A 72089-nucleotide genomic window follows, 5' to 3' on the forward strand; every position below is an offset into this window, starting at 1 on the left:
TGGTGCCCTGGGAAACAGGTATTGACTATCCACCCTATCTGTGCCTCTCATAATCTTGTAGACCTCTCTAAAGTCCCCTCTTATTCTTCTACGCTCCAAAGAGAAACGTCCCAGCTCTGTTAACCTTGCTTCATATGACTTGTTCTCCAAACCAGGCAACATCCTGGTAAATCTCCTCTGCACCCTCTCCATAGCTTCCACATCCTTCCTATAAAGAGGTGACCAGAACTGAACACAATACTCCAAGTGCGGTCTCACCAGAGATTTGTAGAGTTGCAACATGACCTCTCTACTCTTGAACTCAATCCCCCTGATTATGAAGCCTAGCATCCCATAGGCCTTCTAACTACTCTATCAACCTGCGCAGCGACATGAGGGATGTATCGATTTGACCCCAATGACCCCAATGAACTTCAGAGTTCATCCGCACTCTTAAGTAACTGACCATTAATCCTGTACTCAGTCTTCTGGTTTGTTCTTCCAAAATGCATCACCTTACACTTGTCCGGATTGAACTCCATCTGCCATTTTTCTGCCCAACTCTGCAGTCTGTATATATCCTCTTGTAACCTTCGACAACCTACAGCTTCATCCACAACTCCTCCATTCTTCGTGTCATCCGTAAATTTACTCACCCATCCTTCTGCCTCTACATCCAGGTCATTTATAAAAATTACAAATAGCAGGGTTCCCAGGACAGATCCCTGCAGCACTCCACTAGTCACCGACCTTCAGGAAGAATACTTTCCTTCCACAACTACCCTCTGCTTTCTTCCTTTAAGCCAATTTTTAGCCATACAGCTAAGATTCCACTTATCCAATGCCTCAGGACTTTCTGGATGAGTCTCTCATGAGGGACCTTGTCAAATGCTTTGCTAAAGTCCATGTAGACCACATCTACAGCCCTACCCTCATCAATTTCATTTGTTACCTCTTCAAAAAGCTCAATCAGGGTCGTGAGCACGATCTTCCCTTCACAAAGCCATGTTGACTATTCATGAGTAGACTGTATTTCTCCAAATGCTCGTAGATCCTATCCTTAAGAATCCTTTCCAGTAGCTTGCATACCACCGACGTAAGACTCACCAGTCTATAGTTCCCAGGTTTCTCCCTATTACCTTTTTTAAACAGGGGAGCTACATTTGCCATTTTCCAGTCCTCTGGCACTTCCCCTGCAGCCAAAGAGGATTCAAAGATCATAGCTAAAGCCAACGAGGATTCAAAGATCAGATTCCTGCGCTGGGATAATCTAATGTGCATGTGGGAGAATCGGTAGGTTCAGGTGCGCAACTGATTCAGAATTGCAGATGTATTTGAGAACATGCACTCATTTAGGAGTGTTTTGGAGAATATGGGGGTGTACAGGGATTTGGGAATTTGGACAACAATGGGTGTTTGCCAACTAATATTAGGGCTGGAAGCGGACTGAGGGCACACATGAACTTAGATGTACACAGATTTCGGGGCGCACACGTGTTTGTGAGTCAGTGCGAATTTGAGTGGGTGCAGAGATTGGGAATTTCGGCAGATTTCAGGGTGCATACGGATTTTGCGGGTTCGGTGGTTTGGAACAAATATTGGGGGTGTGAATGTATTTCCGGTTTCTGAAGATTTGGAGGTGTGACGACTATCAGACTTGTTTCATGTAGAGATATTTTAATAATAAATGTATTTTGAACGTTGAAGTTTGTTCTTGCTATCTTCGGTGGAGGCAGCTGATTTGCGAACCATTTGAAATGATTTTACTCTGAGGTTATCCAATGTGCAAGTGTGTCGGCTGATTTGGAGCTCTGTCAAATCTCAAGGTTTTTCATATGTACATAGATTAATAGTGAATACAATTTGAATTTTGACCTCTGTTCTTGATTTGTATGGTTCCGGCAGCAATTTTGTGAAGTGTTTGAAATGTTAGTTCAAGAGCATGTGCGCTTTGCGGAGAGAGATGGGAAGCGACAGAACCGAAAGGATAAATTGAACTCGAAGTCCATGGATCCGTGTATAGTCAGGCAGGGTCAGGCAGAGAAAATGGGTTGATCCACACAGAGACACAGAAACACGCTACACAGAACTGCACTTTCTTATCCGCCTCTCCAGTGCTCCGCCGTGTTCTTTAACACATACGGGTGATCTGGTTAAAATATATTCAACCGCCTACTAGACTGCTGAGTTTCATGGCCATGTATTAGGCTTAAGTGTGGGTCCCGGACGAGTACCGAAATGTTCTGACTGTGACTAAGTCACTGAAGATGCTGGAGGGTTTTGTGGATAGGAAAGTGTTTATTCACCATCACAAGAAGATCTTTTCTAGGCTATCCTTCGTTAGAGTCACCCAAGCACAAACTATTCCAAGAGTTTATATTCTCGAGTAGAATGGCAACAGTGGGTGATTCAATACAATTTCACAAGCTACAATTACATAATTTACTTCAATATTCTGTGTCTCTCAAATGGTTCCATGAACTACACATTTACAGTGGAAGCACATTTAAAGGTTCAGTCACCTTTTAGAACAAACTAATTCATACAAACCGTCCAAACATTGAACTAGTTAATTATTTAATCGCAACCTGTCACCACGGGGATTGCCCCTGTCTGACGTAATCGGTTTGTAAAATAATTTTAAAACATTTATTTTTAAATTGGTTGAAATGGGTCCCTGTGGAGTCACTAAGTGGTATTAAAAAACCCCAGGCGTGTGCTGCCTCAACATGTCATTCCGAGAGATCGCCTGTAGCTCAGGGGGACCTATCACTGGACAGAGAAAATGTCTGTAATGTTGTATAGGTACTTGAGTGTGGAGAAAATATTGTACGTGTTCATTGCCGTCATTGGAGTTCCTGGTGAGTGAGCAGAGCAATTCATGGTTGGTATTATTGTGTGGTAACCGGTGTGAACCTGCTTATGAACATTTGACAAGCTTCAAACCTCATGATTATTGCCCAGATATCCTTCAGAGATTTCGATCCTGTCAGCTCAACATTCAGATTTTTCAATTTACTGACGAACGGAACTAAAACTCTCCATCTCCTCTAACTCGCGGACGTTGTTCTTGTTAATCGCACTTTGCCCAGATTTGACACCTCCAAGCTGAAAAAGGCAGGTCAGAGACACTGTGACCCGTGTCTGATGTTTGATTTGCAGCCGTTCGCACGCTTTAGAACACTTCATCTTTAGTTGAAACCCAATCGAATGTTAATTTCCAGAGAATGTGTTTAGTAATGCTCAGTGTCTCTCTCATTTTCTCTCTCCCTCCCTCTCCCTCCCCCTCTCCCTCCCCCTTTTCTCTCTCTCACCCTCTCTATCCCTCTCATTCCCTCTCCCCTCTCTTCTTCTCTCCCTCTCCCCTCTTTCTCTCTATCTCCCTCTCTCCCTCCCCCTCTCTCCAGTGAATTTAGTGGCGATTGTGATCCTGTCCAGGGGAAAGTGCGGCCTCGCTACCTGCACTACTCGCTACCTGGTGGCCATGGCAGCGACCGATCTACTGACCGTTGTCACCCGAGTCATTTTGTATCGAATCAATGAGTATTACTTCCCGTGGAATTTTCTGGACTTTACCCCTGTGTGCACTGTTATCGATGTACTGATGGCTACAGCCACAGACTGTTCTGTCTGGTTCACCATCACGTTCACCTTTGACCGGTTTGTCGCCATTTGCTACCAGAATCTGAAAACAAAATATTGCACCGGGAAAACTGCGGCTGTGGTTCTAACAACAACGGGCGTACTGTTCTGTCTGAAAAACGCTGCCCGATACTTTACCTGGGAACCCAGAGTTATCATCGACAACGACCCGGGTGGGTGGGATATGACTGGCTCGATACAGTTTTAACTCCGCTCCTCCCTTTTGCTGGGATCCTGCTGCTCAACGCTCTGACAGTCAGACACATTTTAGTGGCCAGTAGGGTCCGTAAGGGGCTGAAGGGTCAGAGCAAGAGAGAGAACCGCAGTGACCCGGAGATGGAGAGCAGGAGGAGGTCTGTGGTTTTACTCTTTACCATCTCCGGAAGCTTCATCCTCCTGTGGCTGACGAACGTTTTAAATGTCATATATTATCAGGTATCAGGAAAAGGATTTAATTTCAGTTCTTCTGAATGGATATTTCACCTCGTCGGGTATTTACTGAGGAATTTCAGTTGCTGCACGAACACATTTATTTATGCGGTTACTCAGTCGAAATTCAGGGAGCAGGTCATCAGCGCGGTGAAATATCTGTTCACCTCGGTGCTTCAGTTTATTAGTAAAGCCGCGTCCTGAGCGCAAGCCAGAGGCGGCCGCAGTGTCTCCAGTCCGGGTTCCAGCTCCTCACGTTCTCCGGCTTATCTCCCAGGTGCTATTCCAGGTCCGATTTTCCCATCGACCGGCAGCTCCGGGACGTTATGATCATCTCTGTGGGGCAGGGGCAAAGCACCGTCCTGGAGACTCAGTACTTCATTGGACACCGCCGCCCCCCCCCCCCCCAAGACGTCAATGAAATAAATACTCTGGAATGTCGCCCGCATATTCCTCTTTGGATGTGTCTATCTATTCCCAGCCCGCCTACAAACCTCACAGTCCGAGGTTTCCACATGATGACTGTGGTATAGCCTGATGCTGGTTGGCGAATCCAGTGTCGATCATAGCAGTCTCCGCCTTCCTCTTGCATGTTTGTCTAACGCGAATAAATAGTGCGGGCTTCGGATAAATGGCGGTTGCCCCTTTAATTAATGGCGCATTCCCGCTACTCACTGGACTGGAGTGTGGTGTACAGAATTGGGAAATAAAATCTTCACTGCTGCTTGTTTTACTAATGAAACATAAATTACCTCAAAAAGCACTATAGATTGTACGGAGTGAGCATAGAGCATAGAATAGTACAGCACATTACAAGCCCTTCGGCCCACAATGTTGTGCCGACCCTCAAACACTGCCTCCCATATAACCCCACAAATTAAATTCATCTATATACCTGTCTAGTAGTCTCTTAAACTTTACTAGTGTATCTGCCTCCACCACTGACTCAGACAGTGCATTCCACGCACCAACCACTTTGAGTGAAAAACCTTCCTCTAATATCCCCCTTGAACTTCCCTTTCCTTACCTTAAAGCCATGCCATGTCCTCTTGTACTGAGCAGTGGTGCCTTGGGGAAGAGGCGCTGGCTGTCCACTCTGTCTATTCCTCTTAATATCTCGTACAACTCTATCATGTCTCCTCTCAACCTCCTTCTCTCCGAAGAGTAAAGCCCTAGCTCCCTTAACCTCTGATCATAATCCATACTCTCTAAACCAGGCAGCATCCTGGTAAATCTCCTCTGTACCCTTTCCAATGCTTCCACATCTTTCCTATAGTGATGCGACCAGAACTGGACACAGTACTCCAAGTGTGGCATAACTAGAGTTTTATAGAGCTGCATCATTACATCCCATCTCTTAAACTCTATCCCTCAATTTATGAAAGCTAACACCCCATAAGCTTTCTTAACTACCCTATCTACCTGTGAGGCAACTTTCAGGGATCTGTGGACATGTGCCTCCAGATCCCTCTGCTCCTCCACACTACCAAGCATCCTGCTATTTACTTTGTACTCTGCCTTGGAGATTGTCCTTCGAAAGTGTGCCACCTCACAGTTCTCCGTGTTGAACTCCATCTGCCACTTCTCATCCCACTTCTGCATCCTACCAATGTCTCTCCGCAATCTTCGACAATCCTCTACACTATGCAACACCACCAACTTTTGTGTTGTCTGCAAACTTGCCAACCCACCCTTCTTAACCCCACATCCAGGTCGTTAATAAAAATCACAAAAAGTAGAGGTCCCAGAACAGATCCTTGTGGGACACCACTAGTCACAACCCTCCAATTTGAATGTACTCCCTCCACCACGACCCTCTGCCTTCTTCAGCCAAGCCAGAAAAAACAATACTGTGAATTAAATTAAAGACACTTTCATAGTTTAAGAAAATTCTGAACTGAAAGTCATCAGCGCCCCAAAATTGTAATGAAGCCTGCATTTGATTTCTTTCTACCGAGTTTGCTTCACCCTGAAATAGTGTGTGTCTGACTGTTTCATCATAAAAAGGCCGAAAGAAAAACATAATAGCCGAGGAGTAGATTTGAGAGATGGGAGGAGGGGAGAAAGAAATGTCATGCGATAGGTGAAACTCGGACGGGGGGGAGGAGGGGTATGAAACAAAGAGCTAGGAAGTTCATTGGCAAAAGCGACATAAAGCCATCAAGACAAAAGCGGAAGGGGCAGCAGAAGGAGGCGATGTGTTTGCAAAGGGATAACATGAAAGAGGGAAAAGGTGAAGAGGCGGGTTGGCTTTACTAGAAGTTGGAGCAATTGATGTTCATACAATCAGGTTGGAGGCTACCTGGACGAAGATAAGATGTGGTTCCTGCAGCCTAATTGTTGCCTTAACCTGACAGTAGAGGGGGTCATGGATGGACTTATTGGAATGGGGATGGGAAGTTGAATTAAAATGAGTGACCACTGGCTTATTCTGGCGAAGCCGTCGCCTGAACTCATCTCTGCGTTCCTCGATTCTGATTTATCCCCCTGCTTCAGTCCCAACCCACCGACATCCGTGTCACTTCACAAGCTCTTGATTTTTTCAAGGACTTCGGGTTCTGAAGCGGGAGGTCACGGCGTCAAAAGTGGTGTCACGGTGGACAGAGGAAATGGATGAGGTTCTCCGTGACTGCTTTGAATCGGTGGACTGGTTAGTATTCAAGGACTCAGCAGCTAACCTCGATGAGTATGCCTCAGCTGTCACGGACTTTATCTGGAAAAGCATAGAGGACTGTGTGTGTCGCAAGACGATTCGGGTATTCCCTAACCGAAAAACCGTGGATGAATTGTGAGGTCCAGTCCCTTTTGAAGGCTAGAGCTGCGACTTTTAGGTCCGGAGATACCAGTCGCTACATGGAATCCAGGCATGAACTCTGGAAAACCATTAAGGGCGCCAAGAGGCAATATTGAGCCAAGTTGGAAGCCCAGGCTAACCAGAGGGATGCCAGTAGACTATGGCAGGCTCTAAATGAGATCACTGATCGCAAAGAAAAGGCTGGGAATATCAATAACTGTAGCGCTTCTCTTCCTGACGAACTTAACGTATTCTACGCAAGATCCGAACAAAAGAGGAGAGTCCCGCCCCCTCCGAATGAACAGGACCTGGTGGCATCGAGATTCATCATCACCGAGGAAGACGTTAGAAGAGCCCTCCTGAAGATAAATCCAAGGAAGGCGACGGGCCCAGATGGCTTCCCGGGACGGGTTCTCTGGGCCTGTGCAAGCGAGCTAGCTGGAGTGTTTGCTGACATCTTCAACTGCTCCCTGCTTCAGTCTAAGATCCCCTCGTGTTTTAAGAAGGCAACGATAATCCCGGTGCCGAAGAAAAGCAAGGTGGCATGTCTGAATGACTACCGACCTGTGGCTCTGTTATCAATTGCTATGAAGTGCTTCGACCGATTGGTTATGGCACACATCAACCATAACCTACCGGTCAACCTCGACGCTTTGCAATTCGCCTACCAGAGCAACAGGTCAACCGCAGATGCCATCTCTCTGGCACAACATTCCTCCTTAGAACACCTGGAGAATAAAGACGCATATGTAAGGCTCCTTTGCATTGACTACAGCTCTGCCTTTAATACCATCATTCCAAATAAACTGATTCCTAAGCTCCGGAACCTGGGTCTTAGCACTCAGATCTGCAGCTGGATCTTCAACTTCCTCACAGACAGGACCCAGGCTGTAAGAATAGGGGACAATCTCTCCTCTGCAATCAGTTTGAACACCGGTGCCCCACAAGGCTGTGTACTCAGCCCCCTGCTGTACTCACTGTACACCCGTGATTGTGTAGCCAAGTTTCCATCGAACTCAACATATAAGTTTGCTGATGACACCACAATTGCAGGCTGTATCTTGGGTAATGATGAGTCTGAGTACAGAGAGCAAATTAGGAACTTGGTAGCATGGTGCGAAGACAATAGCCTATCAGCAAGATGAAGGAATGGATTGTTGACTTCAGAAGGAGTAGCGGACTGCACGTCCCCATCTACATCGGTGGTGCGCAGGTGGAACAGGTCAAAAACTTTTAGTTCCTCGGGGTGAATATCACAAATGACCTGACTTGGTCTAACCAAGCAGAATCCACTGCCAAGAAGGCCCACCGGCGCCTTTACTTCCTGAGAAAGCTGAAGAAGTTTGGCCTGTCACCTAAAACCCTCACTAATTTTTAAAGATGCAACGTAGAAAGCATTCTTCTAGGGTGCATCACAACCTGGTATGGAAGTTGTCCTGTCCAAGACCGGAAGAAGCTGCAGGAGATCGTGAACATTGCCCAGCACATCACACAAACCAATTTTCCATCCTTGGACTCACTTTACACCACATGCTGTCGGAGCAGTGCTACCAGGATAATCAAGGGCACGACCCACCCAGCCAACATGCTTTTTGTCCCTCTTCCCTCCGGGAGAAGTTTCAGGAGCTTGAAGACTCGTACGGCCAGATTTGGGAACAGCTTCTTTCCAACTGTGATAAGACTGCTGAACGGATCCTGACCCGGATCTGGGACGTACCTTCCAAATATCCGGACCTGACTTGCACTACTTTACTTTCCCTTTTCTATTTTCTAATTATGTTTTATAATTTAAATTTTTATTATATTTACTTCGATTTGTACTTCAGGGAGCGCGAAGTGCAGAATAAAATATCGCTGTGATGATTGTACGCTCTAGTATCAATTGTTTGGTGATAATAGAAGTAAAGTAGAAAGGTCTCTGGCCCCAATCGTCTTGTTTTTACTGTGAATTCCCAGTCCTTATACACCGCTTTCTTCCACCAGGAAGGTCTTAATGCTGTCTATTTCTTTCAGGATACCAGACCTAACCACTTCCCCTCCAGAACCACTCTCCTCCCTCAGAGTGGATCTTGTCCTCACTCTAAGTAATTTCTTCGTCAGCTCCTCCACTTCCTACAAACAAAAGGTGTAGCTTTGTGTAACCGCTTAGGTCCCAGCTACGGCTGACTGTTTGTTGGCTACGTGGAACAGTGGATGATCCAAACATATACTGGTGACCTTTCTGTACTTTCCTACGCTAAATAAACAACTGCATTGGTGATTCTTCGTGCATCCGTGATTAACCCGACGATTTCATCCACTTTGCCTCGAACTTCCACCCTGCCTTCAAGGTCACCTGTTCCACGTTCGACACATTCCTTCCTGCTTTCGATCTGACTATCTGTATCTTCGGAAAGAGCTTATCCACCGATGTATATTTTGAACCAATGGACTCGTACAGCTAACTGGAATTCGCACAGCCTGTTACGTGTAAAACGCCATCCCCTTCTCTCAATTCCTCCGGCTCCGCCGCATCTGCTCTCTGGATCAGGCTTTTAATATGTCCTCCTTTTTCAAAGATATGAGCTTCCGTTCCTCAGCCATTAACGCTGTCCTGAACCGCATCTCTACTCTTTTACGCACCTCTGTTCTTACCCCATCCTCCCGCCACCCTATCAAGGATAGGGTTCTTCTTGTCCACTCCACCAGCCTCCGCGTCAAACACATAGTTCTCCGAAACTTCCGCCACCTCCTACTGGATCTCACCATCAAACACATCTTTCCCTCCCCCCACCCCACCAGTTTCTGTTTTCCGCAGGGATTGCCGTCTCTATTCATTTCTCCCCATTGATTCCACCTGGCGCTTATCCTGCAAGTGAAACAAGTTCTACACCTACCGTACACCTCCTTCTTCACTACCATTCAGGGCCCAATCAGACCTTCCAGGTGACCTGACGCTGTAGACTGGGAGACCGTTTCGCTGAGTATCTACGCTCCGTCCGCCAAAACAGACGGGATACTCCATTGGCCACCTACATTAATTCTTCTTACTTTTCCAATTTCAAAATGACCATCCGTGACCTCCTCCACTGTCAAAGCAATCAGTTCCCATACTACCATAGAACTTGCTCAGGCAGTTAGAAACATATGGCAGGAAGGCAGAAGGCTTCCAGCTCGAGTCGCTGGATGGCAAAGTTGTCATCTGTCTCCTTCGAGTTAATTAACCTGAGCATTTGAACTGAACTGAACTTGCGTATATATAATCGTAAGACTATAATTCTTGCCACCTGAGCTTGAATAGGTCTGGGAACTTTAGTTACACCTATATATACATAATACCGTTAACTCTTGATTTACCTGGTTTAAGTTACTATATTACGTAAAATAGTGTTTTGTTAACAGAAAAACTAGACTCCAGGTGTGTTCTATAGCTTCTGATACTTTTACGGGGTTGCATGTACGTAACACGTGTTACTGACGTTGAGTGCCAGGTTGCTGCTACGACACTACTCCACTAGTTGGCATATCACACTCCTGTACGCCCTTTCTGGACCAGCTGAGACTCTACTAACAATGCTTCAATCATCAGCATATTTATAAATCTGTGTTTGAGCTATACCTAGCCACAGAGCCTTATGAATATACAGAGTAGAGCAGAGGGCTAGGCACACTCCCCCTCCGCCTCCCCCCCACTCCGAGGTGCACCATTGTTGATTGTTAGTGAGCAGGAGATGTTATCCCCAATCCGCCCAGATTGCTGTCTTCTGGTTAGGAAGATGAGGATCCATTTGCAGACGGAGGTAGAGAAGCCCGGGTTCTAAAAGTTCTCAAACGGGATTGTGGGAATGATGGTATTACCATCATTAGCTGAGCTAAAGTCGATGAACAGCATCCTGATGTAGGTCTTTGTGTTATCCAGGTGGTCTAAACCCGTGTGAAGAGCCATTGAGATTGCATCTGACGTTTACCTATTGTGGAGAGAGCCAAATTTCAATAGGTCCAGGTGCTTACTGAAGCAGGAGTTCAGTGTCCTCGTGACCAACGTCTCAAAGCATTTAATCACTGCCAATGTGAGTGCTACCGGGCGATAGAAATTCAGTCAGCTCACATTGTTCATCTTAGGCACTGGTTTAATTATTACCTTTTTGAAGCAAGTGGATACTTCCGCCCATAGCAGTCAGAGGTTGAAAATGTCCTTGAATATGCCCGCCAGTTGGTTGACATAGATTTGCAGGTACTCCATCGGAACGTTCCGCCATGCACTTTCTTTAAAGGGAGACTAACTTAAATATTCCTTCGCACTCTTCTGATTTTAAAGAAAAACTCAGTGAACTAATATCAGTAGAAATAGTATCCTCTGCAATTTCTACAATAAAGTTGGGTAACTCTCCTGGACCTGATGGGTTTTCTGCAGAATTTTATAAATCATTCTCTGTCAGCTTACAGAGAAGAGGTGCAGCGGCTAACAGACTGGTGCAGAGCCAACAACCTGTCTCCGAATGTGAACAAAACAAAAGAGATGGTTGTTGACTTCAGGAGGACACGGTGCGACCACTCCCCGTTCAACATCGACGGCTCCTCGGTAGAGGTCGTTAACAGCACCAGATTTCTTGGTGATCACCTGGCGGAAAATCTCACCTGATCCCTCAACAACAGCTCCATAGCAAAGAAAGCCCAGCAGAGACTCGACTTTCTGCGGAGGCTGGGGAAGTCCATCTCCCACCTCCATCCTCATCACATTCTACAGTGGTTGTTTGAGAGCATCCTGAGCAACTGCATCATTGCCTGGTTCGGAAATTGCACCGTCTCGGATCGCAAGAGCCTACAGCGCATAGTGAGGTCAGCTGAGAAGATCATCGGGGTCTCTCTTCCCTCCATTACGGTCATTTACAGTACATGCTGCATCCGCAAAGCAAACAGCATTATGAAAGACCCTACGCACCCCTCATACAAACTCTCCTCCCTCCTGCCGTCTGGGAAAAGGCACCGAAGCACTCGAGCTCTGACGACCAGACTATGTAACTGTTTCTTCCCCCAAGTTATCAGACTCCGCAGCACCCAGAGTCTGGACTGACACCTTGCCCTATTGTTCTGTTTATTATTTATTGTAATGTCTGCACTGTTTTGTGCACTTTATGCAGCCCTGGTCAGGTCTGTAGTCTAGTGTAGTTGTTGTTGTTTTTTTTCATTTTTTTACGTAGATCAGTCTAGTTTTTGTACTGTTTCATGTAACACCATGGTCCTAAAAAAAAAGTTGTCTTATTTTCACTATGTACTGTACCAGCAGTTATGGTCGAATTTACAATAAAAGTGATTTGACTTAACTTGACCTGAGATACAAACAGACAAACACATTCAGGTCTAGACACACAGCACCACTCACAGAGACATAGATAAAGACACATTGGTGCACACGTAGACAGTCAGAAATACATATAGACACACAAAGACATAGAAATACACACATACACACTCACACTGACACACACACACACACACACACTCGCTCATACACAGACGAAAACAGGTACAAAGAGACAAATACATTCAGATTCAGATGCACAGGGACACTCACCTGAAAAAAAAACACAGACAGTCACAGACACACACAGCTTCACAGATACATGGGCTGGCACGCAGAGCCACAGGCACTGAAACACACACACACACACACACACACACACACACACACACCTGCACTCTCTTATCCAGCTCTTCAGTTCTCCACCGTGTTCTTTGACACATACGGGGTGACATGATTAAAATGTACTCACACCCACTAGACTACTGAGCTTCATGGCCATACATCCTAGTTTGATGGTCATGTTCTGACTATGACTAGTCATTGACGAAATTGGAGGGTTTATTGGATATGAAAGTGGTTATTTATCACCATAAAGAGACATTTTCTTGGAGTTTATATTCTTGAGGAGAATGGTAACATGATTCAATACAATTCCACAAGCTACAATGACAATTTATTTCAATATTCTGTTCCTGACAAATGGTTCTTTGAAGTACATATTGACTGTGGAAGCACATTTAATTGAAAAGACACATTGGAACTGCAGTCACGTTTGTTGAGACAAACTAACTCCCACAAATGATGTCACAGTTAATTAACTAAATTATTCGCAATCTGTCACTGCGGGGATTGCACCTGTTTGAGTAATCGGTTTGTAAATATTTAAATCATTTCATTTTTAAGCATGTTGTAATCTGTCCCTATGCAGTATCCAGATGTTGTTAAATACTCAAAGTATATGCTGACTCAACATTTCATTCAGAGAGATCGCCTGTAGCACGGGGGGACAAATCACTGGACAGAGAAAATGTCTGCAATGATGGATAGATACCATGGTGTGGAGAAAATACTGTAAGTGTTCATTACCGTCATTGGAGATCTTGGTGAGTGAGCAGAGAAATTCATGTTTTGCATTTGTCTGTTAACCGGTGTGAAACTGTTGATAATCACTTTATAAGTTTCGAATTAGATGGTCATTGCACAAATATCCGTCAGGGATATCAGTCCTGCCAATTTAAGAATTCAGTTTTTTTTCTTTATTTTGTAATTTATTTTTTATTGACGTTCATCAAACAAACATTTCCATAAGATGTATTTCAGACATTTTAAATATATATCATATAATCATATATATCACAAATCTCCACAAAGTATTTATCTGAGGTATACACTTACAGAAAAGAGTGGAAAGAAAAAAACAAGCAAAAGGAAAGAACTATGTAAAAGTAGGGAGTTATCTTTTTTTTACAGCATATTTATTGATTTGTGAGAATAACATCAGGCCTATGAGGCATTATGTAGTTAAACCATTTTCCCAGTATGAATCAAATTGTTTCAGTTTATGATTAACAGATGCTGTTATCTTCTTCATTTTGTAAATGTCCATTGTAATTTCCATCCATGTATTTAAAGATGGGCTCTCCTGTGATAACCATTTCCTAGTAAGAGTCTTTTTACCAGCCACCAACAGTATATTCATTAAATATTTATCACTTTTCAACCATTCTTCAGGTATATGTCCAAAATATATGGTCTTACTCTCTAAGGGTATTTCACGTTTAATGATGTCTTGTAGGGCATTGTGTATAACAACTCCAGTAGTTTTTGATAACAGGGCAGTCCCAAAAATATGCTAATGATTTGCATTTTGATTTCCACAATTTCTTCAGCAAACAGGGAGATTACTATCATAATGGAATTTCTGAGAGGGTGTAATGAAATATTTTATCAAGTTTTTCCATCCAAACTCCTTCCATTTCTGTGAACTGGTACATTTCCATTGATATCTCCATATTGTCCTCCATTCTTCCTCAGATATAATTATCCTTCCTTCCTTCTCCCATTTTGTTTTAATGTATGAAGTCGAATGTGTTCTAAGATTTGACAACCCCTTATACATGCTTGAAAAGATTATACTACCATTATCTGAATTATATGCTTTTCTAAAGAGCTCTGTCATGCATGTATTTACCTTGGTTACATTTTCAAGCGTCTTGTTAACATATTGTCGCATCTGTAAATAGCGATAAAAAATCTTGTTTTTCTAATAAGTGTTTCCCTTTAAGCATTTCAAAACTGAACAGTGTTCCTTCTTTGATTATGCTGCAAAGAACTGTTATTCCTTTAGCTGCCCAGTCCTTAAATCTAGCATCCAATTTATTTAGTGTAAAATCCGAGTCATATGCACACCATTTAAGATTTGCAATATCTCCCTCTAGATTATATTCTTTTATAGTAGTTTTCCATATTTTAAGAGTCAATTTCACCTATGGGTTATCAATAGTATTTATGTACCTTTGCAGGTTGTTATCAGCCAAAATTGCTTGTATGGGGATGGGAAGTACCCGCTGCTCAGTAATTTCCATTGAGCGTCATGTGACGGGTTGACAGCTCTCAACTGTGCTGCAAAATAATAATCTCTAAGAGAAGGTAAGCCCCATCCCCCCTTTTCCTTTGCGAATTGCAAAGTTTTGAGACAAATTCTAGGCCTTTTACCCTGCCAAATATTCCTTGCTAACATCTTGTTCCATTCATTGAATTGATTTTGATTAATCTCTATTGGTAGGGTCTGAAAGAGATTTAACAGTATTGGCAGTATAGTCATTTTAATAGACTCAATCCTTGAACTGAGGCTGAAAAAAGGAATCAGGTTCCATCTTGCCACATCTTCCTTAATTTTTTATATAAAGGCTGATAATTACATTCTGATAATTTTGCCAAATCTTTTGGCATAATGATGCCCAAATATTTGAAAGACTCTGTGTGCCATGCCCAGGGGTATCGACTTTCAATTTCTCTTGGTGGGCTATTGTAATATGAAAGTAATTGAATTTTATCTATGTTGATCTTGTATACTGATAATTGACCATATTGTTCAAAGGATTGCATCAATTTAGGTAAAGAGTATGTTGGTTGCCCTAGATATATCAAAATGTCATCCGCATAACAAGCCAATTTATGCTCTGTCCCTTTAATAGTAATCCCCCTGATATCTTCGTTTTGTTTGATGTACTGAGCTAATGGTTCCAGATATAACGCAAAGACTAGTGGAGGCCATACACAACCCTGTCTCGTTCCCCTTTCTGGACTAAGACTATTTGATAAATATCCATTGACTTTAATCCTAGCAGTAGGATTGTCATATAGTGCCTGTATAGTTTTAATAATTGTGAGTTTTTTCTCTATTTAATGACAAACGAAATTAACCCTCTGTCTTCTAACTCACTGGATCAAGTCGGAATTTGGTCTTGTCTCTAAAGATACCCAGTCCAGATTTATACTAGTACTGGAGACAGGCATCTTTCCGGGAAGATGTGACTGGGAGGGTTTTATATTGAGAAGCTTTCTGAGTAATAGCTCAGAGTGAACCCCTGTTCCTGTGTTTCATGTCTCCCGGTGGAGTGTTTCATAGTCGGATCCCACTGCCTGTTGATCAATAATTGGGTCCGATCACCTGAACCATTGTCTACGGATCTGCTGCCGCGTGTTATTGAATTGAACTGCACTGCAGAATTAATCCATTAATGGAGCCACTCAGTCTCAAGTTATTAATTTGTACATGATTTCCCTCTGAGACGCGTCATAAATTGAGCAACGCTTCGTCCTAAAGAAGGATCTCGATCCGAAATGAGAGTATGTTCAACTCCAACGATACTGCCTGACCTGCTGAGTTCCTCTACTATTTTATATGTGTTGTTCCCCTCTGTATCCATTCGCGGCCCCAACAGCTTCTAACTTTATGGAGTTCTGGTTATTCACGGTTAAATCAGTAAAACCGGGCTCATAAGGGACTGAAATCGGATCACCAGCGATCGTTGTTGTCCATGCAGCTCGGCTTTATCGCCAACGATCGCCCACATATCGTCTTATCTCTACACTGAAGACTGCAAGCCAAAGGCAATGTGACCCGTATCTGATGTTAGATAGCAGCCTGTTCACAGACTCTAACGCACCTGATCTTTAACTGAAACCTGATCCCAAGTTATTCCAGAAGAATATGTTTAGTAATGTCCAGTGTCTGTTCTCTCTCTTTTCCCAGTGAATTTAGTGGCGATTGTGATGCTGTCCCGGGGTAAGTGTGGCCTCTCTACCTGCACCACGCGCTACCTGGTGGCCCTGTCTGCGGCGGGTCTACTCAATATTGTCACCCAGGTCATTTTGTATCAAATCAATTGGTATTACTTCCCGTGGAGCTTTCTGGGCGTTACCCCTGTGTACAGGGTAATCAATGCACCGAGGTTCACAGCCACAGACTGTTCTGTCTGGTTCATCGGCACTTTCACCTTTGATCGGTTTGTCACCATTTGCTGTCAGAAACTGAAAACAAAATATTGCACCGGGAAAACTGCGGCTGTGGTTCTAAAAACAACTGGTGTACGGTCCCAGCTACTTCACGTTTGAACCCGGAATGATCATCGACAATGTGCCGTGGTTCTGTAAACCCATAGGCAATTATTTCACTGACTTCGGGTGGGTAGGCTATGATTGGCTCGACACCGTTTTAACTCCGTTTTTCGCTTTCGCTGCAATCCTGCTGCTCAACGCTCTGACAGTCCGGCACATTTTAGTGGCCAGTCGACCCGTAAGGGGCTGAAGGGTCAGAGCAAGGGGGGAAACCGCAGCGACCCGGAGATGGAGAGCAGGAGGAGGTCTGTGGTTTTATCTACACCCTCTCCGGCAACTTCATCCTCCTGTGGATAGCAAACTTTGCAAATGTCATATATTATCATGTCTCAGGAAAAGGATTCGATGTGAATGATTCTGAATTGATTTTTCAACACGCTGGTGTTTTTCTCGGGAATTTCAGCTGCTGCACAAACTTATTTATTTACGCATTTGCTCAGTCGAAGTTCAGGGATCAAGTGATCAGTGCGTTGAAATAACTGGTCAGCACGGTGCTTCAGCTCATCAATAAAGCCGCGACCTGAGCACAAGCCAGCGGCGGCCGCAGTGTCTCCAGTCCGGGCTGCAGCTCCTCACATTCACCGCCTGTCCCAGGTGGTGTTATTCCTCAGCGGACTGTCCCATTGACTAACAGCTCCGGAACATTATGATAGTGCTGGTGTGTGTGTGTGTGTGTGTGTGTGTGTGTGTGTGTGTGTGTGTGTGTGTGTGTGTGTACTACTCCAGCACATTAGTCAACCATTGGACTGCCGATATGTACATTACTTCCAATGCCGCTCACCAACCTCCAGTCCGACGTTCGCAGAGGACGGCGGGGAACGAGTCTGATGCTGGTTGTCAAATCTAATGCCAATCACACCGGTCTCCGCCGTCCCTTGAATTATTGGCTAACGTGAACAAACAGGGCGGGGTTTGGATAAATTGACAATCCAAATTAAAGGCGCCTTCCCGCCATCAGCTGGAATGGGCTGTGATGTAGAGAATTGGGAAATAAAACTCTTGCCACTTCTTTTATTTCAGATGAAATTTAAATTGTCCAGAAAGACTTAATGTTCCTTTATATTTAGATTCATAGAACCACAGAACACTAAAGCACAGAAAAACAGACCATTCGGCTCTTGTAGTCTGTGCCAAAATATTATTCCGGTAGTCCCATTGACCTGCATTCAGCCTATATCCCTGCAGACCTTTCCCATCCATGTACCTATCCAATTTATTCTTACAACTTTAGAGTGAGCCCGCATTTACCACGTCAGATGGCAGCTCGTTCCACACTGCCATGCAATCTCTGAGTCAAGAAGTTCCCCCTAATTTTCCTCCTAAACCTCTCCCCTTTCACCATCAAGCGATGTCCTCTCGTATTTATCTTTCCTAATCGAAGTGGAAAGAGCCTATTCACATTTATTCTGTCTGTACCCGTCATAATTTGGTAAACCACTATCAAATCTCCCCTCATTCTTATACTCTCCTAGGAATAAAGTCCTAACCTGTTCATTCTTTCCCTGTAACTCAACTCCTGAAGACCCGGCAACATCCTAGTAGATCTTCTCTGCACTCTTCCAATCTTACTGATAAATTTCCTATAGTTAGGTGACCAGAACTCAAACCCAATACTCCAAATTTGGCTTCACCAAAGTCGTATATAACCTTCCCATAACATCCCAACTCCTGTACTCAATACTTTGATTTATGAACGCCAGGACGCCAAAACCCTTCTTTACAACCCTATCTACCTGTGACGCAACTTTTGGGGAATTATGCATCTGAACACCCAGATCTCTTTGTTCCTCCGCACTCCTCAGTGCCCTACCTTTTACTGCGAATGTCCTAAGTTGATTTGTCCTTCCAAAATGCAGCACCGCACAGGTGTCTGCATTAAAATCCATCTGTCATTTATGACCTATTTTTCCAGTTGGTCCAGATCCCTCTGCAAGTTTTGAAAGCCTTCCTCGCTGTCCACAACGCCTCCAATCTTTGTATTATCAGCAAACTTCCTGATCCAATTTACCAGATTATTATCTAGATCATTGATATAGACAACAAACAACAATGGTCCCAGCACAGATCCGTGAGGCACACCGCTAGTCACAGGCCTCCAATCCGATTAGCAATCATCCACTACCACTCTCTGTCTTCTCCCACACAGCCAGTTTCGAATCCAGTTTGCAACCTCTCCATGGATATCTAGTGTCCGAACCTTCTGAACTAACTGTGGGACCTTGTTAAAGGCCTTACTAAAGCTCATGTAGATTTTTAATATATAATAAATGAACTTAATTCTAGTTGTTCGTGAAATTGAAATAATATAGATGGAACGTCTTTGCTGTCTTTTAGACCTCCTGAATGGACAAACTGTCAGCAGCAAGCTATTGGCAGGCTGGATGACTACAGACCCAGAAAATTTTAATGCAGATACTGGGCTGCCTGGAGCCGGCTGGGGAAGGCGTTTTGTTCTTCAGATCTTGGACCTGCTGGAGGGACCTCAGCGAAGTGTTCTTAAACACACTGTCCTCAGCCGCCTCCTCCAGCTGAGGGATGATGTGACCCGGTTTGGCGAAAGCCATATTATTTTATCGATTACTTTGCCTGCAGGGTGGTTTCATGTCAGCTTATTATCCATCCACATGCCTGGACATCTTTGCACTAACTCTTTTTCAGGAGTTTGACCAAATAATTTCAAAACAAGTGCGGGTTTATTGATCGTAATTGTAAAACACATAACTTGTGTTTGAGCTACTGAAAGCTGGAATCCTCATAGAGCTGCCTATTGTTCGAACTTATTAATAGTACCTTGCATTCTATGTACAGTAAAATTGAGATTTCTACCTCTAATTTAAGAAGCTCCAACATCTGCATATAGCGATTGACAAACCCCAGTGCTCGACTCAAATAAAATTAAATAATAAAGGGCAGAAAATATTAACTTGTGGGGCCCCGGTCTCTATTTTATAGAAAGCTGGGTATAACTTGCCAACCCATACTGCACAGGCTGTGCAAATAAAATCTCAGAAAAATATAGGAGCTATCTTTCAGTCCTAATGTCCACAATTTAATCATAACTTATTCCTTCCACATTATATCATATGTCTTTTCAAAATCAAACAATATCTGTACTGCTATTACATATTCTTTATTTAACTGTGCTCTCCTAATATTATCATCCAAACATAAAACTTATTCGAATGGCATCCCTCCCTTCCGAAATCCACTCTGACAAAATTATATCTCAACTCTCTTTTTCCAAAATATAATAATCAATCAATACTGGAATATTATGATCACAACGAATCTCCCCATTTTGTTAATCATTCCTCAAACATCTCCACGTTTTATACCCCTTCCAATATAATCACAATATGACGTACGTAGACGTCTTTAGCAAAGTTCACCACTTTCCTCTGCGCGGCCTGTGCCCTTTTCTCTTTTATAAGGTCATAAAGAGACTGATACTTCTTAACATTCCTTACACCTTATTTCTCTCCCCGTTTGTGTCTGCACACTCATCAGCCTACCATTGTACAGGCTTTCTTCTGCTCATGGCCGTTTTAGTATGAATCGCTGCCACAGTTGAATAATGTGACATAACCTTTCATTACATAAATCCTTAAACTACTTTAATACCTGTTGAAAGAAATATTTCTACTACAAGTGTCACATACCCTTCATTCACATTCACAACTCTATTCTCAACTTTCCTTATAAAACTGACAATTAACCTAATCACGCATAATAATAACATAACCCTGTACAGAGGGAAAAATAATAATGTTAAATGTGCAAACAACCTGAATTCCATAACACATATAACACCGGGAGGATTTGACAAATCAGAAAGAAACTTAAATTCTTGACCATGAAAAACCAGGCTGCTCGCATTCTACTGTAGTATTTTTACCGGAACTTCATTTACAGTTTCCTTCATAACTCCAGTTACACCAAGATACTTCTCTGCAGTTTTCACAGTAATCTTAATTCCCTCATTGGGACGAGATGTCTGATCAGTACAATTCACCACATCCGTTATCAACATTGCAAACTTCATTTTATCCAGCAGTAAAGTATCTTTAGTGATTATCTCAGAACAGGAATCATTTCAAACAGTTCTCCACCTTCAAAAACGCAAAAACAAAGTTTATAAAGAATACTTCTTGTAAACTACTTTATAAAACAAGCTTTTATAACTACTTTATAAAACAAAGTTTATAAAGAATACTTCTTGTAAACTACTTTATAAAACAAGCTTCCGATTCGTCACAATCACCATCCCCCCCCACACACACACACAAACACATGCACATTATCCCAGAGGAAAAATAATTTTGAATAACTCCGTTAATAGCTACCTTCAACTAAAAATCACATTAAGAATTTTAGAAAACTGAAGGTACATTTATTAATTACCTATAATTAAAGCAACCTTGAGATTCTTCTGACACACCCAAATCCGTGTGCACTCCAAGACCGTGAACATCGCCAAACCTGCTGAAACCCATACATTCATATTTGATTATCCCAGTGAAGTAATCATTTCAAAGAGATCACAAATGATTCCCTGCACATTAAAAATAGCAAGAACAAAGTTCTAAGTTTAAAATGGAGTTATTATTAAAGGCTCTATAAAAGAAACTTCTTTGTGTTTTGTCACAAACCCGAATCAACCGACACCCTCAAATCCATTAGCACCCATATGCGATTCGTTGCACTCCCTAATCTGTGTGCACACAACCTCGCTGACACACCGCTAAATCTACGCACATCCCCAAATCCGCACGCAACTCCTGCCCTCCGCCAAATTATTGTGCATGCCGAAATACGTGTGCACCTGCAAATCTGTGAGAACAATGTTCAACATTCAAATGCTTTTAATATTAAGGAAGCTATAAATGAAACATCCCTGAGGTCCAACACACTTCCAAATAATCTGACATGCTATTCTCGGACACAACCTTAAATTTGCGCACTTCCCGAAATCCATGTGCAGATCCAAATCCAAATCAGTGTACACCTCTTTATACACCAGCATCCGCAAATCTGATGGCACTCCTAAATCAGCTGACATTTGCAAATCTGCTCAAATCCACAAATCCGTGTGCAGCCCGAAATCAATGTTGACTGCCAAGTCTGTGCGCACCTCCCTCAAATCAGTGTGTACACGCAAATGTCCCCAAATCGGTGTGTAAACCCAGTGCATTTCAAAGTGCATTTATTATTAAAGTATGCATAAATGAAACGTCCTTGAGATTCATCAGACCCCCAGATCGACTGTCATCCCTATTTCTGCTCAAATCATTGTGCACCTCCAACAAGAGTGTACCAAAATATTCAACAATTAGTCCCTAAATCTAGACCTAAAGTGCAACCTAAGTAAACCCAAACCTAAGTGCAACCCCAAAAGCTGCGTACATCCCCAAGTAAATGCACTTCCACTAATCCATGTGCACTACAAACAAATAGACAGAGGCGCAGAGTACGACTTATTTCAAACAGTTCACAATATGGCTTCCTCACCGTAAATCAAGAAGAATAATGTTCAAAGTTTAAAGTGCATCGATTATGAAAATATCTATAAATGAGACAACCTTGAGATACATCACAACGCCGAATCTGCAGATACCACATATCTACTCAGTCCTGCAAATCTGTGTATACTGAAATACTTGAACATTCCACTGGCCTGTGACCCCGAAATCTATATGGAGCTCCAAATCTGTGTGCACCTCTATATTGGTGAACAAATCACTAAATCTGTTCGCAACAGCAAATCCCCATTTCCGCCCACATCGCCCTAAATCTGGGCTATCTTCAAATCAGAGCGCACCCCAAGCCAGCTGACACCCCCACATGAGCAAGAATCATTTCATTTCGAACTGTGCAGAAAATGGCTTCCTCGGCATTAAATTCCGCATGCACAGAAGATTCGTCTGCAACTCTAGATCCGCCGACATACCCAAATCTGTGTGCAACCCGAAATCCGAGTGCACCCCCATATTTGACAACACACTCCTAATTCTGCTCAAAACACAATTATGTTAGTGCACCCACATTTAAGGCATCACATCCCTAAATCTGTGCGAATCCCCACATCCACCTGCACCCCGAAGTCCGAGTATACACCTAAACCTGCGTACATATCCGAATAAGTGCGCAACCAAAATCCATAAGCAGCCCAACCATACTGTCAACCTCAGATTATCCCAGAGTAAGAATTATTTCAAACAGTTCACAAGATGGCAGGCTAACCGTTAAGAAAAAGTTAAGTTTGAGATTCGTTACACCTCCAAATCCGCAAGCACCCCAAATCCTTGAGAATACCGAAAATTTGCACACCTCCAAACGCTTATTCACACACATGTCTATGCACAACCAGAAACCCACTGACACACCCAACTGCAAAGTAGATTATCCCAGAGCAAGAATCATTCCAACAACTTCAGAGAATGGCTGCCTCCACATTAAAACAACAAAGAGAATAAAGATCAAATTACATATAATATTAAATTTCTACGAAATGGTACATCCTTGAGTTCAATCACGACTCCAAAACCAAAGACACCATAAATCCATGAGGACCCCGAAATGCTTGAACACCTCATATTAGCTAACGAATCCCAAAATACATGTGTACCCCCAAACCCGTGTGCAAACCGACATCAGACTGCACAATAGAAGTCAGTCTGGAACTCCAAATCCAACTATGCCTCCAAATCAATGTGCTCCCTTAGATCCATGTACACCTCTTGTTTGCAGAAACACTGAAATCTGTGCACATCAGTGTGCACCGCCATGAGGACCACCGCATCCCTAAATCTGCGCACACCCCGAAATCGATGTGCATCCCAGATCCGAATGCAACCTAAATCTGTGTACATCAGCAAATCTGCACACAGTCCCCAAATCAGTGTACACCCCTTTATTTGCATAGAAACCCAGAAAAATGTGCAATTCCCAAATCTGTGCGCATTCCAAATTCATGTGCACACCCACATGTGTGCTCCTCCAGGTCTGAATGCATCAATATAGTCGCCGTTACACCACTAATTCTACACAATCCTTAAATCTTTGTGCACCCCCAAATCTATGTGAACCCAAATTCCCGGCTAAGCCCTAACCCGCATGCACATCAGATGCAGCTATTTTGTGAACTGTTTGAAATAATACTTTCACTGGGATAATGAAATGTGCGTATGGGAGTTTGAGCTGGTTTGGGGGTGTACAGGGATTTGCAGTGTACCGAGGCAATTAGCGAGAGAAATAAGCTCAGTTAAGTTAAGAAATATCAGTCTCCGAGAGACCTTATGGAATATAAAAGGGTGACGAAAGTGGTGAAGATTGTAAAAATGTTTACCGAAGGTCATATTGAAATTATATTGGAAGTGATTTAATCTTAGGGATGTTTGGGGATTTGGTATTCTGCAGATATGAGGATATGACGAGTCTCCAGTTTATTTCATTGGGAGATGCTATTTCGTGAGCTCTCTGAAATGATTCTTGTTCAGGGATAGTCTATTGTTCATCTGGGGCCTTCAGAGGATTGGGAGCGGACGGGTCTGGGGCTGCATGTGGATTTGGATGTCGGTGGAGTTGGGTGTGTACACGGATTTGGGAGATATTGGCGAATTTATGAATGCGCACAGATTTGGGTGTGAACATGGATTTGAGAGTGCACATGGATTTTGGAATACGCACAGACAGGGATGTTTTGGCCAATATGGGGGTGCAAGATAACATGGAGATGCGTACAGATTTAGGGGTATGTTAATACAGATTAGCGGTATACATAGATTTGGAAATGAACGCAGACTTAGGGACGTGTTGTGGAATATTTTGGTGCACACGATTTTGGGGATGCTGCGGATTTCGGGATATCAGTCGATCCGATCTGGGGGTGTGATGAATCTCAAGGTTGTTTCATTTATACATACTTCAATAAAAAAATCAATAAATGTATGTAACGCTTAAGGTTTCACTGCTAAGGCTAATGTAATGGTTTCTATGTAATGTTCCACTCTTAAGGTAATGGTTTCTCTGTAGGAGCAATGTTTGGGTTATGACTAGAGATAACAGGACTTTGGAATTCAGTGGCTAGCCAACAAGAGATTGTGCTATGTCTTGTGATTCTGCAAGTAGTCGTTTTTGCAGGCTTTTGCCAGAGGGAATGAGAGAGGTGGAGAGAGAGGACGCGAATACAGATGTTTGGTAGACCGCCGGAAGGGGTAGACTCGGAGCGGGGGTCTGAAGGTCGGCGACGCTCGGAGGAGATCGATGGTGGAAGAAGAGCTACTGAACTGCGTGAGCTCCAACTTTGTGTGCTCAAACTGATTAATAAGCTCTGGTTCCTTTTTGTTTTATATTTTGTTTCTCTATTAACCATTTAGTCAAAGTAAGAGTTATAAAGCTTATTTTTTTAAATCACACATTATGCACTGTTTGTTATTTCGGGATTTGTAACAGGGGGTACATCGCGCAGCATCCACCCAAACGAGATTGCCTGAGTTTTGCCGGGCGGTGGTTATCGCCCCTTATGTTAAGCCGCTTGGCGAAACGAGTGGTACAATTGTGGGGGCTACGTTCGGGATTGATCCGTTGGATGCTGTGTGATTAACTTGAGCAATGAACCAGTGGGGCTGATATTTGCACTCCGAATGAATTGATAATTCGCCTGTTAAGTACTGTTAAATTTGCGACTCTGTGTCGAGGTTTGATAAAACAACGGGCGCAGCTCTCATTTTAATGCAGACCCGCGCTGGGTGTGGGGGGTGATTTCAAAGACAGAGTTCTATCATTTCTCAGGAGTGAGGGGAAAGAGTGGTCGGTCTTGGAATGCCTAATTAGTCCACGTCACCTGGTGAAGAGTGAGAATTCTGAGGTAGTCGCTGCCCTCACTTCTCTGGCGAATAAATGGAAAAATCAGATTCGAAGTCCCAGCTATGGCAGGCTCCGCCGATTCTCTGGAATTACGCCCAGCCCTAAAGGGGAGGAGAGGTATGAGACACCCAGGCACGGACCTCTCAGTTGTAAGATGAGTGGCAGTGCTCGGATGATGCAAAGCCACAGGGATTCGTTGAAAGTTTGAATGGTCGGTTCATTTGACGTTGTCAGAACTGTCAGGTTAAGTTATCCCGCAGCGACAGCCGTCACTTATCTGCAGGCACTAGCAACGCTTTTGGTCCGACGGGAAGCCCAATGGAGCTACTGGTGTGTGTTCAAAACGTGCGTCAGGAGAAGGGGGAGAAGCTTTCTACTTTTATTTTTCGGCTTGCGAGGCAGCTACATGGCTTGCGTCGCAGAGTGCTCATTCAGGTGGCTGAGGTAGATCTGTTAAGAACGGACCAGATAGCCGGGATGTCCAGTCCCATGACCAGACTAAGACACTCCTGTAAGGCACGCTCTCCTCCATCTTTTGTTGAGCTGATCAGAAAGGTACGGGTAGAGGAGAACGCGGAGAAGGCGTTCAGTCAGCAGGGTACTGTCCTCGGTAGCTGTCCCCTGCGGGGAGCAGTTGCCTACCCCGGGGAGCAATAGATGAGAACGCGGCAGAGTTGAGAAAGGAGATAAGTCGGTTGTTATCAGTGGATGTAACCGCCCCGCACATATGATGGAGCTGATGGGGGGGAGGGGGGCGGATATCCCAAGGGGACGAACAATACGGAGGGCTGCTGGCAGTCTTGCAGTTTTGTTATTTTCATACAAATTTCAATGCATTTTTCCCCTTTTTATCTCCCAAATCATACAAAGCTCATTGTGGGAAGGCAAATGACGACTAAAACCGGTGACTTAGTCATAGGTGATGCGGTCTTCATAACGTTCTTACAGGATTTAAGAGACATTTCATTAAATCTAATAAAATGATGTCCACCAAATAAAATAACAATAACTTCTACTCGCGCGGTCCCTATGTGTGGAAGTCTCATGCCTTCATTATATTTCCAACAAATCATTTTAGAACAGTTTTTCATTTCTCCAGACCTACCTTATTTACGGCCAGTCATGTTGTCCAATGAAAGAAGGATTATCGTACATAGTTTTTATGTCGCAGCTTGCATCTTTTGGGAATTTACAACAACATCAACAACTCCACAAGTTCTCTTTTGCAGAACTTTCCTGTTGAATTTTGACAAGCAGGTCTTTTCATCGCAAATGAGGACTCGTGTTTATATTCGTTCAAATATTGCGTCAATATTCTTTTTTGATAATGGAGCTTTCCCCCCTGGTGTTCGTTGACATTTTTCAATTTTAAGACCATAAGGTTCAGGAGCAGAGTTACACCACTTGGCCCATCGAGCCTACTCCGCCATTTCAACATGGCTGATCCATATTATTCTCTCCGCCCCACAGTGTTGGCTCTGCTGGAATAACTTTTCATTCCTTTGTGTTTAATTTAACGGTGTTTGCGATCCTTTTTCTGGGAATATGTGGAATTTCGAAATTCATCCCCCCTAACAGGTGGAAATGGCAAAAGGAAATCTCATGCCAGTTGTATTCGTTGCGATTGTATAGACACCTAAAACGAAACCCAAGGAAGGAACCTTGGCTCTGGGACCTGTCAGTGGTCTGTACCCTTAGAACCCCGTTCCTTTTGCTCCTCCCCCTCCCCTGTATGATCAATCTCAGGCGATCTCAGAGGTTATTGATGTAGCTGCCGCCCTCCAATAGCGAACTCGACAACCACCTGTAGAAGCGTCCTCTGGGTCATCGATTGATTTTGTGCCCGCTGGGGCCGGTACGGAACGTTTCGCCGAATTAAAACCTATTACCCGGCGACCGACATGGAAGACAACAAAATCAAAGGAATTAAGAGCTGAGACACCAGGGAGATGTCAGTCAGTTTCCCTGAATAGTAGTCGGAGAAAGCCCAATTCTGAATCCTTGAACTTCCGGCTGAGAAACTGATTTTAGTTCGTGATGCCCCTGAACTTCTAGGAAAACTAGTGGCATTCTATTATTGGCCCACACCAGATTTGCCAAGTTTTTCAGCTCCTGCCCGGAGTCCTATTCACACTTCTCAGGTTTAATTATTGGACCTCGGTCAGGGACAGGGAGTAGGCAGATCCCCAAGGTAACTTGGAACTACCGCGGGGGCGGGCGGGGGGGAGCTGATGTAATCCAAGTCATGGAACAGTGTGTCGATGAGGTAAGGGAAACCATTTTAAAGACAGCCCGTATACACGGGGATATTTGGCGAGGTTTGCTGCATCAGACCCGAGATTGCTCACTCCTTTGTCAACTAATCCTGATTGGCAGACACAGAATGACACCAGGTGACCCAAATTCTGATCACTATGGAGCAGAATGGACTCCACAAAGGAAAATACGGAAAAGGGACAGATCAGTCAGGGAAAGAGACAAAGAAAAAAGGAACCGGTGGTCAGGAGACGTAGTTTAGGTCCTGAACAAGAACGCAAAACAGGTCGCAGGATCAGTGCAGAAGGAGCGTACGAAGAGGACACTGGGCTAAGGACTGCTGAAACGGGGTTTCTGGAAAGTGAGGAAAGAGGGGATATTGGGCCAGTGTTAACCGCACTGTGATTAGACAGAAGGATAATAGGGGCCCGGAAGATGCTCATATCACAGTAGTACTCGACAGATTGCCCCCTTTACCCCTCGCAATCCCGTAGGGTAGCTTGGAGAGGCCGGCGATATAGGTGGCTATGATCAGGTTGTTAGAAAATCCAAGAGATGACCCGCCCCTGTAAATTGAAATGGCAGACAACAGAGTATCCGCCTGATGGATTCCGGTGACACAGTGTCGACTGTAAACCCTTTCGTGGCACTCCCCAAATGGTCTGGAACGGTCACTACTGTGAATCCCCATGGACACGGCGTCTGATCCCGTGGAGACTGGGAAAGAGAGGAGGCAGCTGGAGGTAATTTTCTTCGTTACTTATAATTCAGCTGAAAACCTATTAGGCCGGCAGCCCCTTTGGAAGTTGAACAACATTATCCACTGCAACTCCGAAGGATTGCTTCTTCAGTTACCGGACAAAAAGATCCCGGAGTTTCGCACTATGATGTTCCGAACAGTAGTGTTCCCTACTAAAAGGCGGCATTACACGCCGAGCACTTAGAAGGTCTCCCCTGGAGAAATTGGTTGTGGCAGGACGTACGACGGTTGATTGATATGTTTGTGGACTAAGGTAAAAAGAGTCAATTTTAGAAACCCTAACACATTTATTTTTCAACATAGTCCCCTCCTACATTTACACACTTGGTCTAGCGGCCGTGGAGCGTACGGATCTTGGACCTCCAGGAAGTGTGATTGATAAGCTCGTGGAATAAGGTAGAAGCGGATGAGTTATTAACTTCAAGCTTACTGCATAACCACTCAAAGAGTTACCTGCATTTGCATTTTGACGAGAGCTATAGAACTCATCTCCTTCTACCTTAGGTTACAAACTTATCAATCATTCATCTGTGGACACTTTCTAGAAGTCCAAGATTCGTACGCTCCGCGACCGCTGGACCAAGTGTGTAAATCTGGTGGGGGGAAGGCATGTTGAAAAATAAATGTGCTAGGTTTTCTAAAATGTATTCCTTTTACCTTAGGCCACGAACATATCAATCACTCCTCTTATTAACGCAAATATAGAGAAAGGTTATGTGGAGGAATTTGCAAAACCTGCCGAGTCGCCACCATGTTGAACTGTCCCGCCGCTGTTCGCGATCCCGATCCGTATGATGATGATCGAAAACGGGTCATTGAGAACGAGGGCAAGCTCTGGCCAGTTATCTTCAGCGGATTTGTAGCCTTCGGTCCGGTATTGAACACGCTCAAACCCAGTTATTTCTCTAGGCAGAGATGTCACGCCCACCTGTGTTCCTCGCCGTGATACCCCCGTTTTCACCCAAAGACTTGGGCCTATTATAAAAAATGTACAAGCCGGAGTGCCGGCCGACCGATGTCTTACTCCCGGTGTCCAGTTCCTCAGTTCAGATTCTGGAATCATATTGAGGACTATGCGGGCAGGGTGATGGACAGAGGCTATTCTTGCGCCGTTAACCCGCAACACACTTGGCAGTAAATGGAGCTTTTGTTGTGTAGATCCGGAACTTTGGCCAAAACACATATATTATGTGGAACTTGTCAAGACCATGACCCCACCCCAAGTAGTCCTGAAGAGGAACTGCCGCCTCCCTTTCAGCCGTCAGTACTGCTTGTCGCCAGAAGCGTTGTTAGGAATCAAACCAGTGGTGAAGACCTTACTCCAGCAAGGGATTCTCCGACCGATATAAAAAGTCCCTGCAATACATATATTCTGCCAAATCCAAAACCGGAGCGACTTGTAGACTGCCACTTCGTCCAGGACCTGCAGGCTATGAACCAGAGAGAAAAACCCATCTCGTCGGTGGGATGGATGTTAATAAACTGACCTTGATTCACCCGCCGAGTCGCTGGTACACTGTGACCGATTTGCGTACTGCCTTGTTCTCCAACACCTTGCAAGAGGATAGCCAATATCTGTTCGCCTTTACCTACAACGGACAGCAGTACACCTGGAAGCGTCTTCCCCAAATTAACATAGAAAAGTCCAAGGGTTTATGCCCCAGCTGTTCGTGATGACCTTTGGGAGGAAACGGAGTTGTTGCAGTACGCCAGCTACGTGTTGTTAGCTTCACTAGTCTGCATGTTTGCAGACAGGACTCAGACGTTCTTCTGAAGCATCTAGCAGCAGGGCGACACCGTGCTTCTCCATCTCAACTTCAGTATTGCCAATCAATAGCTACGTACATAGGCTACATACTCCAGGGAGGCTTCAGAAGACTTGGGCCAGAGCGCAAAGCTGCTAACGCCAGGGATCTCGGTCCTTGAAGGAGAATCAGCTAATGACCTTCCCTGGCATGACCAACTACTGTCGTCAGTTGGTCCCAGAGTTCAGAGCCAACGGCACAATCCTCTGAGAGGCACTGAGGACAAGGAGGACGCTATCGCTGTACCATATACCCCACCATACGCTAAGCCCTGCTGCTGTCCCCTGCTCCTGGTGAGTCAGACTATACCAAGCCCATTCAGCTTTATTGAACGAAAAGGCGGGTTTCACTAGTGTCTCTGCACGCAGGAGCATGGGGGACTTCGAAGACCCTTTACCTACAACACGTCTTTCCTGCCCACTGAAGTTCGCTGAGTTCCATCATACTCCTGAGCGGTGGCCGCCGTGGCACTGATTGTTGAGAAGGCAGCTTCTTAATCCCTGAGCACCCCTGCAAGTTCTTGACACCCCGCGCGGTGCTGCTACTATTCGATTCGACTGCGACATGACATTTCACCACAAGCCGCCAGACGGGCTTCGAGGTCATGATTCTCAATAAACCCAAACTCATTTGAGCGTGCTCTAGAGCTTTAGCCTGGTGCCCTATCCCAAAGCAATTGAGCCTTGGAATTGTTGAGTTATTTGAGACTGTAACTTGATCCTGACCAGACCTCCACTCAACCCCATCAGACAACCAAAACCTGATCCTTTTTACAAATGAATCCTCTTGTAAGCTTAACCACCCCACCATTGGCCGGATAGCGGTAGTAACGCTCTAGGAGATGGTAGAGACTGCATCCCTTCCCCCAGGAATATCAGTACTGTCAGTAGAATTGTTACCCTAACCGGAGCCTGCATTTTCGGAACCAGTAAGACAGCGAACATGTCCATTGACTCCCGCTACGCTTTCAGTGTGGTCCTTGACTTCAGGACTCTGAGGAATCATCGGGGTTTATTTACGGGTAAACCCATCAAACCTGACCACCTAATCACCAGTCTTTTACTGGGAATGCAGATGCAACAAAGATTATGAATAATCCAGTGCGAAGCTCACAGCAATTCGACCGATCTCGTTTCCCTTGGCAATGCTGCTGCGGATGTAATTGTCAAACGCGCGGCACTGGAGAGGATTCCCTGAAGCTGCCCCTGCAGGCTGCAGCGCCAGCCTCTCCACCCACCACTATTTCTGTCCAGTAATTGGCCGCCGCTCAGCGGCAGGCCGCAAAGAGTGAGAGAGACAGGCGTGGGCCAAATCCCAAAGTGTCCCTAGTCCCAGAGACATTTAGTGCCGCTCGGACAGGCGGCCTGCTTGTCCCCAGAATCTTTCACATGCCCTTCTCCGCCTGTATTATGGGAAAGGGCAAGTGGAACAAGGCGAAACTATACACCAGGTATCAATGGTTCGTGCCGGCAGTCTCAACCATGGCCTGACATGTCGTACAAAGCTGTGAGATATGTCAAACAAATAACAGAGGGGAAACGCCAGCTACAGCTGACTACTTCCCCCTTGAAAAAGTCCCCTTTGCCAGACTACAGATACATTTTCTGCACATAGGTGATAGTGGATACGTTCTCTAACTTGGTCGAAGACTTCCCGAGTCAGTGCTGGGCCCGTAACTGTTCAGGATGTACAATAACTTGTAAGGTTGAAAGAAAAGGTTAAAAGTTTGAGAACCATGATTTCTAAGGGATATTGGAAACTCGGTTCAGAAAAAGAGAGATATCTACAGTAAATATAGGCAGCATGGAGAAAATGAGGTGCTCCAGGAATATAAAGAATGTAAGAAGAATCTTAAGAAAGAAATTAGAAAAACCAAAAGAAGATATGAGGTTGATTTGGTAAGTGAGGTGAAAATAAATCCAGAGGGCTTCTACAGTTATATTAATAGCAAAAGGATAGTGAGGAATAAAATTGGTCCCTTAGAGAATCAAAGTGGACGGCTATGTGTGGAGCCAAAAGAGATGGGGAAGATTTTGAACAATTTCTTTTCTTCGGCATTCACTAAGGAGAAGGATATTGAATTGTGTAACGTAAGAAAAACAAGTAGGGTAGTTATGTAAACTATGATGATTAAAGAAGAGGAAGTACTGGCGCTTTTAAAGAATATACAAGTGGATAAGTCTCCGAATCCTGATAGGATGTTCCCTAGGACCTTGAGGGAAGTTAGTGTAGAAATAGCAGAGGCTCTGACAGAAATATTTCAAATGTCATTAGAAATGAGGATGGCGCCGGAGGATTGGTGTATTGCTCATGTAGTTCCATTGTTTAAAAAGGGTTCTACGAGGAAACCTAGCAATTATCGGCCTGTAAGTTTGAAGTCAGTGGTGGGTAAATTAATGGAAAGTATTCTTAGAGATGGTATATATATAATTATCTGGAAAGACAGGGTCTGATTAGGAACAGTCAAAATGCATTTGTGCGTGGAGAGTCATGCATGACAAATCTTACTGAATTTTTTGAAGAGGTTACCAGGAAAGATGACCAGGGTAAAGCAGTGGATGTTCTATATGGACTTCAGTAAGGCCTTTGTCAAGGTTAGTTAGGAAGGTTCAATCGTTATGTATTAATATTGAACTAGTAAAATGGATTCAGCAGTGGCTGGATGGGAGATGCAGGAGAGTAGTGTTAGATAACTCTTTGACAGGTTGGAGGCCAGTGACTAGTGGTGTGCCTCAGGGATCCGTACTGGGTCCAATGTTGTTTGTCATATACATTAATAATCTGGATTATGGGGTGGTAAATTGGATTAGTAAGTACGCAGATGATACTAAGATAGGTGGTGTTGTGGATAATGAATTAAGTTTTCAAAGCTTGCAGAGAGATTTAGGTCAGTTAGAAGAATGGGCTGAAAGATGGCAGATGGAGTTTAAGGCTGATAAGTGTGAGATGCTACATTTTGGTTAGACTAATCAAAATAGGACATACATGGTAAATGGTAGGGCATTAAAGAATGCAGTAGTACAGAGTGATCTAAGAATAACGGTGTATAGTTCCCTGAAGGAGCAATCTCATGTGGATAGGGTGGTCAAGAAACCTTTTGGTATGCTGGCCTTTATAAATCAGAGCATTGAGTATAGGAGTTGGGGTGTAATGTTAAAATTGTAAAAGTCATTGGTTATGCCAAATTTGGAGTATTGTTTGCAGTTCTGGTCACCGAATTATAGGAAAGATGTCAACAAAATAGGGAGAGTACAGAGGAGATTTACTAGCATGTTACCTAGGTTTCAGCACCCAAGTTACAGAGAAAGGTTGAACAAGTTGGGTCTTTATTCTTTGGAGCGTAGAAGGCGGATGGGGGACTTGATAGAGGTATTTAAAATTATGAGGGGGATAGATCGAGTTGACGTGAATAGGCTTTTTCCATTGAGAGCAGGGGAGATTCAAACAAGAGGACAGGAGTTGAGAGTTAAGGTGAAAAGTTTCGGGGTAACACGAGGGGGTACTTCTTTACTCAGAGTGGTATCTGTGTGCAACAACCTTCAGGTAGAGGCAGATCCGATTTTGTCGTTTAAAAAAATGGATAGCAATATGGACAGGAAAGGAATGGAGGGTTATGGGCTGAATTCAGATAGTTTGGACTCGGTGAACGTACACGTTCGGCATGGACTAGAAGGGCCGAGATGGCCTGTTTCCGTGCTGCAATTGGTTTATAGTTATATGCTTATAACGGTCTGGAAGAGGGGACTGAATGTAGTATACCTGAGTTCGCTGATGATACTAAGTTGGGTGAAAAGTAAATTGTGCAGAGAATACGGAGAGTCTGCAGGGAGATATCGATAGGTTAAGTGAGTGGGCAATGTTCCGGCAGATAGAGTACAATGCTCGTAAATGAGTGGTCATCAGATTTGGAAAGAAAAGTAGGAAGATCAGATCATTATGTAAATGGTAAACGATTGCGGCATGCTTCTGTACATAAGTACTTGGAAGAGCTTCTGCATGAATTGCAACACGTTGCTTTGCAGGTGCAGAAGGTATGAAGGTTATGCTGCCACTGGACAGGTAATGGTGAGGCCGCATCTGGAGTACTGCGTGCAGATCTGGTCTCCTTACTTGAGAAAGTATATACTCTGCTTTGGAGGCGGTGCAGAGGAGCTTCAACAGATTTTTTTCCCCCAGAGCACAGAATGTCAAAATCTGAGGAGAGATTGAACCGCCTGGGACTATTGCCGCTGGATTTCAGAAGAATGAGAGAAGTTCATCCAGAAACATATACAATTATGAGAGGGATAGTTAAGATAGAGACAGGAAAGCTGTTTCCACTGATAGGTTAGAATAGCACTAGGGGACATAGCCTCAATATTCGGGAAGTAAGTTTAGGATGGAGATGAGGAGGTTCTACTTTTCAAAATATGGTGAAGCTGTGAAAAAATTCTGCACAATGTTGCAGTTGAGGCTACCTCAGTAAATATATTTTTAAGTCAAGGTTAGATAGATTTTAGCATAGTAGAGGAATTGAGAGTTATAGGGGAAAGGCAGGTATGCGTCCATCGTCAGGTCAGCCATGATCCTATTGAATACCGGAGCAGACTCGACAAGGCAGATGGCCTACTCCTGCTCCTATTTCTTATGTTCCTCTGTTCCTACCTAAGTTAGTTTTTCCCAAACATCTTTTAGCCTGAATCCCCCACCTAATTGCAAACGCTTCCTAAAGCACTTTTATGTTTGCCATGACCCACATGGACGCAGTATTCTTTCTGGCGACCCTTAGTGTAAAAACATGTCTACCACATCCTCACATGAAAAAAAATGATTCTAAATTGAGAAGTAAATGATTCTACTTAAAATTTTGTTTGTCGTTAAACCTAGCATACAAGTCATTAAGGATATCAGTGTGGTTTTTATTAAGACTTAAAATATCTGTTTCAAATTGTGACTGCAAAAGCCTTAAATGTCCGAGAGGTTTGTGTTTTTCTGAGTTCACTGCACAAATGCCTATTTCATTTGGAAATGCAGTGAAAAGCCGATTCATTCTTCTCCAAAAACCAGGAATCTTCGAATGACAGTGCAACCGAATAACACAAAATCTGACATTTTTGAAAAGAGTTTTTGCTTGTTCATAATTCTGAATATCGATCATTTTGCAAACTCACTTCGCCTTCTTCCACCTTGCAAATAAATAGGTTAGCTATACATTCAGGAATTTCCATTTTATTCAGATTATTGAACCGATTCTGAAAACTCTTTCTTCGGTGACTGAAGGTGTAAGAAGCACTCTTGCAAATCACTATCGGTGAAAGAGAGTCCCATAGTTTCCATGGCGCTCTCACAAGAAACCTGTGAGAACATTTTTCTCCCGAAGTCTTGCTTATATATTTCAAACTTCCAGATAAAAATGGACACGATACCTTTTTTTCTGGATTAAGTTGAAATTGTCATCTTTATAATGTAATCCTTTGCATCGAGTGTTCAGGAGATTGGACTAAACCAGGCACGGGCAAACTACGGCCCGCGGGCCATATGCGGCCCGTTAAGCTTTTTAATCCGGCCCGCAGAACTTGATGAAATTATATTAATAAACCTTGTTAACGTTTTTGCCCCGCAATTCTGGCGTTTTCCCAATAGATGACGCACTCTATATACATTGACCTTTGTTGAGGTGCAGCGTATTACTCCACATTTGCGCTTTACTTTGTGACCTTGTGGCGACCCATTTCCTGGCACATCCGAACCGGCTCACAATTAGCCAGCGTTTCGGCTAAGGGAGACAGCCTGCGGGGATTTGCGAGCACAGAGCTCCGCATACTGGCGCGCTCTCACTGTTCTGTCATTGTGCGGGTCGTTGTTGAGTTTTGGCACAGGGGACAATTGAATAAGAAGGAGCAGGACAAGTAGACCTGCATCTCCTACCGTTTTTGAAATAAAGACAGTCAGGAGGAGAGTGATGATGATAATATCTTGAAGGATAACAGAATTTTCAGTGCTTTAAAATAATAACTGTTACTATTAAAAAAAAGCTGTATTTTATTCATTTAATTTTCAGTGTTTTAAAAGTCATTTCAATAAATAGCTAAATATCATGGGACTTCGAAGACAGATATTTTGTTGTAATGCATTTGTTCATTTTCAATTGAAATTAAAGCACATGTTTTCTACATATCCCATGATATTTTATTTTCTCTTATGAGGTGTATTACCAAAACACTCCATCCATCAGCTCCTGGTCCGGCCCCCCTGTCAAATTTTAGAACCCTTTGTGGCCCTCAAGTCAAAAAGTTTGCCCACCCCTGGCCTAAACAGCTTCCGCTGAAACCTTTTGGCCGGACTTACCGTTCGTACCAGAGACAAGAAACATTTTAACAGATATAAAACACGAGTTACCATTTTCTGATGTGCGATAGAAAAAAAATCAGCTTGTCAAAAGACAACTAAAAGTTCACCAATGGAGCAGTCATGTTGTTGTTGTGAAGTCCACAGTTTTGTAATGATTCAGACTCAGACATAAAACATTATGTCCTGGTTATCCTTCTTTCATTGGACAACAAGGGTAGGCTGCACAACGTTTCATGAACAAAATGCCACCTGCAATATCTGCTATCAATAGAATAATAGCTGATTCACTAAATAGCAGAATATTTGACCAGTTATTCCAAGATAACAAGATACCTCTTCACACTGAAGTGCGACTTCCCAACCAAAATATTTATCGGGTAAGATTCTTGAATAAAATAAGGTGAGATTGGAGATAACAGCAACTTTGTTTCAGGCCACTTTGTTTTTCCAATAATTATGGATTTCCCATGCATGCTAAATGTGTTCAATCTCGTAAGGAAAACATGGCAACTTGCATCAGGTATGGATAAACATCAGTTTCTCGCCGTCATTTGCCACATAGTTGCAATAGCTTTTGTGTCTTTTATAATTTGCAAATTGTACGACTGCAAGAAATGGCAGAAAATGTCAGTGGTGACAATGGGGATGGGCTGGTGCATTGCTATGCTGGAAAATTCTGGTATTTAATCCGTCCATTTGTTTCAGTGCTTTCATGAAAACGACCCCTTACATTAATCACAAATGACGCTCTTGACAGGTGTGGATGTGATGATGTTCTTCGAGTAATATAACTAAACTAATCTCTTGCTACGTTTTTCGCGTCCACATTGGCCGCGACTGTGGCACCAAACCAACCAAAAAGTAAAGGGACATGAAGATTCCACTTCCAGGGAAAAGGTTATCGAATTTAACAGACAAATGAAATGCCTCTCCATAACTTAAAAACAAAACTCTATATGCTGCTCCTACAGATGATCATTTGAGGCTGATAGTGCACTTTGTAAAATATTGAGACATAGAATAGTTTCATTTGAAACGTTCAAACTCTCTGTCAGGAAAAAATATATACAACATCCCAGAAGGCAGCTTATAAGATTTCGGCATGGACTAGATGCGTCATCGATCTGCACCGGGGACTATAGCGTTTCAATGTTGTGTGACGGTGGTCGTTGTAACCCGTCTAGTGTGTTAGTGTAGTGGGTAGTGCTTGTCGCTCTCACTTTAAACTTCAAACTCTGGGTAGCAGCTCAGGGTCTCCACATCTACGCCCAGGCTTCTGATGATGATGATACTTCGAGAACAGACGAATCCCAGCACAAGATGCGCCGACGCTCCTGTTTCCGGACTGTATGAATCTAATCCCCTTTAACAGTGTAAATAAACAAAATTAAACAAAGGTTTTATTTTGTGTTTTCTCCGTGAAACGATTTTCATTGCAGCATGACACAACTAGTATCAGTTGTTTACCTAAAGTCATTCTTCCGTGGACTCTCTCTAATGTGACTAACTCGGGGACTTAGTCTTTGATAGAAATCTAAATGAACACGGTTTACTAAAGGGAAGAACTGATTCAGGTAGAGCGGTGACGTTGATTTGATGACAGAATTGTCAAGCAAGGCAAGGCAAGGCTACAGGCAGAGGCAGGGCGAGGCATGGATCCAGGCAAAAGCAAGGCTTGGCAATGCTTCAGGCTGAGCCAAGCCGAGGCAACATGATGCTCCAGGCAGAGGCGAGGTGAGGCAAGGCCAGGCTCTAGGCAGAGGCAGGACGCGACAAGACAAGGGTCCAGGCAGAGGCAGGGCGAGGCAAGGCCAGGCAACAGGAAGAGATAAGGCGAGGCAGGGCTCTGAGCAGAAGCAAGACGAGGCCAGGCTCCAGGCAGATTTAGGGTGAGGCAATGCAAGGCTCCAGGCACAGTCGAGACGAGTCAAGACTAGGCAGAGGCCGGGCGAGGCAAGGAAAGTCTACAGGCAGAGGCGAGGTGAGGCGAGGTAAGGCAACAGGCAGAGGCACGGCTGGGCCAGACTCCAGGCAGATTTTGGGCGAGGCAAGGCAAGGCTCCAGGCAGTGACCAGGCAGAGGCAGGGCGAGGCAATACTCCCGGCAGAGGCACGGCTGGGCCAGGCTGCCGGAATCTGGGCCAACGACCCAGCTGATGCTGGTATGATTTTTCTTCCAATGTTATAAATTTATTACAATTCACGGATTATCGATCTCTCGACCACGAGTAAGTATCCTTTGTGACAATTGAATCAATATGCGGACGACATGGAAAACCTGTGACAGATAAATTGAGCGATAACTTCCATTGCGCTGGTGTAAATAATATTTCTAATGCCTTTTCGCTGAGGAAGCGCGTGGTTCTTTACATAACAGGTTTAAAATGTCTGACAAACGAAATTCTCGTTTGACCTGTAAATGGTTTAGGAGTCTGACTCCGTGAAGTTGTTATCATAAATGAATTTGGGGAGTAAAGCTGTCCTTACCTACCACCCCACCAGCCTCCAGGTCCAACGTATAATTCTCCACTACTTCCGCCACCTCCAACGGGATCACACTACCAAGCACATTCTTCCCTCTCCCCCCCCCCCCGTTTCTGCTTTTTGCAGGGATCGCTCGCTACGCGACTCCCTTGTCCATTCGTCCCCCAAATCCATTCCCACCGATCTCCCTCCTGCCACTTATCCTTGTAAACGGAACAAGTGCTACACCTTCCCTTACACTTCCTCCCTCACCACCATTCAGGGCCCCAGACAGTCCCTCCAGTTGAGGCGATACTTCACCTGTGAGTCGGCTGGTGTGGTATACTGTGTCCGGTGCTCCCGGTGTGGCCTTTTAGATATTGGTGAGACCCAACGCAGACTGGGAGACCGTTTCGCTGAACACCTACTCTCGGTCCGCCAGAAACAGCAGTATCTCCCAGTGGCCACACATTTTAATTCCACATCCCATTCCCATTCTGATATGTCTATCCATGGCCTCCTTTATTGTCAAAATGAATCCAAACTCAGGTTGGAGGAACAACACCTTATATACCGGCTGGGTAGCTTCCAACCTGATGGCATGAACATTGACTTGTCTAACTTCCGTTAATGCCCCTCCTCCCCTTCTTACCCCATCCCTGACATATTTAGTTGTTTGCCTGTTCTCCATCTCCCCCCATCCCCGCTCCTTTCTTTCTCCTGAGGCCTCCCATCCCATGATCCTTTCCCTCTCCAGCTCTGTATCACTTTCGCCAATCACCTTTCCAGCTCTTAGCTTCATCCCACCCCCTCTGGTTTTCTCTTATCATTTTGCATTTCCCCCTCACCCCACTACTTTCAAATCTCTTACTATCTTTCCTTTCGGTTAGTCCTGACGAAGGGTCTCGACCCAAAACGTTGATAGCGCTTCTCCCTATAGATGCTGCCTGGCCTGTTGTGTTCCACCAGCATTTTGTGTGTGTTTTGTGTTGTTTGAATTTCCAGAATCTGCAGATTTCCTCGTGTTTGAGGGAAATGTAATGTTGGCTTTTCTTTGAAGGGGAATAGAATATTTCCCTAATCAAGGAAATAATGCTTTATCAAGGAGATAATGCTTTATAAGACGCAAACCAGGCCATACTTAATGTTTCATTAACGTTTTGCGCTTTCTGAGAAAGGAAGGGGGAATCTCATTGAAATCTACCGAGTGTTGAAAGAATTAGATAGGGTGGATGTGGAGAGCTTGTTTTATGTGGTTGGAGCATCCAAATTAGAGGGCATAGCCTCAAAATTGAGGAGGATATCTTTGAACAGAGGTAAGGAGGAATATTTGATCCATAGAGTAGTGAAACTATGGAATACTCTGCCACATACTGCAGTGGAGACCAAGTCAGTTGTTATATTTAAGGTTGAAATTGATCATTTCCTGATCGATCAGGCCATGAGGCCATCAAAGGATTTGGAAAGAAGACAGGTATAGGGGGTTCACTGGGATTGGCCATGGTGAAATGGCGAAGCGGAGTCGATGGGATGAATGGCCAAACTCTGCTCCTATACCTTATTGTTTTACCAAGTCACCCTCACTATCCTTTTACAGTCAGCATCACTCAAACGTCCCATTTAATCTGTTTCCGTGCGGGTGGACTTTAGGACCTCAGGAACTCAGTATTTGCCACCCGCAGCTGGTGCTGACTCGGCATTGTTACTGTTCTGTCATTGGATGCTGTGAAACAATTAAAATTAATGGGTCAATAATTCTCATCTCGTGTTTATTTCATTCTCCGTACATTTATATTTACAGCGACTTTACTCCTAATCCCGTTCCCGGGAGCCGACCCGTTTACAGACACGGAGCGGAACCGGAGCAGGTTCTCAGCCACTCATTTCTATCCCATGACGCGAAGAAGGGATAAAGTTTCTCCGTAAATTTATTTCCATTGAATGTGAGGAGATGGGTCTTGGTCACTGCGTTGTAAAACGAAACTATCCCGGACTCGTAACTGAGATAAACTCCCACCCTCCCATGGATGAGACCGGCAGGAAGACGAGACTCAGTGGAGGGGAGAACAGGGATTACGTCATAATTCCGCTGTAAAACGTCATAATACCGCCGGATGATCCAGAATCCGGTATCCGGTCTCAGGCCGACAGCTCCCTCCTTTTCCACAGACTCTGTGGCGACTCCCAGACACCAGTCTTGATTTCCGGCCACCTCCACCTCCCAGTAATGTCTCCCCGTTGTGAATCCCTCCGATCCCAGTACACAAGCCCAGAATTTGAATCTCTTCCCAGTGACAGGGAGATACCTCTGGGTCTCAGTCCATCTCACACACTTCCGATCCTCAGACACCTCGAGCTCCGGACTCGCCGTTTCCACATCTAGGGTGACAGAGACTTGGGGGAGAGAAACAAAGAGTCAGAGAGTCATAGAAACATAGCAACACAGAAAACGTAAAGCACAATACAGGTCCTTCGTCCCACAAGCGATGCCGAACATATCCTGACCTTCGAAAATAGTGCTCTATTTTTCTAAGCTCCACGTAGCCATCCAGGAATCTCTTTAAAGACCCTGCCGTTTCCCTCTCCACCACTGCCGCAGGCAGTACATTCCACGCACTCAACACTCGGCGTTAAAAAAAACAAAACCTACCCCTGACCTCTCCTCTGTAACTACTTCCAAGCACCTTAAAATATGTTCTCTCGTGAGCCATTCAACCCTGGGGTACAGCTTCTGAATATCCACACGATCAATGCCTCTCATTACCTTGTACACCTCTATCAGGTCACCTCACATCCACCATCGCCCCAAGGAGAAAAGACCGATTTCAATCGATCTATTCTCATAAAGCATGCTCCCCAATCAAAGCAACATACTTTTAAATCTCTTCTGCAGCCTTTCTATAGTTTCCTCAGCCAGTGAAGCGAACAGAACTGAGCACAGTACGCTTAAGTGGAGTCCGACCAGGGTCCTATGTAGCTGCAACATTAACTCTCCCACTCATCCTAAAATCTTGACATTAATGCTATATTCTGCCATCATATTTGACTACCAAAATGAAAAGCATCACACTTATATGGATTGAAACACCATCTGCCACTTCCCAGCCCATTTTTGCATCCTATCAGCGTCCCGCTGTAACCGCTATCAGCCCTCCAACATTTGTGTCATCAGATTTACTAACACAGACCTCCACTTCCTAATGCAGGCCATTTATAAAAGTGACAAAGAGAAGGGGTTCCAAAACAGATCCCTAAGGCACACCACTGGTCACCGACTTCCATGCAGAATATGACCCGTCTACAATCACTCTTTGCCTTCTGTGGGCAAGCCAGTTCTGGATCCACAAAGCAATGTCCCCTTGGATCCCATGCCTCCTTACTTTCTCAATAAGCCTTGCATGGGGTAGCTTATCAAATGCTTTGCTAAAATCCATATGCACTACATCTACAGCTCTACTTTCATCAATGTGTTTAGTCACAGCCTCAAAAAATTTAACCAAGCTCGTAAGGCACGACCTGCCTTTGACAAAGCCATGCTGACTATTCCTGATCATATTTTGCCTCTCCAAATCCTGCCTCTCAGGATCTTCTCCATCAACTTACCAACCACTGAATAAGACTCACTAGTCTATAATTTCCTTGGCTATCCCTACTCCTTTCTTTAATAAGGGAACAAAATCCGCAACCCTCCAATCCTCTGGAACATCTCCCGTCCTCCTTGATGATGCAAAGATCACCGCCCGAGATTCAGAAATCTCCTCCCTCACTTCCGACAGTAGCCTGGGGTACATCCGTCCAGTCCCGGTGACCTATCCGTCTTGATGCATTCCAAAAGCTCCAGCACATCTTCTTCCTTAATATCTACATGTTCAAGCTTTTCAGTCCGCTGCAAGTCTTCCCTATATTCGTCGAGATCCTTTTCCATAATGAATTCTGAAGCAAAGTATTCATTAATCCTCCGGTTCCATACACACTTTTCCACTGTCACACATGATTAATCCTGTTCTCTGACGTCATATCCTCTTGCTTTTCACATACTTGTGGAATGCCTCGGGGTTTTCCTTAATCCTTACCACCAAGACACTCTCATGGTCCCTTTTGCCTCTCCCAATTTCAATCTTATACTCCTTCTTGCTCCTTTTATTATCTTCTAGATCTCTATCATAAACTAGTTTTTGAACCTTTTGAAAGTTCTTCTTTTCTTCTTGACTGGATTCACAACAGACTTCATACATCACGGCTCCTGTACTCAACCATACTTTCAGTGTCTCGTTGGAACGTATCAACGGAGAACCCCACGCAAATATCCCCTGAACATTTCCAACATGTCTTCTTTACGTTTCCTTGAGCACATCTGTTTCCAATTCATGCTTCCATGTTCCTGCCTGACAGCTTCATGTTTCCACTTAACCCAATTAAACGTTTCCCTAACTTCTCAGTTCCTATGCATCTCCAATGCTATGAGAAAGGAGACAGAATTTTGATCACCATCTCCAAAATGCTCTCCCACTGAGAGACCTGACACCTGACCATGTACATTTCCAAAAACCAGATCAAGTACAGCCTCTCCTCTTGTAGGGTTATGTACATATTGTGTCAAGAAACCTTCCTGAACACACTTAACAAGCTCCACCCCATCTAAACCCCTCACTTTAGGTAGATGCCGATCAAAATTTGGGAATTAATATATACCACCCCAACAACCTTATTATTATTGTTCCTTCCCAGAATCTGTCTCCCTGTCTGTTCCTCGATGTCCCTGTTACGATTGGGTGGTCTATAAATATCATACAGAAGAGCAATTGATCTCTTCCTATTTCTACCTAACACCCACAGAGACTCCGTAGAGAACCCCTCCTTGACTCCTTCCTTCCCTGCAGCCGTCACGCTATCTCCGAACAGCAGTACCAAGTCCACACCTCTTTTGACTCCTTCCCTGTCCATTCTGAAACATCTAAAGCCTGGCACTTGAAGTAGCTATTCCTGCCCCTGCACCATACCAGTCTCTGTAATGGCATCAACATCTTAGTTTCAAGTGCTGATCCACGCTCTAAGTTGATCAGCTTTGTTCATAATACTTCTTGCATTAAACTAGACACATTCATCGGTTTGAGCAGCTCCCTTCTCTGTCACCTATCCTCTTTTTCGCACTCTCTCCTATCTTTCACTATTTGTGAGCCAACGTTCCTTTGCTCCGTCACTTCATATCACCACCTACATCCATATACACTACAACTACTGCTCTTCCTTCATCTATGTGATTAGTCACATCCTCAAAAAAAACCAATCAGGCTTGTAAGGCACGACCTGCCCTTGACAAAGCCATGCTGTCTATTTCTAATCATTTTATACCTCTCCAAATGTTCATAAATCTTGCCTCTCAGAATCTTATCCATCAACTTACCAACCACTGAGGTAAGAATCACTGGTCTACAATTTCCTGGGCTATCTCTACTCCCTTTCCTGAATAAAGGACCAGCATCCACAATCTTCCAGTCCTCCAGAAACTGTCCCGTACCCATTGAGGATCATCGCCAGAGGCTCAGCAATCTTCTCCCTCGCCTCCCACAGTAGACTTCAAGATATTGTGGACACGATCAGAAACATCCTGGACGCTGGCACCCGGAAAACAAACTACCATCCGCGTTTCCTTCCTGAGTCCACAGAATCCTCTGACTGACCCCCTAACTATAGTGTTCCCTATCACTGCTTTCATCTTCTTACTTTCCCTATGTTTCTGAGCCACAGAGCCAGACTCTTTGCAGAGGGGCGTGACCACTGTTGCTTCCCCCTGGTAGGCAATCTCCCCCAACAGTACTCAAAAAAGAGTACTTATTGTTAACGGGACAGCCTTTGGGGTACTCTCTGGCATCTGCTTCTTGCCCTTCCCTCTCCTGACTGTTACCCATTTCTCCGTTTCCTGTAACCCCATAGTGACTACCTGCCTATAGCTGCTCTCTATCATCTCCTCACTCTCCCTGACCAGTCGAAGATAATAGATCTGCATCCCCAGTTCCTAACGTGGTCCCTAAGGAGTTGCTGCTCAACGCTCCTTGTGCAGATGTGGCCACCTGGGAGGCTGGAAGTCTTCCGGGCTTCCTACATCTGACATCGAGCGCAGAAAATGGACCTCGCAAACATTCTTTCAGTCTGTATTCTAAACAGATAACCTAGCTCGTCTCTTTATCGTCAGTTTCCCGCTGAGCCAAAGCATTTCTGCTCAGTGCTCCTCTACACCGACGCCTGCTTCATAATATTTTCTTCTTTTTAAACTGTTCCCTTGATTCTCACTGGCCGACCTCCGTGCCCTTGCGCAGCCGTGCCCCGTTCAAACTGCAGAAGAAGTAACTGGGGGGGGGGGGGGACTCGGGCACGCTGCTCTGTGAGGGGGGAGAGAAACCATTGGGGCTCAGGCAGTGTCGCGTGGCCGAGCAAACATTCTCGGGGGTTTACACAACTACGGCAGATGAACAACCAATATATATTCTGGGATGGAGAGTAGAGTTTTCCTGGTCAACACACACAAAACGCAGGAGGAAGTCAGCCAGTCAGACAGCATGTGTGGAAGAGATGGGCAGTCTACGCTTCAGGTAGAAATCTTCCCACAAGAATAGAAATGAATGGGGGAGATAGTCAGTAGAAAAATATGGGAAAGAGGTGAGTGAATACTGGATATATTTAAACAGAAGGTCACATAAATTCTTTAGCCCAACCTGTTCGTGCCGACCATCTTCCTTTAATGAGTTAGTTGCATTTGCCCATTTCCCTTTCCAACTTTCTTAACCACGTACCTGCCAAGATGTATTTTAAAACACTGTTACTCTACCCAGAACTACAGTTGATCATGGGCCCCAGCACCTACCTCTGCAGGCTACAGGCCTCCAGTCCTCTGTGCTTAACGTACATTTGGACAAAACCTTCAATAGGCAAGGCACAGAAAGAGATTGGCCCAATGCCGTCCGGTGGGATAGATGTAGATGTGTAAATAAGTCAGCACAAAAGAGATGGAGTGAAGAACACATTTCTATGCCGTCCGACGAATGGCTCTGTGACGTTAAATGAACGGAATGACTGGGAGATCCCTACCATCGCGGTGCAGAGAATTCCAAACAGAATTCCACTGACGCTTGACTCCTCGGTCAGTCGAAACATCATCCACGCACCCTGCTAGTTGAGCCCTGAAAGAATTTTGTGTTTCCCTGAGATCTCCGCTCAATCTTCTGAACAGGGAAAGAGAACATAGAACAGTACAGCACAGGAATAGGCCATTCAGTCAATGTTAACATTCATTTGTGAGTGTGGTGTGAAGTGAGGGAGTTTAAAGGCTCGAGACGGTAAAGGAGGTGACAATCGGAACCAGCAGGGGGCGATCAATGGCAGATTGAAACAGAATCAGAGGGTTCCATTTAGGACAGCAGGGTGCAAAACCTGTGGGAGAACTGTGTGTGTGTGGACGTAATGAGAAGCTGGAGAGGGACAAAGATGGAGATGAGACAAAGATTGTCCCCTTTCAAACATCCCCATCACCCACAGCCCCTCATTATGACAGGGGAAAAATTGCAGGGACCCTTAAGCAACACATATCCTTTTTAAGGGTTCCAGATGAAGTAAAATCTACTTCAGAAAGGACCAGATTGGAACACACCAGTGAATACTTCCGATCTCAAATGGACCAGAAAATTCATTCTTCCTCTCCATACTTATTTGCTAACGTCCTATTTCATGAGCAGTCAAAGAGAAGCCCAATTGCATCGCATCCATCTGAGGAAGACAATTTACGCTTTCAACTTTGCGATGAAATCGAGAACGAAAGGGCTGACGACAAATACTTCTCGATACCAAACTTACCAGATTTGGCGAGAGAAAATGCAAAGGCTGAATTCAGAACAGCAAATTCCATAAGGAATGTACACCCTTAGTCATATGCCCGCCGACATATTCCCCCAGCCAGGGTGCCACTGGCAGTTGAACCTATGGCATAGTATTTAGCACGACGAGATCTCGTCACTTCAGAACTATATCAGTTTGACGATAAGCCTGAAAATTACCGTGCATGGTACTCCTCATTTGCCAACGCCACCGGCGGAGTCCAGTTCGAAGCAACCTAAGAGTTGGATCTTATGACAAAATGGCTGGGAAAAGAATCCTGCGAACAGGTGAGACGCATACATTCAGTGTGCATCGACAACCCCAAGCTAGCCTTACGCAAAGCATGGGAGAGACTTCGGGAGTGCTATGCGGCCCCTGAAGTTATTAAAACGGCACTATTTCGACATCTGGAAAATTTTCCAAGGGTGGCAGCCAAGGACCACAATAAATTAATCAATTCTTCTTCACTTAAGCTTGGTTTTATCACTTTTTACGGGAGAGCTGGAATCCCACGTCTCGATCCTACGTCATCACATGACGTCCTCCGGACCTCACTAAATTAAGAGAACTCGGAGGTTTACTCATGAAGATTGAAGGCGCTAAAGATGGCTATTTAACTGGCCTGTCATATCTAGATACTTCATACGGAATTAGACCAATCGTGAACAAACTTCCATTTGGGCTGTAGGAAAATTGGGTGTCTGTTGGCTCAGAGTACAGGGAAGAGGACGGTGGTCGATTTCCTCCCTTTAAATATTTTACTGGGTTTGTATGCAAGGAGGCGAAGAAGCGAAACGATCCTAGCTTCATGAGTCAAGGTAGCAGTACAATTTACACCAAGCCAGTTAAATCCACTTCAAATAATTTTGACATCAATAAACCTGTCTCGGTGCGTAAAACTGAAGTCTCCACAATTAACAATGACCCTAGCAAGAATTGTCCATTAAAGAACAAAACCTCACCCCTCAAAAAGGCCGAACGTTTAGAAAAAAAAACCCTTTGACGAGAGAATGGTCTTTCTCAAGCAGGAAAAGGTGTATTTTAAACCCTGTTCCTCTATTCCTCACCTCGCTAGAGAGTGTACGTTCCCCATAAAGTGCTCGGAATGTAACAGCACTAATCACGATGGGACAATGCATCCCGGTCCGTTACTACAAACCGTCAAAGCTCCTTCACCCTCACGAGAAGACGGCGGGGTGGGAGAGGATCACTCCAAGACAACTGTGTCAGCTCGAGCTGCACAGAAGTTTGCGGTCAAGGTCACTCAAGCCGTTCTTTCTCAAAGATCTGCCTCACTAAGGTATACCCTAAGGTTGCAAAGACAAGGCCACCAAAGCCTATGTAACTCTGAACGACCAGAGCAATCGCTCACTAGTTAGACCAGAGTTCTTCGATTTGTTCAACGTAGAGAGTAATCAGTTCCCATACTACCTTAGAACTTACTCAGGCTGCGTAGAAACATATGGCAGGAAGGCAGAAGGCTTCCAGCTCGAGTCACTGGATGGTAAAGTTGTCGTCTGTCTCGAGCTGGATGGACACGGATAGCAAATTAATGCTTGGTTATATGTATAATGAATCAAAACGTTTCTACGTGTAAGTTCATAACAGAGTTCAACGTATCCGCCTGTCATCAAAGCCCGAACAATGGCATTATGTACGTACAGAGGATAACCCTGCAGACCATGCATCGAGATCCTTACCTGCATCCCGTCTGGCGCAGACTTCTTGGTTCACCGAACCCCCCTTCCTGTATAAGCCACGATCGGAAAAAACTCAAACGAGCGAGACATTTGAGCTGATCGAAACCGAAAGAGACCCGGAAATTCGGCCGCAAATGCAAACAGGAGTCACCTACCTGGAAGAATCAATACGTACCACCGAACGTTTTCAGCGGTTCTCCACTTTGAATTCCTTAGTGAGAGGACTTGCGTTCCTCATTCACACGGCCAGATCCCACAAACATTCATCCCAAAATAGTAAATGCAAGGGATGGCACAAATATGACTTACCTCGCACTGCGGATGAATTGACCCAGGCAAAGGACGTCATCCTTAAAGCAACTCAAAGAGCAGATTTTGCAAGGGAGTTTTCGGCCCTCCAAGCTAATAAACCAATACCAAAGGACAGCTCTTTGAGGAAACTCAACCTGATCCTGAGGAACGATCTCATTTGCAATGGAGGCCGGTTAATACACCCTCACCTTTCAGCTGCAGAAAAGAGCCCAGTAATCCTGCCCAAAGACAGCCACGTGTCCTTACAGCTCATGCGCCATCAAAGAACAGGTAAGGCATCAGAGCCGTCACCTTACAGAGGGAGCAATCAGGGCAGCGGGACTGTAGATCTTGGGAGGCAAAACACTGATCAATTCAGTACTCCACAGATGTGTAACCTGCAGGAAACTACGAGGGAAGCTGGAAGTTCAACGTATAGCGGACCTCCCACCAGAACGCCTCAATGCCTGCCCTCCTTTTACATATGTGGGGCTCGGAATATTCGGTCCCTGGACTATCATTACTAGACGTACCAGAGAAGGACAAGCAGAGAGCAAACGGTGGGCCATCATGTTCAGCTGCATGAGTTCGAATGCGGTGCACATTGAGGTCATCGACTCTTTGGATACATCCAGCTGCATTAATGCTCTCAGGTGCTTCTTTGCACTAAGAGGCCCTGCAAAACAGTTAAGGTCTGATTGTGGCTCGAACTTTTTTGGAGAGTCCAATGAGCTCGGGATGGACAAGACGCTGCAAAGATACCTGAGTGAGCAGTATTGCAACTGAGAATTCAACGCACCACAAGCCTCTCACACGGGAGGCTCATGGGAGTGGATGATTGGTATCGCCAGAAGGATCCTGGATTAAATGTTTTTTGCAGCAACGCACCCGACTGACCCACGAAGTACTGTGCACATCAATGGCAGAGGTCACAGCTATTATAAATGCACGACCACTCCTAACTGTGTCTTCTGACCCGGAAAGCCCCATTCATACACTCGTCATCAATGCTCCTCACGCAGACGGCAGGAGTTTCCCCTCCACCTGGGGACTTCTCAGATAAGGACTTGTACACAAAGCAATGGAGACAGGTTCAGGCTCTCGCAAATCAGTTCTGGTCCCATTGGAGACATGAATATCTACCATTGTTGCAACACAGACAAAAATGGCAGAATCCCGCAGGAATCTTCAAGTTGGAGATGTAGTCCTCGTCAGGGACAAGCAGATCGCCCGCAGCTGCTGGCCAATTGCCAGAATCACTGCCACGTTCCCTGGTGGGGATGGACATGTCAGGAAGTTTGAGTTGAAAACTTCAGACCAAGGTGATGTAAAAACTTACCAAAGGCCAGTTGTAGAAGTCGTTCTACTTCTACCTAAGGACTGATTTAGAGACTGAAGTTTTGTATCATGTTCATAGTGACCTCACGAAGTTCAGGCGGGGAGTGTGTTGCCTTAAGGCATTTGTTTAGCTTTATTACATTTTCGCTTTAGTAATTCGTTTGTAATTATTTTCTAGTTAAAGTTAAGGTTGTTGCAAGTAAATTCGTTGTCTGTTATGTAACGCGGCATGCGATGACGTCACACCCAGTTTCGCCGCGTCTTGTGGGGAAATACCGGTTTGGAGAAACGGGAAGGAGGGGGCTTGTGTGTGCAGGATCAACGCGAGATAAGTTTTCATTCTGCGCACTAAGAAACATCATAGAAGCAACGCCGTAAGTTCCTAAGATAATCGATATGTTGAAGTAAAAATGTTAACGCTGATTCTGCTAAAAGTAATGACGGTTGATAAAGTTTATTTTTTGTACTATTGAAAGCGTTACTGGATACTTTGTGTGAAGTGTATTTAAAACCAGTTGATGGCGTAGGTAGATTCTGACTGTATGTTGTACTTCGATGTAATATAGTTTGTTGTAGTTTTACTTTTACAAGTATTTATCATGTAAATGTGATACCAAGACGGAAACAAATACTGTATATATTTTGTATTGTTTTATCAACAGTTTTCACCATACGAAAATGTGGAAGAGTGAACGGTTAACGTTACTGCGATCATGTCCTCATTGACTACCGTTTACCTCGGTGTTTTGTTCAGAGTTACTGCTCCTGTACGAGAACACTACAACTTCAATTATGTGGGATATGAAACAACAAAAAGGCGCTGATATGATCGCTACATCATCAGAAATTTTACTCAAAATTTTGGATTAATACCAGAATCTGGCCGAAGGAACTATGCTTTTTGTTACATTAGTAGAATTCTATACTAAATCACTGGATTCTGGATCATTCCAGGAATTTCTGTAACAACTGGAGAAATATAAAAAACATGAAAAACTGGTGTCATTTAACGTGAGCTGGGCTACCTACAATTTCCATTGTAACAGTGCAAAAATATGTGACAAACGCATTCAGAAACGCGCAATCCCTCCCAAAGTGAGTCTAAAACTGTACGATGCTCAAGTCTGACACATAAATGAAGATGTGTAGCAGTATTACCGAGAGGGGATGGTAACTCTTTCATCTCGGAACCTTCTCTAATGTTAGTATATCATCTCCAAAATAAATGGCCCGAAACTACACACAATACTCCAACTGTGGACCTACGAGTGCCTTATAGAGCCTCAACATCACACCCTTGTTCTTATATTCTATACCTCTAGGAATGAATGCTAACTAACATTGCCGTCGCCTTCTTCAACCGACTCAACCTGGAGGTTAACTTTAAGGTAACTTGCACAATGACTCCCAAGTCCCTTTGCATCTCTGCATTTTGAATTCTCTCCCTATCTAAATAATAGTCTTCCCGTTTCTTTCTTCAAGCAAAGTGCATGGATACACTTTCTAACATTGTATTTGATTTGCCACTTCGTTGCCCATTCCCCTAAACTATCTAAATCTATCTGCAGGCTCTCTGTTGCCTCAGCACTATCTGCTCCTCCAACTATCATTGTATGATCGGCAAATGTAGCCACAAATCCTTTAATAAAAGCGTCCAAATCATTGACATACACCCTAAGAAGCAGAGATTTAAACACCGACCTCAGTGGAACTCCACTGGCTGGCAGCCAGCCAGAAAATAATCCCTTTATTCTCACTCTCTGTTTTCTGCCGACCAGCCAATGCACCACCTACGCTGGCAACTTCCCTGTAATTCCATGGACTCCCATATGCGCACCCATATTCGCCGCCACTTCCCCAATTGCGCTATCCCTAATTCGGTGCTCACCGGAAACCCACAGTCACAGAGCACCAATCATTTCAACCCATTCATAAAGTCTCGGCAATAGAAATAGTCATGCACCCGGTAATTTGTTGCAACTCCCGATTGGCCTGCACATCGGAATCTGGATGTAACCCCGTACCCGTGTGTAACCCTTAACCCATATGTAACCCCATATTCAAAAAATGTCCCTAAATCTGCGCACATCGCAAATCCGTATGCACGAGCCAAAAACGAGCGCATCCCCATATTTGCCAACACAAACCTAAATTTGTGCAATCCACAAACTTGTGCGCACCCCCATATTCGAGAATACACTCTTAAAAGCGCGAAAAACTAAATTCATGTTCACCCCGATATTCGCCGACGCATCCCTCAATCTACGCAATCCCCAATTCACTGCATATCTCAAAAACGATGACATTCTCACATGCACATTCCAGATCGCAGAAAAAGTATCATTTCAAAAGTTTACGCAATGGCTGGCTCCACCATGAACTAAATTGGAAAGTGCAGAGTTTATGAAATTATTTATAATTACATCAACCTTCATACACGACTCATCTCCAAATCTGCGATCACCGCAATTCCGTAAGCATCCCCATACTGCCGTACACATCACGTAATCTGCTCGCATTCCCAAACCAGTTTGCCTCCCCATATCTGCCTACACCGCTCAAAACATGCACAATCCCAAAATCCGTGTGCACCCTAATTACGCTGACACCCGCACAAGCATAATAGATTATCCTAGATCGAGAATCATTTCAAACAGTTCAGTAAATGGCTGTTTCAACATTAAAATCCACATGCACCGTATTTGTTTGCAACTCTAGATTGACTGAATCAGGATGTAACCCCAAATTCGTGGGCACCGCCATATTCGACAAGACAGATCTACATGTCCGAGAATGACCAAATCTATGCGCACCCACCCATCATTTCCTCTTTATTTGTGCACCCCATATTTGACGACACACCCCTAAATTTACACAATCTGCAAAGCAGTGCAAACCGCCATATTCGAGAATCCATGCATCCCCAATATCCATCTGCACAATCCCCAAAGCAGTGCACACCTCAACTATGCGGAAATACCCACAAGCATAATATATTATCTTACAGCAGGAATAATTTCAAACAGTTCAGAAAATGGCTGTGTCGACACTGAAAATCGCCACGCACCCCAAAATTCGTTTGTAACACGAAATCGGCCGACAAATCCGAATATGAATGTATAAGAGTGCGCACATGCTCATTGGAGTATCTTAGAGCAAGTATCGTGTCAAAGGTTTTTTTAAAAAAAGCTTGCATTTAAAAACGCAGCCCAAAGTTCTAGTGCAAACCTTGAGTAGCAGCCTCCAACATAAAAAAACGCAATTCGGAGAGATATGAAAAAAATGAAAGTGCATTTATTAATAAGGTCCCTATAAATTAAAGAAACTTGAAATTCGTCACGATCCCGTACTGTAGTGAACTGTGGATCGATGAGTAAGATTTTTGGAAGATTTGAGCTCCAACCTGTGCACATTTAACTGCTCACTTATCATGGGCCATCTTTATTTTTTCTTCTTTTCCCTACTAGCCATTTAGTTAAGTTACCATTCATAAATGTACCTGCTTTTAATTGTATGCTGTATGCGATAAGTCATTCCCTGTACCGAGCTGTAACAGGGCAGCGAATCGCACAGTGTTCAAACAAACCGGGGCTTGGGTGAGCGAGACATCCCAATCTCACTGATTTAGCGGGACCGACCTGTGTATTCATCCCTGGCAAACCTCAGAGGTCCAGGATGAATGGTCGCTCTCTGATAATGTGAAAGGATAGCGACCTGTAGAGAGTCTCTAAGGTCAGGTGCTGAGGTGATGAGATCCTCAAATACAGAGAACCCTTTGACTGCTTCGCGTGCTACATGCCAGCGAGAGAAAACGTTTTCGACGTGACGGGAAGCCCAATGCAGCTTATGACGTGGTGTAGGAAAGGTTCAGGAGAAAGTTAGAAAGTTTTTGTCCACATGTTTCGGCGAGAAAGACAGCTGAGTTGCTTGCGGCGTAGAGGGCCCATCTAAACGGATGTGGATCAGTTATGGGTGGAACAAGTGGCGAAAGGCGCACACTCACAAACGTGATCGATTTCAGCCTCCGAATATCTAGTAAGTTGCGCCCACTCCGTCGTCCGTTGAGCTGATTGGAGAAGAAAGTTGAGAGGAAAATGCGATGGAGGAGTGGGAGCGTCAGTAGGGAACATTCCTTGGTCATAGCCTCCGTGGTTGAAGTGATGCCTGTTATCCCACAGCCGGGGTGTTACAGGAGTTCTTGGCAGATTTTAGAACTGTGGTGTCGACTATGTTATCGGCGGGTGTTGCCACGGAGCATAACAAAGCGCTAGAGATCTGGAGCCTTAGTACTGATGACTGCCCGTATGATGTTGTCATTGAAGCTGGAGTTTTCCGAAGCAGATGTGAGAGTAGCTGAGGTCCTCGATACGCTAGTGTTGGCGTGTCCGGAGTCGCTCGAGAAGGGTGCAGCTTCAATTCTCCGGGAAAAATCCATCTCTCGCAATGAGCCCAGTCGGAGTTTGCAAGGAGAAAGTTGGAGAGACCTTTCTAAGCACCTCGTCTATTCACACTATGTTCTGAGCTGCTTTGGAGGAGGTGAGTGGCCGGCCTCGATAAGCACAATCGAAGAAGAATAAGAAGGTACGAATGTCTGTTAACTAGCGGACTCTGCACCGGGGCAAAGTCCCTGAGCAGTACACAGTTCCGAGGATCGAGAACGCACTGACATGCCTGAGTGGAGCGAAGTAGTTCAGAGTGCTGGACCAGAGGAGTGGGTATTATCAGACACCCGTGAGTGAAACTGACAAGGACAACACGGCATTCATACGTCCACTTGGATTCCCTCCGTTTGAAAGGTTCCCTAGGGCACATCAGGAGCACCAGCCGCTTTCCAGCCCGTCATAAAGAAAACTAAGGGTAATATAAACTTTCTGGAGGTGATGGTGTACCTGGATGTCTTTATAGTGCTCGTGCCCACCTTGGAGGAACATGATGCGAGACTACCACAGGTGTTGGGCCGAATGAAAGCTGAAGGGTTAAAAATTTCCCTGGATGTCACATAGTCTCAGGTCTTGGAATAGCTACAGCACAGTCAAAAATAAATGTTCCTTCTGCATTTGTTAATCGGGTTTCATAAATGAGACACCCTTCAACTTTGTCGCCCTCCCCACAGCCACCGAAGGCCCAGTCTCCGGGTGTACCCATAAATCTGCTCATATCCGCAAATTCGCACGTGCCCCGAATTATTGCGCAACTTCGCGTCCGTGTGTGCCGCTAATCCACGTGCTCCACAAATCCGTTAACAATCCTGTATGTTCATAACATTACCCGTGAGCAAAAATAATTTCAAACAGTTCACAAAATAGCTGCATCCACCTTAAAGATATAGCAAGAACAAAGTATCGTTAACCAATTTGTTATGCCCTGCAAATAGGTTCACTGCTAACAGTGTTTGTTTATTTGTGTTTTTTTTTTTTTATTAGAGATAAGAGCTGTTGAAGAAAGTGAGACATTCACTCCGGAAAGAAGACTGCGAATGTGGGTGATTCTTGTTCCTGATCCCGGTGGCTTTTGTTCGGCGGAGGATTAAGAGCGAAGACGCTGCAGATAACTGGTCGTAGTTTTCGCTCGAGAAGTGACCCTGATTTGGTGGAGCCAAGGTGCAGTCGACAGCTGTGGATTGGTGAATAAGATTTTTGGAAGATTTAAGACCCAACCTGTGCACATTTGATTGTGTACTTATAATGGGCCCTCTTTACCTTTTTTCTTTTCTTTTCTCTACCAACTCTTTAGTTAAGTTACCATTCATAAGTATACTTCTTTTAATTGTATACTGTGTGCGATCTGTTATTTCTCGCGACGAGCTTCAAACATGGCAGCAAATGACACAACATTCAAACATAGAAGGGCTTGGGTGGGCGAAACATTCCAATCTTACGAATTTTGCGGTCTCAGACTGTTTAGTTATCCCTGGCGAATAAATGACCAAATGCACCGACAGAGAGTCCCAGTTAGAGAACTCTGGGAATATTCTCAGGGATGAAGTCCACTTCCGTGGGAGAGGGCAAAAATGAGACTGGAGTGCAGCGGACCTTTCAGATGAGTGGTGGTACCCTGATAATCTGAAAAGATAGCGACTGGCGCGGAGCCTGAGAGGTTCGGCTGCTGAGGTGATGAGATCGCTAAATACGCAGAACCGCTTGAATACTTCGTGCGAGAAAACGTTTTTGGTGCGACGTAAACCACAATGCAGTTCATCACGTGGTTGAGGAACGTGTTTCAGGAAAAGGGAGAAACTTCCTGCCCACATATATAGGCCAGAGAAACAGCCGTGCTGCTTGTGGCATAGACGGTCTATCCAAACGGCTGCAGTGAATCAGTTATGGATGGACCAAGTGGCGAAAGGCGCACAGTCACAAACATGATCGCTTTCAGCCTCTGAATGCCTTGTAAAAGGCGCCCCATCTTGTTTCTGTCAGTACTTGCAGTTGAACTCTATCATTTTGTGTGTTTCGCCCTCGCGGTCAGGCTGTGGTTTTGCATGGTCATGTGTTCCTGTCCCCGCTCCTGCTCTACTCCGGCCCCTGTGTTACTGAGTACTCCGTATCTCATCTGTTTCTCATCATTACCTGTATTGCTGCCACCTGCGTCTCATTGTGCTCCACTTACCATCTGCCTCTCTGTTCATTACTCAGGGTATTTCGGTACTGTGTTTTCACCAGTTTCCAGGTTGTGCCGGTGAATTTTCTTGAGCCTTTCCGTCTGAATACCGACTGTTTCACAACTTTTTTTTTTGGATTTCTCTATCTGTTTTGATCTCTGCTTGAAGTCTGACGCCGACTCTGTTACTCAAATAGTCGGCACTATGTGCACAGTACTCGGTCTGCGATTGGATCCCTACTCCAGAGTCCTGACAGCACAATCTGACCGAAATGGATTCAGCAGACCCCGATTGTCTGCCAGCTGCCCTGGAACAACAGGGAGGATGCTGCGGAGACACCAGAACCAGCTGGACTCCGTGTTCAGGGTAGTGGAGTCGTTTTCTGCCAATGTAGCCGATCTTGTGGCCCAAGCACAGTCACACCACCTGTCCAAGAGCGTCCATTAATAGACTGCAATTGCATCTTCCGCCCTGCCCCCAGCGACCTTGCATGTTCCGCCCGTCCAAGAGCCTCGTCTTCTGCCTCCTCCAGAAGAATACTCAGGCGAGCCTGTTACCTGTCGCACTTTTCTTTCCCAATGCACACTCATTTTTGAATTGCAACCAACAACATTTCCGACTGATCGAGCCAAGAAAGCTTACGTCATCACGCAACTGTCCGGCCGGGCGAAAGAATAGGAAACAGCCGTCTGGGAGGAAGGATCCCCTTTCTGCAGTAGTTTTCAGTTATTTTTTGAGGAGATGAGAAAAGCATTAGATCGTTCCAAACATGCTGCCCGTAAAATGCTGCACATACACCAGGGGCGCAGATGTATGTCAGATTATGCTATAGAGTTCCGGACCCTAGCCACCTTCAGCGGTTGCAACTCGTAGGCACAATACGACACCTTCCTAAGTGGCCTCTGCGAAGTCATCAAAGATGGCCTGGTTACCCAGGACCTTCCTGCCACCTTTGAAGCCCTGGGGAATTTGGCCATTCACATATATGTTCGCCTTCAGCAGCGCCGCAGATTAAGGGGTTCCAGAATGTCTCTGTGGGCAATGGGTGAGTTCCAAGCTCCTCGTCAGTCGACATTCCCCTGCCTTTCGCCCCCATATACAAATTCCGTACGAAAGCCCGAAACTATGAAGGTTGACTCTACCCGCCTGAGGCCGACTGAACGACAAAGGAGAATCAGTACCCGCTCCTATCTGCACTGTGGCCAAACAGACCACTTCATCTCCACCTACCCAGTAAAAGCCAAGCGCTCACCAGTCTTCCTTGGCCTTCCTCGATGCCACTCACTGTCATACCTGCTTCTATGGAGTGAGGCGTCAAACGGCGAGCAGTTTCCGTCTTGGTCGATTCTGGTGTTGAGGTGGTGTTTTATCGATTCTGGCTTGGTTGCCCGGTGGGGGTTCCCCACGCCTGCTCTCCAGTCACCATTGATTACCAACGCATTGAACTTTCAGAGACTGGCTAACTGCGCCCATATCACGGCCCTGGTGAGTCTCAGTTTATCGGCAACCATCATGAACAGTTAACCCTTTATATTATTGAATCTCCTCAAACTACCATTGTCCTGGACCATCGCTGGCTAGTCAGACACAAACCCACATTGTCTGGCTCAGTCGCAAGAGTGTAGGATGGAGCCCATTCCGTCACTCCCAGTACCTCCGCCATGCTCAGATGTCCTTGTCTCAAAGCCTGGATCCCCCTGAGGGATCTCCGGACATTAGTGCCATTCATCCTGAATACATGGACCTCAAGGCTGTGTTCAGCATGTCCCGGGCCACTTCCCTGCTGCCTCATCGTCCGCATGTTTGCACCATTAACATCTTGTCCAGCATATCTCCCACAAGGGCCCGCCTGTATTCCCTGTCTGCTACTGAAAGAGAAGCGATGAATAAGTACGTCCAAGAATCTCTAGCCCCGGGAATCTTCCGGCCGTCTTCCTCCACTGCTGGTGCTGGGTTTTTTTTTCTCTTTGTCGAAAAGAAGGACAGTTACCTACGTCCATGCACTGATTACCCAGGACTGAATGAAGTCATCTTTAAGAACCGTTACCATCTTCCGCCCATGATCTCGCATTTGAACTAGTACAAGGAGTCTCAGTTTTCACCAAGCTTGATATCAGCATCGCCTACCACCCTGTCCGCATCCGCGAAGTGGACGGGTGGACGACGGCCTTCAACATCACCTCAGACCATTCCGAGTACAGATTAGCCAATAATATAAAGCAGGATACAAAGAGGATCTTTTCCGTTATCGAAAGTGTAAATGGGAGATTACAGTGGATACTGCACCACTGTAAAATGATGCTGATGAGGTAGTAATGAGGGACAAAGAAATGGTAGATCAACCAAATGGCTTTGTTGCAACAATCTTCAACGTTGAAGACACTAGCACTGTGCCAGAAATCCGTGATTGTGAGGGAGCAGGAGCGAACAGGAGTGAATGTCATTGCGAATACCAAGGAGTAGGAGCAAAGCAAACTCAAAGGTTTTAAGGTGCGTAGGTCACCTGGTTCAGATGAACTACATACCTGAAAGTGGTTGCTGAAGAGATGACGGATACAGTGGTCATAATATTAAAGAATAACTTGATTTTGGCATATTCCCCGAGGACTGGAGGTGGGCAAATGTCACTCCACTCACTAAGAAGGGAGGAAGGCAAAAAAAAAATAGAACATTGTAGTGCTTGGGAAATGTTCGAGTCTGTCATTAAGAATGAGGTTTCAGGGTACTTGGAAACTACTTATAAAAATAAGTCAAAGTCATTATGGTTTCTGTGAACGGAAAACTTGCCTGACAAGACTGTTAGAGATTTTCGGGTAAGTAACAAGGAAGATGTACAAATGATAAGCCGCGGATGTCCTTTACTTGGATTTTCCCAAGGCATTCAATTAGATGCTGCACATAAGGTTGCTTAACAATATAAAATCCTACGTCGTTACAGGAAAAACACCGACGAGGATAGATGAATGGCTGACAGGCAGTAGCCAACGACTGTGAATAAAGGGGGCGTTCTCCAGTTGGCTACCATTGACTAGTAGTGTTCCTCAGGGTTCTGTATTGGAATGGCTATTTTTCCACATTGTTTTTCAATGATTTAGACAATAGAATTGATGACTTTGTGGCAAAGATTGTGGATGATACAAAGATAGGCGGAAGGGTAGGTAGTGTTGAGGAAGCAATGCGATTGCAGCAGGAATTTAGACAAATGGGAAGAATGTGCAAAAAGGGGCGGATGTAATACAGTGTTGGTAAATTCATTATAATACATTTTGTTTAAATCTACAATAGTGTGAACTACTCTCCAAATGGGGAGAAGGTTCAAACATCAAAGGTATAGAGGGACTCGGGATCCTCGTGCAAGTCCCCCAGAAAGTTAATTTGCAGGCCGATTGTGTGGTTAAGAAGGCAAATGCAATTCTGTCATTTATTTCAAGAGGGGTAGAATACAAAAGCATGGAGATAATGCTAAGACTCTGGTCAGACAGCAACTGGGTTATTGTCCGCAATTTTTGTATCATTTCTCAGAAAATAGGAGTTGTCATTGGAGAGGGTCTAGCGGAGTTTCATAAGGATATTTCCGTGAATAAAGAGGATCTATACCTCTCTCTCACGCAGTTTGTCTGCTGTGGGCCTGTTCTCTCTGGAATTTAGCCGAATGCGGGGGTGGGGGAATCTCATTGAAACCTACCGAATTTCAAAAGAAATAAATCGGGTGGATGTGGAGAAGAGGTTTCTGTGTTGGTGGTACCTAGAATTAGAGGCCACAGCCTCAACAGTGTGGATCTTTTAGAAGAGTGGTAGGGAGAAATATTTTTAAGCAAAGAGTAGTGAACCTGTTAAATACACTGCCACTGACTCTGGTGGAGACCATGCCCCTTGGTCTAATTTTTAGTGGAAGGTGATAGAATCCTGACCGGTGAGGACAACAAAGAAATGAAAACGAACGCCCCCTCCCACACACGCACACGCACCCGCAGTAGCACACATACAGATATAACCACCCCCCCCCCCAAAAAAAACAGAAACAAACATGCACAGAAACACACAGGCAAGCAAATCCTCAAAGAAGACACAGAAACAAAAAAAAAACAAATAAACACAAACACACAACTACACACACGCTCACACATTCGCTCTCTCATATACACACACACACACACACACACACACACACACACACACACACACACACACACACACACACACACACAAACACATGTTGTTGCCCGACTAGCATTGAAAGTGGTACATTTATTACTGAGGTGAATGGCCACAGAGTACTTTGCACTGGCTGCCTAATCTCCTCCCTTCTTCTGACAGACACACCGGTATCTTCCTCGTGCAACTTAGGGATAACTACAGTCCTGTAATTCCAACTACCTCCCTATGAGATGAAGGCAATCGCGCTGCAGCTCCTGTTACTTTATGCGGCCTCCAGGAGCTGGAACTTGATGGAACTTCATGCAGATGCAGTTACCAGGGAGACTGGTGGTTTTCCAGACTTCCCACATCTCATATAGGGAACATACTAAGAACCCTGGGCACAACATCAGTGCAGGATCTGTACTAACATAGAAAATAGACCTACTAGAAACGTTCTTACTAACTTAGACCGCAGCCTGTGCTTACGTAATCCTGATGAGCATAATGAAGACAACTCGAATAATTCCCCAGCTGAACATTGGCCACTGCGATAGTGATCGCCCCGCTAAGACCTTTTTATTTATCCAGCGCTGATTAACAACCGCTGATAGAAACTGAAAGCCTTCTAGCTCTTTTTAAACCTTCAATCCGTGTCATAAATGAACGTCCTCTCCAACTCTTTTCATCCCGCCGAGAAGTTGGAAGTTCCAAAGCTCGTTATAATCCTCGTGCTGCGTTACCAACAAATGACCTCTTCGTAGGGCAGTAACGGTAAAGAATGCCTACGCCATGTTTGCCGTCTTATTTACTCAATTGGCCAGTCATTGAAAGTTGACTTCTTAATCCCCTCCGCAGGTGCTGTCTGACCTGTTGAGGTCGTCCAGCATATTGCGCGTGTGTTCCAAATGACATATTGCACATTTGATAATAAGTTTGCTTTGAACTTCGATCTACAGAATTATTCTTCAAAGTTCAAATTTATTTATATATTCAAGGTACTTCTCTGTATACGACACTGATATCCAGTTCCCTGCAGATATTCACAGTAGAACAATTAAATACAATAAAATCAACGAAAAATTATACACTAAATAAACAAACAATAAGCGAATACATCGCACTTAGAACATGAGGTGTAGAGCACTTGTGAGTCCACAGGTTGTGGAAGCAGTCTAGTGTTGAGGTGAGTGAAGTAATCCACACAGGAGTCCGATGGTTGAAGTGTAGTAAAGTTCTGAACAAAGGCCTTCTGGACCTCGTCCCTGATGGCAGCAGTGAGTAGAGCACATGGTCTGGATGGGTGCGGTTGTCTAGTGTTTATGTTTTTAGACGTTGACACAATGATGTCAGGGATTGGGGAATCATGTTTCAAATTTACAAATTTAATTTCAGCCACATCGAGAGAATTACATTCCATTTTGTCGTTCGTGTTACGGGCAGGATGAGAAGGATTTGGATGCAGTACAGTAGATATTCATCAGGATGTTGCCTGAATTACACTGGATGTTCTTAAGATTTTCCAAATAGTAGGGGAGTCAACAACCAGAGTAGAGAGCCTCAGAATAAAAGCACACCCCTCTATATCAAAAATTAGAACGAATATTTGTCCAGTAGTTCAGCATAACATTGAGGGCCCTGTGCCTGTGTTCTCTGGTGTATGAATAGTGCTGAAATGAAATACCTATATTGTCATTGCATCGTACAATTTGTCACGCACCAATACAACGAAAATGAGTTTGCAACGCTCATACTCAACGCTATAAAACAACAAATAAAATAAACAATAAATAAAATCAAGTAACTAGCCTGTACAAGCAACGTCCAGCAGTACAAAAGCGCAACTCAGATGTTTGATCACCTAAAAACCAGTATTAAAAGTAGCAATATAATAAATCTATGAATGATGCTTGATCGATTGGTTTAGAGCAATTATAGCTCTGAGGGACTAACCATTTTTCAGTCTGGAAGTGCTGGCATAGAAAATCTTGTAATGTCTGCCAGACGGAAGAAATTCAAACAGAAGATTGCATGGATGTGTATTGTCCTTACAGATGTTTGTAGCTTTCCTTAAGCGGCGTGAGCTGTAGGTGTCTTCCAGGGCTGGGAGCTGTGCCCCGATGATCTTTTGTGCGCTGGAGATGACCCGCTGAAGTGCTTTCCTATCAGCTGCTGTACGACTGAGATACCACACAGAGATGCAGTATGTTAAGATGTTCTCTATGGTGCCAGCGGTAAAAGGATCACCAACATCTGTTCAGGTAGACCAGCTTTCTTCAGCTTCCTGAGGACAAACAAGCGTTGCTGTGCTTTCTTAACTATTGTTGTGGTGTTAGTGAACCATGTAAGGTCTTCTGAGATGTGTATTCCCAGAAACCTGAGAATTGACTCTCTCTCCTTTATGTTTCCGTTAACGCAGACTGGAGCTTACTCGTCATCCTGCGGCTTTCCAAAGTTGATAATCAGTCTTTGCTGTATTAAGAGACAGGTTGTTCTCTGAGCACTAGCTCACTAAGTTCTGTACCTCCGCTCTGTATGCAGATTCGTCTCTGTTGGAGATCAACCCGATCACTGTTTTGTTGCCTGCGAATTCGACAATGGTATTGGCGTTAAGTGCAGGTACACAGCCGTAGGTGAAGAGAAAGTAGAGTATGGGACTCAACTCCAAACTTGTGTTGTACCAGTGTTCGGAATAACAGTGGAGGACAGGTGAGGGCCCAGTCTCACTGCCTGTGAACGCTCTGACAAGAAATTCAGGACCCAGTTACAGAGTGATGAGCTGAGGCCTAGCTGGTGGAGTTTGGAGATGAGCTTGCTGGGGATGACAGTATTAAAAGCAGAGATATAATCAAGAACCATCATTCTCACGTATGTCCCCTTTCCTTCCAGGTGTGTCTGGGCAGTGTGAAGAGCTAATGAGGTGGTATCCTCCACGTACCTGTTTGCTTTATAGGCAAACTGCTGTGAGTCCAGTTTGGCAGGGATAGTGACTTTAATGTGTGAGAGGATCAATCTCTGAAAGCACTTCATTATTGTTGGTGTGAGGGCAACCGGACGATAGTCATTCAAATTGTTGATGTTTATTTTCTTCGGGATAGGCACTATGATGGCTGACTTCAGGCACTTGAGCACCGTTGTCTGAGATAGAGAGATTGAAAATTCTCGTAAATATGCCAGCCAGTTGTTCACCACAATCTTTAAGTACCCCTCCTGGAACTCCATCAGGGCCTGCAGCTTTCCATGGATTGGCCCTCAGAAGCATGCACTGTACATCATGTGTGCTCATTAAGAACCTGTTCATCCTCTATGGCCGGGATTCTTGTACTCCTCACATTGTTGTTAATTTCAAACCGGCCAAAGAAGGTGGTCAGTTCATTGGCCAGTGTGACATCATTGTGGGGGCAGACAGGGTTACACTTGCGGTCAGTAATAGCCCTGATGCCTTGCCACATGTTCCGAATTTTAGCACTGTTAAAGTGGTCCTCTATCCCTTGCCTGTGGATGTCTTTGGCATTTTTATGCCCTTTTTCAGGTTTGACCTGGCAACACTGTATGCTGAGGCATCACCAGATTTAAATGCATTATTGCGTGGCTTTAAAAGATTTTGTACCTCTTTATTCATCCACGGTTTCTGGTTTGGGAATATCTTTATTTTCTTGTCTACTGTCACACTGTCTACACAACTGTTGATGTAGAAAAGCACAGTGGATGTTTACTCCTCCAAGTTCACCTCAGTGCCGTGTGTAGCTTGTTGTGCAAACAGGTCCCAGTGGGTGCGACCAAAGCAATCTTGGAGTTGTAGAGAGGCATCTTCTGGCCATATTTTGACTGTTTTCATTGCAGGTCTAGTTTTGCGGATGAGTAGTCAGTATGCTGGCATCAAAAACAGTGAAAGATAATCAGATTGTCCCAGGGGTGGGCTGGGGGAGTCTCTGCATGAGTCTTTGACATTCGTATGCACATGATCCAGGGTGTTCAATCCCCTAGTAGGACACTGCACATTCTGATAGCATTTATGTAGCACATATCGTAGGTTGACCTGGTTAAAATCCCCTGCTTAGCATTAGCTTGCGGGGAGAATGTGCACAGCCATGATCGCAACAATGGAAAACTCCCGAGGCAGATAAAACGGCCTACATTAGAGCAGTAAATACTCCAGGTCCGGAGAACAATAGCTCTCCACTACAGTGTGGTTGGCGCACCAGTCTTTGTTCATATAGATACAAAAAAAAAATCGTGGAAACTTTGTGGTGGCTTCTTTCGAACTTATAGTATTTTAACATCTTTGGACTATCTTTCCTGTGCCCATGGTCTGTTTGTTTATCAATTATAGTATTGTCTGCACTGTTGCAACTATATGTTAATTATATGTAACTATGTGGTTTTGTGTAGGTCTTGTAGCTTTAGTTTTTGGTTTGTTGGGTGGTAGAGTTGGTCTCCTGACTTGGTGAGTCTGGGTAGTCTTGTTTTGTCTGGTGCATTTGGAGCTCCTTTCCGGAGAACGCACTAAGATAGTAACGCGATATTAATACGCAGCAGCCTCTCCGGACCCTGGATTTTGGGATTACCAAACGTTATTTGGATTTTCTGGTGTAGTCTGCTTTATCGTGTGCTTTTGTGATATCATTCTGGAGGAACGTTGACTCATTTTTTTAACTGCATTGCATTTGTGGTTTCTAAATGACAATAAACTGAATCTTGTATCTTGCATCTTGAAAGCCAGCCCACCCTGCTTTTACCAGAGTCCTTTGTTCGGTCTGCGCGGTGTAGTGTCCAGTTAGTTAGCTCCACAACCCCGTCGGGAACCAGCGCGCTGAGCCACGTCTCCGCACGGCAGTCCTTCAGGGATCTCTGTTTATTAATCCGCAGCCTTACTTCGTCCATTTTATTGGCGAGAGACCGGACATTTGCGAGGAAAACACCGGGCAAAGAGGATCTGTGCGGAGCAGTTCGTAGCCTAGCCCGCACTCCTGCGCATTTGCTTCCTCTCGCGGCGCCACCTTCATCTCTTTCCAGGCGGTGTAGTGATCCACGGAGCTCCCGGTGTTATGGCTAGCTGTTTCGGAATGCTATCGAAGTCACTGAAGTTGCTAAAAACTTGTTGCTCACAGCTTTGTCCGTTGTTAATACGGCTATAGGAACTACTCGGACAGGCGACTAAATTTAACGTTAAAATAATAACGATGTAAAAGTAACAGAGGTAGCATTGATTTAGAGAGTGCAGAACCGCTGCGTGTGGACGCGCCGCCGTTTTCTGCCTGCTCACAACATACCGTACCCCGGCAAAATGTATCCGCATGGGGAATCCACACTAAATGAAATACTTCTCCCGTATCACTTTGGCCTCCGATCCTTGGTAGCGAAAACTTGTGCATCGCTGGTGTAGTGATCCGGTCTGACCTAGACTTTCGCCATGCTGCTGATACCTGGTTCCATTGATAGGAAATCCACACACACTAGCTCAAGGCGCACCGCACTCTCCAAGTTGGTGAAAGGAGCGGCCCTCGTAAGCAGCCCTCGAAAGCATGACTTGCAGTACACTTCGACCTCCGGCTTCATTCTGTTGCAAGGACGTGGCGGTGGAACGAATCCAAGTGCTGAAAACGGGTGCGGAGGCCGAGTCGGGAGGCGTTGTCGTCGTAGCGAGCGTGGGAAAGGTTCCGAGGGAGTCTTTGCCCGGAGTCTTGGTTCTAGTAGATAATTCAGGAACAAGGTTAGACTTAGAACTGATAGTCCTAAATCCCATGGAATGAGGTCACTCGTACACGAGTCGACCAATGAACTGTCACCTTTTAGTTGTGGTCACAGGATTCTGAAACTACATTGGTTGATGTAATGCAGGTGTCTGGAGATATTGGAACCGGGGAATGATTGGGAACTAAACGAGGTGGTTAAGGCCCAATTCCTGAGGAAGATCGCCAAGTGCCAGAAGGGACCATGACATATTCGGGGCCAATAAAACAAATATCTGAACAATTCATGGGTCTTTTCAACCAACAAATGGCCTACCTCATCATGAAGCGACTTCAACACAATCCTCCGATACGCCTCATGCAGAACCAGCTGAGAACGCCGACGTCAGTGTCGTGGCGACGTGACCCTGTATAGTGTCTAGTTCCTCAACTCCAATCTGCGCCAAACTTTCAGAAATTGAAAGACCGCAGCGTGTTTCATCTGCTCCGTCGGGCCAAGTCTCCTTTTTCGATTGCTGACTAAATCAGACCGATAACGGTCATCTGTCTGAGCACCTGCCACTTCCACAGGACTCGATTCCCGCAAATGGTTTGTTGCCAGAGCAGTCAGTTTGCAGTGAGCCTGTGGAATGGCACCAACAAGAACTCCAAGTTGATCTACCTCTCGATCCTGCCCTTGACATCCATCTGCCTTCACCATCATGGCAATCTGGCACATGGCTTTCACTCCTGGGGCAGGAACACTCTACCACTCTCCGCTCCCGTCCAGCCCGTCATGAGCACATCGGGACAATAAACTGGCATAAATCATCGTGCTTCCCGGCCGGCACTTCAGGATAAAATCATAAACAGACAACACCACCAACCACCGATGACCTGCGGCATCTAATTTTAATGTAGTCAGGATATAAATTAATGGATTGCTCTCCGTCCACACCTCAAACTTGGCCCCGTTGAGGTAGTCACTCAACTTATCCACCACAGCCCATTTCAATGCCAGAAACTCCAAGTTCGTGGGATAGTTTTTTTCTCAGAGAGTGACAGACTTCCGGCTGACAAATGCAACAGGTCACAACCCTGTGCCCTGATCCTGATACAGGACGTCCCCTATGCCCTCCCTGCTAGCATCTATATGCAGTACATACGGCAATCGGGGTTCTAAAAAAACACCACAGTCGCTTTTGTCAGCAGCTCCTTCAGTGACAGGAAGTCCTCTACACATTTCGCATCTCATGCTGCTCCAAAAGGCTCAGAAGGACGAAGATAATGTGCACTGCCCTCTCCTTTTGTCTTCTTACCTTTCTGCCCCAAGGGAGGGTAACCACACAGAAGCTGATTTAAAGGATGATTCATTTTCGTGGAGCCCTTCACGAATATCAGATGGTAACCACAGAACCCAAGGAACGAGCGTAAAACACTCACAGTCTGAGACCTTGGCCATGTGCTCACATTCTCTATCTTGGACTAATCCTTAGCTACTGCATCCGGAGAGACTATGTGCCCAACGTGGTTGACAGACGTCTTGCTGAACTTTTCCATGGAAAGTTGTAACCCTTCAAATATCAGGCGGCCCAGCACCTTCAGTAGCCTCGCTCCATGTCCCTACAAAGTGGAACCGAACACTATGAGATCATCCAGATAAACAAATAACTCATGCAAATTCATATCCCCCACCGTTGTATGCATAACACGCTGGTAAGTCGCATGGGCTCCCGATATACCCCGGGCCATCCTTTCGAACTGGAAGAATCCCAGTGGACATATAAATGCCGTCTTCTCTTTAGCAGCCTCAGTCATGGGGATCTGGTAATACCCACCCCTCAAGTCCAGCGCACTGAACCACTTCACACCGCGGAGACAGGTCAGGTGTCTTCTATCCTTGGGACTGTATACCGGTTGGGGACGGTGAGCCTGTTCACAGTCCTAGAGTTCACACACCCGTATCCTCCCATTCTCGGTCCTGAACACTACTGTTGAGGACGCGTAAGGGCTTCTGGACTCAATAGGATCCCAGCTTTCTTCAGACTTCACAAAAGCTGCCGAACGTCTTCCACCTCTTGCGGGGCTAATCGTTGTGACGTTTCTCTAAACGGGGTGTTCTGGGTCACCCGGAGAATGTGGTGAGTGCTCTTGGAACACCTCACATGGAATTCATCAGTAGAAAAGATACCCTCCAGTATCAACATCTTCTGTATCAGCTTCGTCTTCCAACCCACAGGTATTCGGGAGTCCCAGAGTTGAATGACACAGTAGTCACCTTTCCCTTTCTTGAAGAGATTTTCTCCCTGGCTTGTTACCGTCACGGAGAAGAGGTGCGCCAGGGGCATTCCCCGCTTAAAGATGACCACCCTCTTCATTGTGTTCCTGACACCGCTGCCCCCACGTTCACCCGTACAACCGAGGGCTTCTGCAGTTCAGGTCTTCACAGTCCCCCAGCAGGTTAGCCTGACTTCTCTTCATGGTCTTCCGGAGCATCCATCGAGGGCCTCGGCCTAGGCATTCCGTGAAATTTGTGGTTTCCCATCACTCTCGCTACTTACCCAGACCGTAACTCAATTGGTTTTGACCGGATGAACCACATAGTCTCTCGTCTAAGCTCATTATTCGGCCCAGAACGGCCACGCAGTTCGAAACCCCTGGTGAATTGACACGATTTTCCGAAAGCTCTCTCCAGCTCTCTCCGTGCAGGCTTGCGTTAGCCTCCTCACAATAGGAGTAGTTGACCCCACAAGAATTGAAACTCCGCCCTTCTCAACAGGTCCGGTTAAACCAGGGTTAATGTGTCAAGGACCTCAGCCACTCCCACATCTGCCACCGAAAACTCCAGCTTCTATGACAAATAGCCATCATACGGATAATCACCCCTCACTAAGACCCCAGATCTCTAGCGCACTGCGAGACGTCAATGATAAATGCGTCAAATACAACAAAGTTACCTGCGAGCCTGTGTCAAGTATGGCTCTAGCATAAATACCCTTTTTAGTAACAATACACCGGAACTGGGCTTTCAAGACTTCAAGACTCGGTTTTATTGATTCAGGGTGTTCCTTGATATATTTCTGGGAACCTGTTCCCCCGAGACGCCAGGCCGTTCTCTCACTGGGTCTCTTCGAAGTTTCCCGGTGCCTCTCTCTCGCTGAGGTACCCGGTGGCTCTCTCGCCGAGAGGTTTCCCGTTGTTCACACTCCCGTCTGAAGTGTCCCTCCACCATAGTTGAAACAGACAATATGGGCCTCTGCCCTTCTCGCGGGACCCCGGCCACTAGCAGCGCTCTGCATAGTCTGTCCCTTAAGGGGTCCGTCTCCATCTGAGCTGTATCGTTTGGGGGGTGGGGAGCGCACCTGCAGATAACAACTGGGACATCTCAGTTCTCAACTCTGCCCTGCTGCATTCCTTTACCACTCGCCAGGGTGGGCTATCAGTGGTTACTTCAGCACAGGGGATTTCTACCAAGGACGGTACCACCCCCCCACGTGACTCCGAAGCATTAAACACTTCTCTTAATTGTCTGATCAGCTCAATAAGCGAGAGAGTGGGGCGCGACTTACGTGACAGTCGGAGACCACAAGCGATCGTGTCCTGCGACTGGGTGCTTTCCGCTGTTCGGGCCATTCTCAGCTCCGCCGTTTTGAATGGCCCATCTATGCCACAAACAACTCAGCTGCCTCTCCTTCCGATAAATGCAGACGGAAAGTTTCTCCTGAAACATGTTGTGAAACCCTGTCCTAGGTTCCATCGGGATTCCCGTCCCAACAAACACATTTTCTAGCGTTTGCATGTAACCCGCAGATTGGCTAATGGGCTTCATGTCTTTACTACATCTGCAGTCGGTCCCCTCAAACTTTCAACCAATCGCTTTCTTTCTACGTCATAGGGCACTGCCACTCATCCAGCATCTGAGAGGTCTGCTCTGCCCAAGTCGGATACTTCTCTTCCCCCTTGAGTGTGGGCCTCGCTCCTGAGAAAATACTCAGCTTTTGTTAGCGAGGCTCCACTACTTTAATGGTGTTTAAAGTTCGAATTAACAGCTCGTCGGTGATACGAATGCTTACCCCAGTCAATGTTCACGTATTCGTGACCGGTAACCCCGTGGATTCGCAGCATGAGCAACCCCTGCAGCATCCAGAGTATCATATCGTAATCACTTTGCCGGACAGTAGTTTAGCACAGACTAAAACACACAACCCACTGGACCAATGCTCAGGGCAATCACACAACATGCAACGAGATCCATCCCGGACGAGACCCCGACAATGAAACACTCTGGTTTCCTCGGCTGTGTGAGTCCAGGGAAGACACTGGACTGGAATAAATACCGCCAGACTCGTGAGATCGAGACGGCTTTCCCGCCCCAAACCCCGGTTTGTCTGGATGCCGTGTAATTTGCTTTCCTGTTACAAATTAGTGTCACGAAAAGACGGACAGTACCCGACGGACATACGATTAAAGGAATTATATCTATGAATCTGAACTTATCTAAAGGGTTATTAAAGAAAAACAAAAGGAAATGTGCACGAGGTGGAGCTCAAAGTTTCACGATATTCACTGATTGTAAATCGGTCTCGGCCCCTGGTTTCGTCGAATCTCGGTCCCACATCCTGCGATTTGTTCTGTGCAACGTCTTCTTTCTCCATCTCCTCCCGAACAAAGCCCCAGGCACAACTTTAGTGTCCCTCACCAGAAAGGAAAACCTCCCCAAAGTTCTACCATCCTGATTGGATGCCACACATTCCTCATCATCCCTTCAACAATAACCCAAACAGGCTGAAAACAGAACAGACTGCTCTGACCGAACTGCTAAATGAAATACCTGCAGCATTACAGTAAAAATATGAACCAGACCATTCCATTGGTTTCAATAGTTCTGTTCTTCATTATGGCTGTGTGGCTTATGGATCGGCTTCATTTTCAACTGTAAAATACCTGGATGTGTTAGAAGCACAGGCTTTAAGGTTGTATGGTGGTGCTGTAAGATCGCTCTTGTTTCGGATTTACTGGCTGAAATGGGACAGCTACCCTGAATTGCAGATATTGCAGTTATGGATTAATTTGGTGGGGGGGGGGGATAGAGAAATGATCTTCCTGTTAAAGTTGTGTTAGATGATTATTGATTACATCATACGAAAAGTCTTTTTAGGTTTAGGTGGCTGGGATCTATCACACTGGGAAGATGGGATTGATTATGTAATATGGCGCATTCCTATGTTTTCTACAACCCCTCTTTGTTCTGC

Source organism: Hypanus sabinus, chromosome 12 (assembly GCF_030144855.1).
Source record: "Hypanus sabinus isolate sHypSab1 chromosome 12, sHypSab1.hap1, whole genome shotgun sequence".
Taxonomy (NCBI): Eukaryota; Metazoa; Chordata; class Chondrichthyes; order Myliobatiformes; family Dasyatidae; genus Hypanus; species Hypanus sabinus.